This window comes from Chroicocephalus ridibundus, chromosome 8 (genome assembly GCF_963924245.1).
Source record: "Chroicocephalus ridibundus chromosome 8, bChrRid1.1, whole genome shotgun sequence".
In the NCBI taxonomy this organism is placed as follows: Eukaryota; Metazoa; Chordata; class Aves; order Charadriiformes; family Laridae; genus Chroicocephalus; species Chroicocephalus ridibundus.
Genome location: NC_086291.1, coordinates 18,699,321 through 18,771,409, shown reverse-complemented (window position 1 = coordinate 18,771,409; position 72,089 = coordinate 18,699,321). Strand labels below are relative to the sequence as shown.

Sequence of the window (72,089 nt, the reverse complement as noted above, 5' to 3'; positions counted from 1 at the left end):
GTTACTCAGAGTCCCATCCAAGCTGGCCTTGAATGTTTCCAGGGATGGGGCATCTACCACCTCTCTGGGAATCTGTTCCAGTGTTTCACCACCCTCATTGTAAAAAATTTCTTCCTCATATGCTAGCCTAAACCTTTCCTCTTTGAGTTTAAAGCCATTACCTCTTGTCCTAGTGCAACAGGCCCTGCTAAAATGGGACCCAGGATGTGGCTGGCTTTCTGGGCTGCAAGCGTGCATTATCAGCTCACATGCAACTTTTCATCCAGCAGTACCCCCAAGTTCTTCTCTGTAGGGTTGGTCTTAATCCCTTCATGCCCCAGCCTGTATTGATACCAGGGGTTGCTCCAACCCGGGGCAGGACCCTGCACTTGGCCTTGTTGAACCTCAAGAGCTTCACACAGGCCCACTTCTCGAGCTTGTCCAGGTCCCTCTGGCGTGTCAACCTCAGCACTCAGCTTAGTGCTGTCCACAAGCTTGCTGAGGGCGCACTCCATCCCACTGTCTGTGTCAATGATGAATATATTGAACAGTACTCGTCCCAATACAGACCCCTAAGGGACACCACTCGTCACCAGTCTCCATCCGGACATTGAGCTGTCACTCCAGTACCCTCTGGATGCAACCATCCAACCAGTTCATGAGGAAAACCATATTTCATGAGGGGAAAAAAAGGCAGATAGCCCCTGGACGGGATAACCAGTAATAAGTGAGCCTGGAAGCACCAGATCTTACAGCTGCCCAACACTGGTTCCATTCAAAAATCTTCCTTGCTTGTAACTGCCAGACCTTCAAAGTTCTGGCTGAACTTTTCCACCAGGGGGAAACCTATTCTGAAAAACTTCAAATGAAAGGATTCATCTGTTTCAGTTGTGGAACTAGAAATATATTTTGTCCCCAGAGAATTCAGGCTACCTTTAGTCTGTCATCCTCGTGCACCAGAACAGGGACAGGCAACGGCCTCTTTTTTTGAGGGAGCTTTGCTGGAGAGTGCGACTTGGAAACTAATGGAATGAGATTAGAGATACTTCTAGTCTCTCACAGGTAGACACTCCCTCCGCTAGTGCTGAGTAGGCAGATAAGCCTGTTCCAGACCTGAAATGGCACAGCCTCATTAGCAGAATATGGAGTGCAAACTAATACAGGCATCCGTGCCGCTCACTATGGCCTGCTTGCTCTAATCCAGCCCCACACCAGCCTCTGCTCTGGGCTCTTCCAGTTCAAGGCTAGCCACAACACCTTGCTTAGCAAAAGAAAATGAATGCTTCTGTCTGCCTGCGGACCGCCCCGGGAACACGTGAGAAGGGTGAAAGGGGCTCAGAAACTCCAGGCGTCATTTCCATTCGTGTTAAATGCACGAGCTACCATCTGCAGAACTGAATACTTGAGTATATTAAAAAATGGTTTACTAATTTGGAAGTGGGCTTAATAGTTATAAAATGGAACATCAAACAAAGTTTGATTCAGTCAGATATTTAGTTTTTACATTAAAAAACACCCAAAAGACACCATTAGAGAGAAAAAACTAAGAGGAAGAATGAAATGATCCAAAGTTGCAGCTCAAAGAACTTTCCTGCAGTGAAATCACACGTCCAATTAAAAAAAAATATTCCCCATAATAACAAAACAAGTTAAAAAAACCCCAGACAGTGACAGATTGAAAGAGCCCGCGTAGCTTCAAGGTTTTCCGAGTCAGTATCTGAGCCTCGCACACCAAAATCGGTGCTGCTGCCCAATGCCCGGCCGCAACCAGCCTGCCGCCGCCAGGGCGCCTTCAAGCGGGAACTCACACACCCTGGAAAAAGCTGCTCAGCACGCGCAAAGCAAAAGTTGACATTAATATCTCTACTTTGTCAGTTAAGAGAAGCAAATTGTGTGCCTGGCTTGGGTCCCGCAGTAAGATGACATTTGGCAGACGGTCGGTCCGTCCGTTACAAGCCCCACAGCGGGAGTCACGCCCCGCAGTCCCGGGTGGGCTGGCGGTGCCGGGCAGAGGGGGCGCACCCGGAGCTGTCACAGCGGCCCGGCCTCACCGGGCAGCTCCCGGTAGCGCGGCTCCGGGTCGGTCGCGTGGGGAAGGGCAGAGCCGGAGGCCCGCCGCGAGGCGCGGCGCTAGGAGGGCCGAGCGGAGCCTCCCCAGGGTCGATCAGGCCGCGCCGAGTGGGGATCCCCCGTCCCCGCGGAGGGGCCGGGCGGTACCGGCGCCGCCATGGCCACAGCGCGTCCGCCGGGCGGGGGCTGAGGGGAAAAGGGCTGGGGGGGGGGGAGGAGGGCGCGCGCAGGGCCGGGGGGGTCTCGCGCGGGGACTCACGCGCGCTGCCGCCGTGCGCCGGGGATTTGCCCGCTGCCGCCTTTCGCCGCTCGCCCCTCCGCCACCAATCCCGGCCCTCGGCGGAAGCCGCCGCAACGGCCAATGGGACGGCCGGGCGGAGGAAGGCGCGCTGCTATTGGCCGGCAGGCGGGGGGAGGCCCGCCCAGAGCGCGCGCGCGGGGCGTTAGGCAGCGGGGCGGGGCTGTGGCTGCGGACGGTGAGGGCGGACGGTGAGGGCCGGGTTGGGCCACCGACACGGCCCCGGGGCCCGGCCCGCCCCTGGCGGCCGGCAGCGGCTGGCTGGGACAGTCCCCCCAGTCGCGTGGCGGACCGGCGCCGGAGCTGCGTTGTTTAGGCATGGAGCGGGTTCCTGGTGTGGGCGGCGGGGCGGTGGTGCCTCGGTGTGAGGGGGGCGCCGGGGCCGCCCCGCCATCGGTGCCCTGTCAGGAGGCCGCTGGGGGTGCGCAGCCGGTAACCCCGGGTGGCGTGGGCGTGGCCGCAGGGGCCTGGGACTGCCAAAGATAACCGTGCTCTGAACAATGATACTCAGCCCTTACAAATTTTTATTTTCTACCTGTGATGATTGCGAAATAATTACAGCCCCTGGGTAATATCTTGCCGTCATTAGCTCTGCTATAAATCAAGTTAAATAGTCGAGAGTCCATGAAACTGCCTTCCGTTTACACCAGTAGTAACGGAGAACATAACTTGGCTTGTTGCTTTGCCTTAGCACCTAATTGTGTAACAAAAGGGATTGCACAGAATACAAAACTAAATATAAATAAACATCTTGATTCTGGTCTGCGCTGTAGCCACTGACCAACAATGAGCAGGCCTAGGAAAAGAGGCTACTTATTGGAATTATGTTTTGCTGTTGTTTAAAAGTGGTGGGATTTTACTGAAGCCAATGCAGTTGCATGTTTGTAAATAAAAGAGTTTATCACTTTCTGTCTTTTATCCATTTTGGTCATTATTTATTTTAAGATTTTAAAAATTGCTCTTATTAAAGACTAGCTCTCCTGCATTTGATAATGCATAGATCACTAGAATATGAAGTATAATACTCTTGTTTATTGCATACTTCATGTAGAGATATCTGCCTGCGCCCCTTGGTAAATAACAACTAAGCCTGGGGTTGCCAGAGTTCCCAAGGCAACGTTGTCACTTGGCTGTTACCTTACAGTAAGCTCTGCTTAGGTTAACAAAAACGTTAAAAGCAGAAAGAGGTTCCACCACTTCAGCTAACTTGTGTTGTCTCCTATCACACAGTTCAGGAGGGTGCAGAAGTGAGCTGCTGAGCTGCCTTGGTACTTTGGGGGTGGTTTGTTTTGAGGTGCGTGGCGTTCTTTCCAACAGTTGTTCTAATTTGCGCTTTCTGTCAAGAGCTCTAATAGGCCAGCGTAGCAGCTTGAGATTTTGCTAAGTATGCTAACTCTCAATAATTTCAGTTAAAGGTGACAGTATTTAAAAGCAGATTATAGCAAACATGAATTAAATGAGGGATAATGACAAAATAATGCAGGCCAAAGTCTATTCTTTCTTTTATCCCCGTACCCTTGCAGAAGTTGGAAGAGCGGCATAAACATTCATGAGCGCAGGCTTCTAGTGCTAATGACAGACACCATCATTCTAAATGAACCTCTTGGGACAATCTTACCTGCAGTCATTTCTGAATACTGTAACGAACCATGAATTACTTTTTCAAATCAATACTTGCAAAATAGCTGTTGTTGGCTTACAGGTTGCATATTTAGCTCTGCTGCCTCCTGGCCGAGGTCAGGGCTTCAGCCGACCTCCGTGGCCTCCCTGCCTTAGAGCTGTCATCCTGTGGAACACCCCATCATCACCGCTGCTACACAGCTCCCATTACTGGCGTCTCCCTGTCGGTCATATCCACACTCCCCCTCTCCTCATCACTTCGGTTGCATTCATACACAGTGAGAAATACATTTCATTCTATCTTCTGATCCAGACCCTCTCCAGCTGTGGTTTCTTTCCTTGCAATATCTCAACTGATCTTGGTTCCAACACCTAAAATCATTTTCACCTAGACCCGGGTCATTTACCTACCTTGATCACTCGTTCCTCTCCATTCCCTCCTTTCCTATTGATCCAAACGTGTTGTGCTCTCTCGTGCTGTCTTTCCAGTGATTCTGGTTCTCCATCATGTCAAATTTACATTTATTTGTTCTCACGAGCATAACTGCGCTTGTAATATAATCTAATATTGTCTTTTATTTTATTGTCCTACTCTTTTTAGTCTGCCAGAAATGCCAGCCTTGCTGCTCGCCTTCATTGCTCGCCTTCATTTATCTCTCTAAAAAAGGCTTTTTACCTTCTTGCTTCTCCTCTGTTTAAGAAGGAAGTTCAGTCAAATTGCCTGTGACTCTCCTCTCACGAATATCATCTCAAAAGTCACCTCTTCATCAATGTCCTTCTTCACGTGCATCTTCACAGGACAGTGACAAATTATGTGTGCTGTTTCCACTATATTTCCTCAGTACTTGCTAAAGTGTCTCTAACTTATTTTTTTGCTTTATTCAGAATGAGTGTGGAATAGGTAAAGGACAGCTTCTGCACAGCTTCTGTGCCTTTGCTACAGCATGAGACTCTCCTTCTTTTTTTTGGCTTGGGTAAGCAGAGATCCCTTCTTCACTGTTGGGGCAGAGGAGGCTCCACCTGCTCCTTCAACGCTGGGCTTCCAGTTCTAACAATGCCCCAAGGTAGGAACGTCTCAGAAGGAAGGAGAAGAAATTCCATCAACTGAATATGACAGACAAAGCAGCAGGTCTAATGCTCTGCAAACCAAAGCACTGCACTGCCTTCCCTTGTGGCTTTATCTCCAGGTTGGATCTGAAGGATGAGAAGCCGCATGACAAGCCAGGCCTGTGCAGAATGTTCCTTAGGACAGACGAGCAATTGCCAAAGCCCACCTCGGGGAGCTCGCCCGGAAAGGGTCCAGACACTGCTGTGTGTTCGCGTCCACTGCTGCCAGAATCTGCAGCTGAATCCAACTTTTTGTATCCACTGACAGATCTGAAGGGATCCGTGCTGACACTAGAGCACATCTATTCACCTCTTCCTAGGTCAATTAAACTAGCGTAAGTCTCCCTGTGTTTGTACTGTCCTCCAGCCTTGGAAAAAAGATAAGCAAGATCTAGGATGAACATTTTGATGAACATATCCAGCACAGAGGTAGGAGATCCTTACATCCCCCTGCTGCCAAGAATATCTGCTCATAAATTAGAAACTTAGAATCAGAAATCAGAAACTACTTAGAAATGAGCAAATAAAGGCACCACCTTTGCCCTGGTGGTATTAAAAATATATATATATATACACACACCTTTACACATATATACAAAATTCAATTTTAATGATAGCGTAGACTGTTAAATGTATTATTTAGTCTTCATTAGCCTAAATGCCACATGCTTTCCAACTTTCAATTCCTCCTTTTGTTGGGCAATATGATTCTATGGCAAAATTTTCTCTCTTTAGCACCAGGTTGAGACAAATCTCTTCATGCTATTGTGCCCTTGAGGAATACTGTCAAATTCAATCATTCAGGATTCACGAGTCTTGCACTAACATGAAGAGATTGATTTGAAAACCATGGGACTAAAGTCCTTTTTTTCTGTTTCTCATTTTCCATTTCCATACCTTAACCGTTTTGCAGGAAAGCTGAGATTGCCAGCTTTGCTCTCACATGGAAATGAGCATGTCCCGATGCTACGCAGCCCCAGAATAATGCACTCGGATGAGGCAGTGACCGTCTCTGCCAGTATTTTCTGATTGGTTATATCTGAAATGTCAAGAATTATTGTGGTGTCAGAAAATATACCGGAATAAAGCAGCCTCTACAGCCTATTTAAAGGGAGTTAAAAATAGGTATAAAAATGACCTCAGGCAAAGATGCAGAGGAAGTACTGACCTTTTCTAAACGGTGTCTCATTCAAACAAAGTATATTTTAATAAAATCAATAGAAGACATATAGCTAAGAATAAGGAACGTAAGCTCTCCTGCACAACGGAGAAGTTTGGAAAGGACCGATGAGTCAGCTGATGAGATCGCTGTAGCAAAAAGGCAAACCTTCATGCGGACCTTGGCTTACAGACAGAGTGTGGATGTTAACGGCAGCAACTTTTACCCATGCATGCAAGTTGCCGAGCGTGATTAAGGCATGGCGTGCACAGTTCTGATGCTCACGTCGCAAGATGGATACCGAAAAAATGAAGAGAGTATAGAGAGGAGCTATAGAATGATCTGGAGTCAGAGAAAATGCCACGTAATCGAAGAACTAAAAATCTTAACCTATCCAATGGATCAAAAAGATTGAAAAGTGAGTTGGTAACAGTGTATACATATATGCACAGGAAAAAATACTGAATATATGGGCCACTTGAACCTACCAAAAAGTGAAATAAGAAGAAAATGATGCCAAGTAGCTGAAATCAAGCATATTAAAATAGTGTGGTCTTCAGTATCTAATTCAGTACCGCTGACAGTAAATAATCCTGGGAACAAACAGTGAAGGGCTGTGGTTGATTCCTTGGCTCTTGATGTCTGCAGATTGAGACTCGATGCCTTCCTGGAGAAGGCAGGGCAGCCACACACAGGCTATGCTGTGTTTGAGTACAGCAGGCTCGGTTCAGGGTTAAATACAGTTGCCTGTAATGTACAGGAGATCAGACTATATCCTCCCAGAGTCCCTCTTTTCTAGAATTCATAAATAAATTTCTATACTTTACAAACCATCCAAAACCTCTATAACTAATTCTTTTCCTCCTGCCACCCAGGTTTAGCTTTCCTTTCCATGTGTGCCCTTTCCGTATGTGACTATCCTGTCCCATTTTCACAGCACAGTGTCCAGAAAAATCTCACTGTCAGGGAACCGGGAGATGATGGCACCCATGTCTTCTCCCAGCTGCTGAGACTGCTCAGTGTCTCTCAGAGGAGTTTCTTAACCAGTGTCCCTGGTCCATGCCGTTATTTGCCCCTGGGGAGAGAGCCCTTCACCCAGCCCAGCGCTCACTACCCACATCCAGACCTTCCCCGCTCCACGGCTGCGCTGAGGGCTCGGCTTCTCAAAGGTGGCTCAGCAAATGGTTGAGGCTCCAGCCAAAGGCCAAAAGCGAGACAGCTGGTCCGAGGCTGTGCTTCAGAGACACCTTCACCCTTTAGACAAAATTAAGACAGACAAAATCAAAGCTTTCCTCAGCAGCAACAATCTATTTAAAGTCATTGACGTGTTCTTATATTTTGGGCTTGCTTACAGCCCAACAGTAATACTGGGCCAAACTGGTACCCACGTAACTAAGGGGAAAACCAGCATCTTATGGGTATTAGCTGAGTGCTTTCCCTTTCCCTGTGTTGTATGTTGTCCTTACCTGGAGCGTCTGTTCAAATGTAGCGTTACAATTGCCTTTGTCGTTCTCTATATTTTACCAACATACAAGGTTTTTTCTCGTAGTTAAATAAGAGATTCTGTTCTCCTAATAGATATGTAGATAACACTGTGCTTCTTCTCCCCTATCTGACATAAGGCTGAATCTGGTAACCTCACTTACTGAATAATTGTGTTGTCTTTGGGAATACTCACACATGTAAAATGAGCAGGACTTGGCCCTTTGGTCATATTTTTGTAATAATAGACAAAATGAGATTTTTAGGAAACTGCAACTTATGACCATAATATTTATGAGGCTGTCAGGACTGCACTGTAAAAATTCATATTATTTAATTCTTCACTCTGACACTAAAGCATCATTTCATTTATATGCAAATAAGAATATACTCTACTGCTGTTTCTTCACTGAAGAAGCTGTTTGAATTATTCACATTTTATTAATAAAGCTTCATAAATAAGTATTTTTTCTACCCAATTGGTAGTGGCCAGGGGAGAGAATCTGTTTATCAGACTTTGTTATTATGAGCTTCATAACAAAATATGAAAATTTATGGAGTACATAATTAGACGTTATGTGATTGTAATGGAAACTCTGGGTTATCCAGATGAAATATTCTTTTCTTTATGCATTTCTCCGTGGTAGAGGCACGTTCTGGAAAATGGACCAAACCCATCCCCATCGCTAAGTTCCCAGAACCGCCTGTGAAAGAACAGAGCCATTTAATACCCTTTTTCTGATCATACACACTGAAATCATTTTGAATAATGAAAAGGGGCCCCAGGAAGACTACAAGGAATGCCAGGGGGAAGCACATGGGGAAAACGCTGAGCCTCCTGTGGGCAGAGGAGCAGGTCTGCAGACCTGGGGATGACTGTGCGTATGGCCTGAGACTGCCAGGGCTGCAACCGCCCGGTCGGTTTAGGCAGAGCAGGAATGCCCTGATGCTCTGCTTGGCCAAAACATCAGCTTCTTCATGTGTGCAGCAGGGGGACTTTAGGGACCCAAATATTTTCTGCGGCAAAATTAGAGCAAGACAAAGAGACTAAAGTGGCTTAAAGAAGTTTCTGTAAATTGCTTTGCCCGGGTTAGGTCCATATATTGCAGTTAAAAGAGGTGCTTTTTGAAATACTGGCACTCAATTCTCCCTGTGGAGTGGAAGTATGAGACATCTATACATCTCACACAGTCATGAGAAGTCCAGCGCTACTGCGCAATGGCACCTGGGTGCCTATAGATAACCTAAAACAATGAAAATGGAAGGGGAAAAGGCTGGATGTGAAATGCCTGCTACTGTATGCTGTAATCCAAGCGAGTTTTAAACTTACCCACAGTACCTCTGAAATTCCCCGCAGCAAAACTACTGTAAATTAGAAGTAGTCGAGTACATCTGGGCCGCCTGGGCTTGTGCAGAGACCTGAGGATGTTTTGTGGGGAAAGTTGCTGGCTGGTGTTTTGACATTGCCCATTGGATATGGACTGATTTCAGTGTTTCTCTGGAAGCAAGACCGTGGAGCACGTCTTGTGGAAGTTCTCAACATCTCAACATAATCAAGGCTAAGAAGTCAGCCTGTAATTGTGTACATGTCTGTTCTTGGACCAATTTTTTTTGCATGTGAAGTAAGGACCTGCGAGCCTCCGTATTGGACTCCATCCAACCAAGCACTTAAGTGTGTATGTAACTTTAAACACACGTGTAACCTTCTTGAAGGCACCAGAGTGGGCTGTGTGCTGCTGAGAGCAGCATGTGCTCCACAGACAGGCCTGAGGGTGTTCCGAAGAGCAGCGGGGAGCAGCCCGCAGCAACAGCTGGCAGCTACTTTGAAGGATCCCGCTTTGGTTGACAGAATTAGGGAATCAAAGGATGTTCCAAAAGTTTTCAACTTTGCATAGTCATCATGGACAAAGACACGTACCTAATGCCGGTCAGAGCAAAATTTAATCATGTGCATTAATTCTGTCATAATTTACGCATGATCAGGTGTTTAGAATTACAAAATTCCTCAAAAAAAACCCCCACTTTTTATGCTAGCTTCTACAACCACAGTTTTTATTTTCATTTACTTTGGTAACATTACATCCTGAAAGCATGACATCTAAAGTACTCACCACATTAATTTTTGAAGAAGAATCAATATTGTAGTATTGTAACTTTCATTTCTGGAGTTTAAGTTATAAAAAAGAAGTCATTACAGTAAACTTTTTCCTGGAGACTCTTTAATCTTCTGCACGTTGAATACAAGCTAAAACTTTTAGACAACGCTGGAATGCTGTTATTCCTTTAACAGTGTGTATTTGCTGCCTGTTCACAATATTCTTCACAATTACTCCCAATCAGCAGAGTCAAAACAGAAAGTAAAACAAGTATAAACGTCTGTTTTGCTGGGACGGCTGTGACAGCATTGTAGCCAAGAATAACACATTTTTAAGTCTACAGACATTTGATATGCCAAAAAATTTCTCTTTGAAAGTAGACTCAAATTCTAACCCCTAGGACATTCTATGAAGCTTTATTTACAGAGAAAGAGTAGTAAAAGGAGTAGAAAAAAATTCTTGAAGAACTTGCTTATTTTGGTATGTTTGATACCCTGTGGCTGAAAATTGAAAACAAAATCAGCTTGTATATCATGTAGGAAGTAAAGTTCTAGACTATTTGGAATATTGTAGTAAGGCTAGAATTAAAGTACAGCTGAGTCCAGAAAAGGTGCATACAGTATTCTTCAATTACATAGTTTCACCTGCTGCATTCAGTAAATGTGGAATCTGACGGCATGAGTTGTCACCGGCACATCACATCATTTGTGGGCTTGAGTGGAAGGGACAAGTTACTGATTCAAAAATTCATAAACTGTTCCTTCCTCTCCACTCCTGATAGAGGACAGATGCTAATTCTCACGACTGAAATGAATGTGAATTTTACTCCAAGCTCTGCAAAGGGAGGAAAACCAGGGATATTAATACGATGATTTTTTTCTCCCCTTTTATTTTGGAAGCAGTTACACACATTGAGACTTGCCAGGGCTCTGGAGGCACTGATGGGCCTGATCAGCCCTAACTGGCCTCACCTGGGGCCTCTCTCCACCCTGCCCAGAGCCCTGTTTCAGCCCAGACCAGGGCTACGCCTCTGTGCTCTGGTGATGCTGGTCTCTAGTGCCCCATAGCCCTGCCTGGTTGTGGCCTCAACCTGTGGGCTGATGTCCCAGCCTGGCTTTGGGCTGTCCCCATGCCCAGGGAGGTTCCAGGTGGGTGCTGGGGGCTGCCCTTGGCTCCCTCCTGCCCTGGCTGGGGTGGTGGGGTGAGCCCTGGCTGGTGAGGTCCTGCCCACCTGGGGATGCCTTCCCAACTCCCAGCGCTAAGGGAGCTGCCAGCCTTCGGTGTCTCCTCACAAGATTATTATTACAGCTGGATTTTTACTGAGGAGGAAAGCCAGCACTCATCACCTAGGTTCTCCATTACTCCTCTCCTCCATTACAGAGATGCTCTCTATGAACGCCTTCCGGATGGGTAGGTCTTCACCGTGTGTCCCCAGCGTGGCAGCTCTCTGTCTGTGACTGTATGTGCTCCTGGTTCAAACTCCCAGGTTCTTTGGCCAAAGGCAACAAATGTAGAAATTTAAATCGGGAACCATATATCCTAGTCTAGGCAACTAAGTAACCTGATTTTTAGGCTCTCCCAGCCCAGCAGTAAATCAGAACAATTACTCAGTCTGGGCTGTGATGATATACTTGTAGCTTGCTTCTGTTGCTACTTCAGGTTTTTCCTTGGGGCAACAATACTAAAATCTGAGAAAAGCAATTAAGTTCTTACAATCTGCTCATACCGCAAGTAGTCATACCTCCAAGTCAGCTGTCTCCAACAATACTACTGCAGTGCCTCCCAGCTACTATAGGGATAATAGTTATTGAACTTGGATATATAACCTTTTGTTTCTTTTTCTTTTTTTTTTTTTTTGTCTTTCACTAAGAGGAGAGGATAACACGCCTTGGAAAGGCATTATTTAATGTATGTACTGCTGCACTGCAGAGCTTGTTCTGTATTAAGTTCCAAGGATGAATTCTCTCGTGAGTAGTTTGCTGCGACTTGACTGATTCATTTATTTTTAAAGAAAATTTTTTCTTTACTCTCAGCTACAGGTAATGAAATGAAAACTAGCTTCATTGTTATGATACAAAAAACTACAATGCGCTGACTTTCCTAATGGCATGAAAATGTGGTAACTTCAGTGGGCTGGTAGAGGAAGATGTTGATGTTTACCATGGCTTCTGCCCCTTGCAAAAGGCGTAGCTCGGTGTCAGGGTACGGCAGAAAGTCCTTCTTGGCCCTAGCACGGGAGGACAGTGATGTGATGGTGTGGGAGGGTTGTTCTGTTTCTCCTCCCCGCGTGGGAAAGCACACGGTGTTTCTAGTCTACTCCGACTTCTGGCAAATAAGTGGGAGCCGTGCTTGCCTTGTTACTGACTTACGTGTTTGGGTGTATGAGACAAGCCCTTTCCAGACGGATGAGGAACAGCACCAAGTGGCACGTACGGCTGCATCTGGAATAGGCAGGACAGTCATCTAAAAATGAAAAATGAACTTTTTTGAGCCCTCAAATGCCATAATCCTCTAACGTTCCTCTAAGCATAGAAACTCATCTAGAAAACTTTATTATGTCACATTGCCTCGTCTCTGTCTGGTTGCCTGTTTTCTGCCGTAGTATGTTTTTGCAGGGTGGCATGTAGTACATTAGCTTTTCCAAAAGCCCTCCCACACAACACCATTTTTTGGAGTTTGTGGATGTCTTTCATATCCTCTGTGAGGAAATATTTTAGTGCTGTAATTTGGTGTGGGCATGCTCCAAGTAGAGAGTTTGGCTGTGCATGAGCTTTCCAGGGCAGAATTTTGATGACTACATTCTGATTTTTATTTTTGCTCTTCACTCTGTGGTATGCAAACCACAGGACCATATGGCACAGCTAGAGAAGTGTGCGAGCTGATTATGCAACTGCTTCCTATTATAGCTACAAAATATGGAAATGATGAGTTAAATGGATCAAAAATGAGGTTACTGTTCAAGAAAGCAGCAAGCCCTAAACACTTATCCATGAAAACTGAAACATTGTTGTCCAACAGGCATTTCTAAAATATCTAATATTAATAAGACACCTGAAAATGAATTTAATTCATAAGTAACACAGGAAGGTACTCCAGTTCTTTTGGCTAACTGGAAATGGACTTGCTACAAGCATCCCTGAAAAAGGGGGATGAGGGAGGCAATGGTGGCTGTTCATACTTTGTCCGTAGTTGTCGTCAGCTACTTAGTGGCCAGCACATGTATTCCACAAGCAGGAGGTGCTGATACTGGTTTTGGTACAAATGTGGTAGTAAACTGACATTTGTATAAGTCCATGGCACTCTTCAGATATTGCTCACTGTTACAGCTATCTCTTTTATTCTCTTTATTTGTCCCTCTGTTAACTGGAATTTGTAGCAAAATAAAAGGTGTCACTCAGAAACGGGTATTATCATAACAAGTTAGAAAACAAATGGAAGAGCAGTAGGATTGGATGGAAGAATTGAGAAAAGTGAGGTTTTTTCAGATAGCGGAAGCAGTTTAAGAGCAGTTTTATAAACCATGTTGGCAAAGGACAGTGGAGAATGGTGCTAATCAGGGGGGAAAGCCTCACAGGAACATTCCAGCTTTAATTTGGAGTTGCTGGGGAAAGCTGAGAAGTCTTCGTGTTTGTCCTAGTTACAAGGATCTTTAAGCTGTTGTGGAAGCATAAAACTTAGCAGGGTGTCTTCCTTCAGCGACTTATGAGTCAGGGAAAAGAAAGAAGGCAACTGTAATGCCCCTCTCCCCTATGAACAATGCCTTTCATGCCAGAAGAAAGGCTGAGAGGTTGCTCCATCACGATCCCCATTATATTCAATATTCTTGTAGCCACAGGCTTTGTGTCCTAACCATTCCCTCTCAGCTCTGAAAATCCAATTTCCTCTTGTTTTTATCCAAAATACACTCTTTGGACACAGTTAGGGGTATTCTGTGGTGTAGATGGCCTGCTTATCCCAGGGCACTCTTGCATAGCATTGACCAATGGGACCTTATTCTCCGCTGACTTTAGCTGCATTTGCATATATACAATGCAAACAAAGCTGTGTGTAACACAGTCTTACTTGATAGCATTTGGTACCCACGCAGCTCTGATGAAAGTTACTTCCTAAGGAGAGGTGGAATGGAAAGTCAAGCCTTTAGATGAAAAGGCAATCTGGAGAGAATCCATGGAGGAAAACAAGGAGAGACATTTTGAACAGATCCTGAAATCAATGAAGAGCTGGTAGGGATAGCTGAAGATGAAAATGGTCATATTTTTACATTAAAATTTGCCTTAAGTGGATAAATTTTAATGTTTCTGCTGGGTGTTTATATTGAGAACAATTAAGGTCAAAATACAAGCATTTCAAATTAGGAAAGCAAATAGCTTCAATGATAGCTTTAAATAATCAGATTTTTTTAATGGGAGATTTCAGCGAGGATGAAATTATGGCAGAAAAATAGATGGCCAAAGCAACGAGAGCAGCAACACGCAGCCACAGGAGATACAGGGAGAGGAAGAAATCCGGGGTCAAGGATGAAGTCGGCATCACAGACCACAGAGACAATCATTAGGTCAGAACAGAGCAAAACAAAAGACGAGAATGAGCAGTGCATGTATAATATATGTGATAGGCAGGGCCAAATTCTGCCCGAGCCTACATCAGTACAGCTTCATTGGCTGAACCCTCTTAACACAATGTCACTTTCAATATGCTCTAACAACATACATGCAGGCTTTTATTTAAATCAGTGCACAGGGCTAAATTTTCTACTCTCTTATGCTGTTTCTAGGCAATTGTAACTTCGCTGTTCCGCTGTTGTTACTATTACAGTCCTTTAGATGCTGCTGAATTTTTTCTCCTGTGTATGTTTTATGAGTAAACATGTACCTGTTTCACATCTGTGTTCTGCTTTATCAAGATTAAATTCTTCAAATTGAAAGATCGTTTTAGGAAAGCTTGGTACTATACGCTATTGCTTGAACAGTACGCTATTTTATGCGCATTTTAAAACTATGAATTCTGTGTACATTCTACCCACCAATGCTCATTTTAAAATACTTAGGGTTTTGTACAGTGTTAATATTTACATTTCCCATATTTAGGCATCAGTGGTGTAACAAGGAGTGACAAAGAGGAGAATCAGCTCCCGGAATCAATAAGCAGGAAACTGACTTTGCTTGAAACATTTTTCTTATTGTATCTTTTAAACTTTTATTTTTGAAGTTGTCACTGATGTGAGAACAGCTGTGGGTTTTTTAATCTAACACGTGATTTTGCTTACAAGTAAAACTGTGACCACTTAACTGCTATTATAGTTTATACATGTGTGTGCGTACACACAAGGCTTTACTACTCTAAACCCAGAAGAAACTACAGGTATTTATGCTTTTAAACTCTAGCTCTTTCATTCTTGTTGTTTGGCAGAAAACCCCTACAGCTGATTTTGCAAACATCCAAACAAAACCAGCAAGCCTTTCTAAGCCCACCCCTCCCACAATGAAGGGACCTGTGTGGCTTTCAGTCTCTGCCCCGGCTCATGACCCACAGGAAACTTTGCCTCTCACTTCTACAGTTTAAAATAAACATTAAAAAATTGCAAATCTCTAAACGCTGCCAACTCCCCCACCCCAAGCCTCTAGGCCTTACCTACTCTTATTTATGTATATTTTATCTTAGTTTATCATTATAGACAATTATGAGTATTTACTCCCTGTTTACACCAGCATAACAGAAGTAGAATTAACCCCTCAGTTCACTGACTAACGAAGAGCAGCAGCGGTACCGTCTGGTATTTTCCATGTGCCTTCCACCCTGGCAGCTCTGAAGAGCTACCAACACAAGAAGAAAGAACCGCAGTTCATAAAAAAACTGTTCCATGCCTCCATATGGAAGAAGAAAGCAATACATACAAAGAAAACTGTGCTGTAGCCTGCGCAGCAGCATCCCCGGCGGAGAGGTGCCGGGCTCCCGGGGGGCTGAGGGAAGCGGTTGGGAGCCCCCAGCAGACAGCAGCGCTGGGGCCCCCGGACCAAAGCAGTCCATCAAAAGAGAGAAAATCTTATACTGAAAGGAAAATAATACATATATCACTTAAGGCATCTAGCTTGAAATATTAAAAAGGAGGACAGAACTACGGAAAGAGGGGGGTTCTTTTAGAAAATTGCCCATGGACTGTATTTTAATGTTCCGAAGCTGCTCCCTCCAGCTATTTTATACAATACCCAGTTTTCTCAAGTTTCAGAAGTACTAATGATTCAATGGATGCAGAATCACAGAAAGCTCCTGAACTCAGCTTATGCTCCCCTCTGCTGCCTTGAAGTCCTATTTCCAGCGAGTGTTTTAGAACTGTAGAGCATTGCAAAGGGGCAAAAATCCCTCTGCAGTGTTAACTGTTGCCTTCTTTGAAAGGAATTAATTTTAAAGTGGAGAAATTGGATGTATATGATTGAAAAATTTTGTCCCTTTTTCCTGAGAAATGGTAGATTATTAACCTAGCAGCTTGGTTTAATGCAACAATTACAGCAATGAAATACAGCATCTTTTGTATTTAGTATCAGTTTTTTCATCTCTCTTCCAAAATATCTGTAGCTACTTCTTGTGGGTTTTGATGTTAAAAACAGCAGTTACCTGAAATGTCAAGAATATCCAATAGAAATTTGATAAGTAGCAAGCCCCTCTCCCCAGTTTAATATGAAGATAGTGCTTTTTTAATCCTTTCCAAACATATGGCCAACAGTCCTTGGTATAATTAGTTAAAATATAATATAAAAAATACCATTTCATGAAAGTCTCAACTATATGTGACTTCAGATACATGTTGCATACTGTCTAGCTACACAAATCATTGTAATAAAGATGGCTTGTTTTTATGATAGCAGGAAATAACATTGCCAAGATTTCCACTATTAAAATAAAACTAGCAAAAATGTAGTTAATACAAAAATATAGCGAAAATGAAAAAAAAAAAAAAGAGATTCTGCATCTGCAAACTCTCATTTTAATGCCTTTTTCTACAAGACTGTTCTGAATTAATTAGAAATTACTGAAATACTGTTGAAGCAAAGCTATGTTCTGCTGATGTTTCACCATAATCAGAATATTCTGCTTGGAGATACCACCTTTGCCTAAGCTTTTGATGGAATGTCTCAAAACACTTGGATATTTTAAAAGAGAAGCAGTCTGAGGTATTAGAATTTTAGCAGGATGAAAACTGTTCTTCAACCAACTCTAGGTGGAAGTGCACCTCTTACTCCTTCATTCCACTGTTTCAATTCCTGTGTCACGTTGATGGCGATCATGGTATTTCTCTAGCTTTTACTTATCTGTCCTCTGTCAGCGATGACAGCCGTCCTCTTGGTCTGGAGAACAGACCTGATTCTGTCCTGCTCCACCACATCATCTGAAATGGTCTTCAACAGAAAGATGGCAGTTTTAACAAATTAAAGTTATTTAGGTAAATTTCTCAAGCATCATCTTTAAGCTGTAAAGACAAAGCCAACCAAACTGCCTAGCTCTACTATCACAATCTTAAAATCTTATGCTTCTCCTACTGTGACGGTAATGCCTGTGGGCTTCCCAGAAATCAACAAATGAATCATCAGTTATAACAGTTAAAAATAAAGCTATGCTTTACTACCAGAGAAGTGAGGCAGCAGTTACTGGGAAATTGGTCTGAGTCCTTGAAATTCCTTGTATTTCAGTGGCACGTTGTACAACTTTAATTGGCAGGAAAGAAATAACGGTTAAGACACTTATTTTGTGCTGGACATGCAGCAGTGGTGGTCACAAAAGGGGAGATTTGCTGCTCTCTGGTTCCCTAAGATAATTGCTGTAGGTTAGTTTTTGGTCTTAGAGGCTATATGTACTAGTGCGTGCGTGTGCTTATATTTCTAGGTTTCCGATGCATGTTGGTCTGTATTTAGTGCTGGCGGTGTGTTTAACGCTCTCAGTGTCAGACAGGAAGGAGCAGGTGACACCCAAGCTCTAGTTTCAACCCTTGAAACACGCACAGTGCGCACCCCGTGAGCTAAGGCCGAAGCAGGAAGTCTCTGTGAAGGACCACCGCGAATCCCCTTAGTCTTTGTGAAACAGATGACAAGAAGCAGTAGTAATGACTGTATCTTAAAAGCTTGGAATATATTTGGGGAAATAAGAATTTACTTTTGAAACAGGAAACATTTGTGAGTAAATGGGACCAGATCTTCCTTTGGGAACTGACGGATGCGGGTGTGTCGTGGGTTGAGCGACACAGGACTAATTTATCTTCTAATGCTGGGGAAAACTCTGCTTTTGGAAGACTCTCGTGTCTGAATTCATGAAAATATTTACTTTATAGCCAGCTAGGCTATGTGGGACTCAAGGTCTCAATGTTTTCAAGCCTTGCCAGGTGCAGGGATGAGGAGGAATGAGGTCTGGGCATTTGACCCAAGCTGGCCCACAGGATTATTTCATACCATGAACGTCACATTCAATATAAATTAGAAAGCTTGCTGCGTAGTTTCTCTCTCCTTTGATGGAGGCAGTCCAGAGAACTCCTTGCCCCGGTGCCGGACTCCTGAGCCCTTCCCTTCCTCCCCAAGCCGCAGCGCTCGCAGTGTCTGACACATGCTGTCCACGGCCGGGAGCGCTCTCAGCTGCAGCCTCCTGACTGGCCACACCATAAATACGTGCTCTGCAATTGCATCAACACTGGGCTTATGTCTTAATGCTGTAGTGCGTTTCTCCTGCTCACTCTCCATTATTTTTTTTAATTACTATCATTTCTACTGAATACTATGGGTTCATCGAAGTTGATTCTAAAGTTCTGTAGATCTATATTCTGTACCTTGTGCGCTGGTGATTAAGATTCTCCCCCATATGTACGTAGTAGCTGGGAGGAATCACTTGGCACTGTGATTTTTTTTTTTTGGTGTGGTTTTTTTTTTTTAGAGGAGATTTATCCTAACGCTTTGTTTTCCTTGGTACTCCTGCTGTTGCCACTTCTATTGCCCAAGGATATGTTTCTGCCTTAAATCCCTCCGCTTCCAAAGTCTATGCACAGACCGTGAATATAGGCCAAAGGTCACTCTTTGGAGAAAACAAAAAACGGTGGAGAGAAAAGGAAAAGTTACAGGTCTCAAAAAGGGGGTGACTTGGTGAAATTTAATGGCTTTTTACATGCAGGAGCTCATGTTGGAGATTCTTATGGACTCCCAGTCTTACAGCTGTGGCTCGGTAGAGGCTAAAGCCAAGAGAAAAACAAGAGCTAAAACAAGGTGACAAGAGATCAATAACATTCTCTGATATTCACGTAGTGTTTTAATTAGCTAAAAATATAAGCAAAAAGAAATCTATCAGCAACGCCTCAAGAAACGAAACAATGCTTCCTTGTCACAAAGAAATGATTTTTTTTTTCGCACTGGGTATTTTGTAGTCAGCTTATGAAGACCAAATGTTAAAGTCGTTTGCCTAGATGTTGCAATTCTAGTTTTTTTACAGGAAAACACGGTGCTTAAATGAGTTTGAAGAAGTAATGAATGCTAATAAACACTTGAAACCCAAGCTTTCTAACACTTAGCAATGCTGCAGTAACAGCTTAGGCTAAGCTGATTTTATTAATTTTCTGTAAGTTACTATGATTTGCAAAAGCATTCTGTTAAAGTACAAATTTTTAATCTTTAGTTTCTTTCATATTAAATTAAACAGTTTTAAAAGTTACATAAAATACACTCCTGCAATTCAGCTTTATTAGAATGTGAACAAATTTAATTTTCCACTTTTAAATATTCATTTGACCTTTTGGTTCTCCTTGCAAATGTGACCCAAACATCACTGATGTGACTAGAAATACTTTGCTTGCTTATAGCGGGTATTTGGTTGGGTTCCTTTGCATGAATTAAATATTTGGACAAGAGTGCACATGACTGTATTCTCTTGTAGGCTAGGGGAATGCAATGATTTGGTTGCGGGGAGGGGGAAAGTGGTCTCCTAACTCTCAGGTGATTTTCCTGACCCATACAGTTGTGTTGGCACATATGCATTCTTTCTACATAAGGTTTAATTATTACATACCATTTCAAATTTTTTTTTTTTTTACCATGAAAGAGCTGAGACAGGCCTGGCCTACAAAACCCAGTAATTGACTAATTGGAGTTTTCACTCAGAAGGTAGGAGATGTGGATTGAAATCACTTCATAAAAAGGGAAGGGATCTTGAGTGAGTGCTGTAACTATAATGCTGTTTGGAAAAATGAGAAGGGAGAACCCTACCATCATTTGTAGTGACTTGCTAGATTCTGTACGTTCCCAAGTCTTCCCCAGAATTACATAGGAAGCCAAGGCTTTCAATTTTCCACAGGACATTCCAGTAGAAAACACATACACCACATTCCAGCAGAAGACACGCAAAATGGTCAGAGCATTATGGCACCCTGAGTTCTTCTGCAGATATCGCCTCAGCACACTGACCATTACATCTTTTCTTTACGTATGTAAATATATATATATGTCCTCTTCTGAATATCTTACAAAAAATTAACTAATAATTCTATATGGCCTGAATTTATACATGAAAGGGCTGATCAGTGAATAGCTGGACTAAATATGCAAATTACAAAGTTTTCTTCGTTGCTTTATATGAGAAGATGTTTTGAAAACTTTATCAACGTCAATGTGTCAGCCTGCATTTCTCTGTGAAATCCTGAAACTGCTCTTTCATCTATGTTGTAAACACATCAACAAGTATGTAGAATGTCTTGACTTTGAAACGCTGTCACCTACTTTCTGTATCGTTGTCAGTAGTCAGCTTGTTATAAAAGTGTTTCATATCTAACTCTGTTTCTTTTGGTAGTGTGTCAACATACTGCATTTTTCAGCTGTGTTCCTTGCTGCCTCTTCCATTTTTATCAAAAATTCCATGTGACAGAAGTTTTTCTCCTTCTTTGCAACATGTTGATATCTCAGGTTCTCCACTGTCACCAAAGCAGTTGTGCTACTTTGACGATAAGTTGAGTCTGTGTAAACCATCTTCAGCGTTTTGTGCCAAAGTGCAGTGGGATTTTGAACTCAAATGTCTTCGTGATGGTAAGAAGTCCCCAAGCTTCAGTCATTTCCTTTACTTCTTAGTTTGGAAGTTTCCCAGAACATGTTCAGTCTAATACAGTGCCTACTCCTGACATGCTCTGCAATGTGGAGTCCACAGTTTGCTTGGAACAAACCCATCTGGTGATGGACAATTTCTTAAATGTGAGGCATTCTATTCTGCTCCTTCTCATGTATCTTTCTGTTTTGTGTTGGGTTTTGTTTTCAGAAGGTAACATGTCAGGAACTGGTACAATTGCCTTAAGTGTCCTAATTGAAAGCTCAACATATGTACAAGTTACTGTACTGCAGAATGTAAGACACTAGCGATTTGTGAGTTTTGAATTATACTTGTTTCACGAGGATTTTCAACTATTCCGAATTTCAGCTATTCAGTATTCCAAAAATACAACACTGATGAAGTTTACAGAGGTACAAATTTGGTTAAATTGGAAAAATATTCTGTTCAAATGCCTTCAAGACTTGTGCAACAGAACTGCATGGATCTGTACATGAAGGTCAGTGAACCCAAGAACTATGATTAAGTACTCAACATAATAGATACTTTAACCATAGAATCATTTAGGATGGAAAAGATCTTTAAGATCATCAAGTCCAACTGTAAACCTAACACTGCCAAGTCTACCACTAAACCATGTCCCCAGGCGCAATGTCTACACATCTTTTAAATACCTGCAGGGATGATGACTTCAGCCACTTCCCTGCGCAGCCTGTTCCAATGCTTGACAACCCTTTCAGTGAAGAATTTTTTCCTAATATCCAATCTAAACCTCCCCTGGCACAACTTGAGGCCATTTCCTTTCATCCTGTTATTAGATGCTTGTATCATTTCTATGTGTACTATAATGTCAACATCTTGTTGCATCTACAACAGTAGAGCTTCCTCACACCTTTCAGAGGCCCTCATCATGTTAAGTTCCTAAATCAATATGGTCTGAGTGCTGTAAAACACACACATTCTCCTGGTATCCGATATGGAGTCAGGAGGGTTGGCTTATGTCCCTTCCATCATCTGCAAGGATATGTAATACTTCCGCACTTGTTCTTCCTATTATTACTTGCACTGCAGTAATATCCTAAAGCTGTCCTCACAACTAGACCGCGCTTTGCTAGCTGTGTGTGAGAGACAGGGTTTTGCATTTAAGCTTTTTATGATGCAATCAGTAAATACTATTATATTATCAAGCACCAAATTATTAAATTTAAAATCATAGGGCTCAAGGCAATGTTTTTAAGATTATAAAGAATCTTAAAATAGTTAAGTATAAGAGAAAATACAGACTTTGAGGAATGTATGCTTTCTACCTTAATGCAAGGAGAATAAACTTCATTCCTGAAGAAAGATCACTGCATGAACAACCCTCTATCAGTAGAGATCACATTCCTGATAACTAACATATCATAAAGAAATATTTTCTAGTTACGCTATGTTTCAAAACCAGGTTGACAAGAACCAGAGATCAAACAAAATCTGTATACACGGACCTACTTTGAAAAAGCTAAGGATCTGTAGGGTGTTCAGATCATATAGTCTGCAGAGATTTAATTGGCATATTGTTGCTGTTTAACTTAAAATGCACAGCATAGCTACAGTACGGAAGATTATTAGAAATAAGTAAGTAGGCTGTCATCCTTGGAAAGACAGTTTAAAATTATCAGAATTACCTCTAGAATACACAGAATCATAGAATCATTTAGGTTGGAAAAGACCCTTAGGATCATCGAGTCCAACCATCAACCCCACTCCACAAAGTTCTCCCCTACACCACATCCCCTAACACCACATCTAAATGACTCTTAAACACATTCAGGGATGTATGTGTCTTAGCCCTAACTACATCAAGCCATTAATCGTATCGGCTGGACTCCATTCACTTCACACGTGGATCACACTGCTTTAAACATGGCTTATGTGTCATAGAGTCATAGAGTCATAGAATCATAGGGTTGGAAGGGACCTCTGGAGATCATCTAGTCCAACCCCCCTGCCAGAGCAGGGTCACCTACAGCAGGTTACACAGGAACACGTCCAGGTGGGTTTTGAATGTCTCCAGAGATGGAGACTCCACCACCTCTCTGGGCAGCCTGTTCCAGTGCTCTGCCACCCTCAGGGTAAAGAAGTTCCTCCTCATGTTTAGGTGGAACTTCCTATGTTCCAGTTTGTGCCCATTGCCTCTTGTCCTGTCCCCGGGCACCACTGAAAAGAGCCTGGCCCCATCCTCCTGACACCCACCCTTTAAGTATTTATAAGCGTTGATAAGGTCACCCCTCAGACGTCTTTTTTCCAGACTGAAGAGACCCAAATCCCTCAGCCTTTCCTCATAAGAGAGGTGTTCCAGTCCCCTAATCATCCTCGTAGCCCTCCGCTGTACCCTTTCCAGCAGTTCCCTGTCCCTCTTGAACCGGGGAGCCCAGAACTGGACACAGTACTCCAGGTGCGGCCTCACCAAGGCAGAGTAGAGGGGGAGGATGACCTCCCTTGACCTGCTGGCCACGCTCCTCTTGATGCACCCCAGGATGCCATTGGCCTTCTTGGCCACAAGGGCACATTGCTGGCTCATGGTCATCCTGTTGTCCACCAGGACTCCCAGGTCTCTTTCCACAGAGCTGCTCTCCAGCAGGTCAGTCCCCAACCTGTACTGGTGCATGGGGTTGTTCCTCCCCAGGTGCAGCACCCTACACTTGCCCTTGTTGAACTTCATAAGGTTTCTCTCTGCCCAGATCTCCAACCTGTCCAGGTCTCTCTGTATGGTGGCACAGCCTTCCGGTGTGTCAGCCACCCCACCCAGCTTGGTGTCATCAGCAAACTTGCTGAGGGTGCACTCTATCCCCTCATCCAGGTCATTGATGAATATGTTGAACAGGACTGGACCCAGTACTGACCCCTGGGGAACACCACTCGTCACTGGTCTCCAACTAGACTCTGTGCCCCTAATCACAACCCTCTGAGCTCTATCTCAGAGTGGCTGAGTTGCTTTATCAACTTATAAGTTTAGTAATTACGATGGGACCAGGGAAGGAAGAAAGGAAGTGAGGAAGATGAGTGTCCTGGCTTGAAGTAAAACAGAACCAATTTTCTGATTTGTAATTTTACTTTTTAGCTGGGCCTCTTCTAACTGACTGAAGTCTGAAATTAACAGCATATTGTTCAGACACTGTTCCCTCTCAGAGCGATAAGACCTGATTATACCAAGGAACGGTATGCACAGAGGCTCTTGCTTATACTTATTGCTATAACAACCAAGGTCAGCTCACTTCGCTGTTTGCCCCGTTAGAGGGTCAGAAGCGGAGAAGCATAGAGGGGTCCCACCTGCAGGGAGGAGCAGACAGGACAGGGGACCCAAAACTGACCAACAGGGTATTCCATCCCATCTGCATCGTGCTCAGTATAAAAGCTGAGGGATCAAAGGGGCAAGGCAGCTCTGGCTCACTTTTTCTTCAACGGCTGACGTCTGAGGAGGACCCTGTCTGTTCGTCTGCCTTTGATACCGATCCGAGCGTTCCTGACTTTAGTTCTGGAATTCAGCTCCTGTCCATCGCTGACTCCAGCCTGGGACTTTCCCTGTGTCTGCTGGTGACGCGATCGTCATTCTGGGAGCTGGATACGGTTTTGTATATATCGTATACTTTTTTCTTTAATTTTTATTATTCTATTATTATTTACTATTTTCGTATTTATTATTATTTTCATTAAAGTAGTTTAATTCTTTTTCTAAACTCGTAAATCTCCTTATCTCTTCCTCTCCTCTCTGAGGAGGGGGGGGGGAGGGCCATCTGTCGTTCTGATCGGCCAATCCGGCCAAAACCACGACAATGAGCTTTCCTAGAAATCTCTGGATGAACATTTCAAAGAGGACTGTAGCTAAAATATTTGTTTCTTTTTTTTGCTAAAGAAAACGGAGTGGACACAAAGCCAAGAACACAAGTTCCCTTGAGGAAGAATCAGACATATAGATGTTAAATGGCCATAGTGTCATGCAAAGAATCAAGGTCTCTTACCTCTCATCTGCTCCTCAAACCATTGTCTGCCAAAATAAAAAACATTTCAACAGATATAAACTCGCTTGGTGAATAAAAATGCTATGTGTAAAACAAAATATATTCTAAAAATTCATCAGGTGCATTTTCAAAACTCACAAATTTTCTTCTGTCCCTTGAATGTGGACAAACACCTCAGTCATATTAAGATTTCCACAGAAGCGGCTTTTCCAAGATGAGAACCATCTCTTTTCCTGAGAATCACATTTCCAGAATTATTCCATGGATCTTTTCTTTCCATAGTGTATTTTCTTGTTGGTTTAATGAGCAGCAGCAAGTTATCAGGCTTTCACTTATAATCCTAACTCAAAGTCAACTGGCCTGCAAGTATTACTGAGAAATATTTGTAGAAGTGAGGATTTGGAAGACGAGCACTTTGGGCATATATTTATTCAGTGGTTCAGACTGATACATGAAGACTACCATGAGTAAATTTTTTAAAAACGGCCAAAACAGTACACAAAATGAAGATCACAAACAGTGTATATTACTTAAAACATGGACAGAAACAGACTTCGTTTTCTCCCGGGAACTAGTTTGATAAAATGATAAACAGGCTCACATTGCAACAAGAAAACATTATCACTGAAGTTCCCTATTCCTGCACAAAGCTCACCAAGGAACTGGGACTATTAATAATATTAATTTTTCTTAGAACTGTTTCTATTTTTTATGAATGAGAAAATTATTCTAGGAAAAACCTAGATTTTATAATACACTTATCTTAGAAGAAGAAGAAATCTACAAAGGAACTACTTTTCAGGGGCTTCTGAATAATTTTTCTCAATTATAGCATTATAGTTTCCAATCCAAAGCAAAAAGTTACGCTGACAGAAAATCTTGTCCAAGTGTGTGAACCATCACAGGATCTGGAATCCAGATGTTAGCTATTGTATAGTAGTAAATATCACTGAGTCAGAATAATTTAGAGCAGAAAGCTAATAAGAGTGTTTTGTTGTACTTTATGCTTCTGTTGAGATCCAACTTCAAGAAAATAGCTCTAGCTTAAAAAATATCTATTCCCTTCCCACCTTTAAAGAAGTACATTGTTGGAACTGACGAGATGAGGATAGCCGAGTCGTTTTCCAAAGCAGTGGTTGCAGATATAACTTTCAGGTATATTTGTCATTTATGCAAAAGCAGACTCCACAGGTGCTGCATCAATGAGACATTCTTTATGTTTTACTTTTAAGGGAAGCAGCAACGACCTGCCTCCTAGGAGGTACGCTCCAAAGGTGCAAATATCACTGCAGCACTAATCTCATTTTCTTTCCTTCTGCGTATGTCTCATTTTATCAACTGAGCCTATGATTTAAATATATAAAACCTAAAGAGAATCAGCCATGTGAACTGTAAAATCTATACTCAGTATTGTATTATCTCCTTTGTCTACGTGCAAAATTGCTAATGTCTCTAAATAGTATATGACATAAAATAATGCGTTTGTACATGATGAGATTTGTTCAGGGTGGAGTTGTGAATGTGGAAAATCTGCCGGTTTTGTTAATTTGAAGTAAGATGCTAACACTATACATAATGAAAATAGTCCTTGGCAGTTAGTCTATGCTTGAGGTGTTCAGTGGGAGGAGTTCATCTCTTAGAAGAAAAAAATGTACAGGTAAGAAATTGAAAAAGGAAACAAAGGTTAAAAAGTACAGAAAAGAATATTTTCCCCACCTCACCATGAAAAAAAAAATTAAAATTATTTTACTTTAGCCACAGAAAAATCAAAGTTCAGGAGCTAAACTTCCTGGGGAAGCATATGTTAGGGGCAGAGCACGAGCAGGCTGCGCGCTGCAGCCCCGGGGAGCGGGTCTGGGAGATCCCCTCCGGCCGACATGCAGAGCGGCACTGCCGGGGCCCCGTGGGAGTCCCGTTTAGCTCTCCTAAGACCCAATCTTGCAAACGCTTATGCACATGAGTAACTTCAGCTGTCACCAATCAAGTTATTCACCTTGGTTTAAGTCTTTGCAAAGGTGGTGCAGCATCAGGCCCGCATTTGTAAATGCTAGCCAACAGCATAAAATGGAAGAAACTCCCATTTTCCTCATCTAAGCAACTTAGGTTTTGCTGTATTTTTATTTCCCAATTTTGACTGGAAAAGGTTATAGCTGCAAATGTGGTTTCTTTTAATTCTTGAATCTTACCGTTTCTTTAATAAATGAATTATTGCAACCATCTCAAGCATATGGTAAAAATCATACAGTTTCAGGGGTCGCCTGCGATTTTAAGACCTCCTAATACTTCATAGTGATTTCTGTTACAAGGTAGGGCACTTTTTAAAGACCAAAGGTTTTTGTCACGTCTCTGAAATTGTGGATAAAGCCAAACAAAGGAAACCACAAGAAGACACAGACAATTGTCAGCCCACTTATGTCTTGATACTTTTCTGCATTTAATTTTTTTGTAGCTGATTTGTTCAGTTTGTAAGTTCTGGAGAAAACTGAATCTTCTAACAGCTTTGCATTTAGTTAAGTATGAGTATTCCTTTGTTATCATATGGATCACTGACCAATGTCTGGTGTTCATGATTTTCTAGTTGCATTGCTCCGGAACATGCAGGTTTATGACTTAGTATGTGATCTCCATGAGCTGGAAAGACTCAAAACATATGGCAGATCAGATGTTAGGCTTGGGGAAAATCAAAAATTAAACTGTCTCAGAGCAGTTGAGAGACTGCTTTGCTATATATTTTATGTGATTTGTGTGTGTGTTGAGGGAGATGTCACCTAGGGAAGGGAATTGAAGAAAAAATAGCTTTAAAAAATGAACTGTTTGTATTATGGCTTTAAACTTTAAAGTCCGGTCAGCTAAAAGCAGATGTTGTGAACTAAGATGGAAACTTGCCTGAGGCCAGAATCAAAGAAGGTTTTCTCTAATAGTAAGAAGTAAAAATGCTTTCTGGTTTCAGAATTTATTATAAGCACAAAATGAATGCTTATTGTATACTTAAAAGCACAAACATTTCCCCACTTTTATTCAAATTACTGAATAATACTGGTGGCTTCAGAATTTAATTTCAGACAATGGGTTCATTAGCAATCCTGCTTGTATTCTAAACTCTTTATCATGAAATCTTTTGTTATTCTGTGCTGGCCAAGATCCTGTCATGTTGGAAGTAGGAATGAAGTGCTTCTTAGCCTTGGCTGTCTGCCCAGTAATTAGGTGGGGAAGTGGATTAAAGCATCTAAACATGTGGTGTAAATCTTGGAATACTGTAATATGACACAGTTCTATTAGGAGTCTTTTTAAGGTACGAATAATAAAGGAAAGACCTCACGTACACAGAACTGTAAAAATGAGCATAACCTTTACTACATGCTTTTAATTGACCTGGGCTTGCACAGTCTGAAAGAATACACTTACGTTATGTAAACATACAATGTCTGAGAATTTGAAATGGAAAGTTAAAAATTAATCAATATTTTCAAGAAAGAAAAAACAATAAAGTTGATTAAATAAAAATTATTTATGTTAAAATCAATCAATATTTGAGAAAATCTTCTGTCTCCTTTTCATCTATTTATGTATGAGGAAATACATATTTACAGTAGCTGCCTCTATAGTATTTGTTGAATGGCATGAAGCTTTGAACCAGCTTAAAATTTAGTCTTTCTGAGACAGTTCTGCAATTTATTTTAAATTTACTAGTTCAAAAGCTATGCTCTAGTGGCAAGTCCAGAATTATAAGTTGCAATATTTCTGTGGAAAAAAAAGTAGCAGCCTACTTTCCTCACAAATACGCGATATTGTTTCAATTCATATTAATTGTTTGAGGCAGCTTTGTTGCTCTAGTTCAGCAGCAGCAAGAAAAAACACTATATGAATGATTTGGAGAAATCCACTAGAAAATATTTTAGGGATCAGTGTTTTCAGTATATTTATTTCCTCCTGTAGGAATCCCTTTGATAACAGAGTCATATGGCGCAAGAATCAGACCCCTTCTCTAATTTATACCAGGGTAAAAGTGAGTAAGGACTTTTCAACAGATAAAATAATTCCCCATAAACCCATGTTTGGACAAGCTCTAAATCTGGTACCAATGGAGTCCCTCCACATTCCTTTTTTACTGTTTTAAGGAGAATTTAGCCCCTTCCTTTCCCACTGGTTTCGGGATTTGTGAGTGCAGACGGTTTGTCAGGCGTTATGGCCGGGCCGCCCCTCAGAGAACAGGCGCCCGTCGCGGAGCGGGCCCGCCGCCCTCCATTTCCTGTCAGCGGGACCCCGCGGACCCCGCCGCGGTGACAGAAATCCGGAGCCGGCCGGCTCCTGCGAACTCCGGAAGGCTGGCCTGCCTTGGGGCGGTGCTCGGAGCGGACCCGGTGTCAATCGCTGCTGGACCAGCCGGGCTGAAGGGCGGTGGCCGCCTTGGCCGCTGCGCTGCCGCCATTTTGCGCGGTGGTGGCGGGCGGCGTTGTCGGCGAGGTGGGGGCGACTCTGTCAGGAGCCTGGCTGTGAGGGCGGGCTTTGGGGGCTCGCAGGAACGGGGAAGGAGCGCTGTGAGGTGGGCATGCGCCATGTCCCTTCTCCACTGCCGAGAGCGAGCAGTTGAAGTTGGTTTGGTTCGGCACCCCTGAACGTTGTGGCCTTCACTTTGGGCCCCCTGCAGAGAGCACGGAGGTGAAATACAGAGGTCTGAGGAAAGGATTGGGTTTTAGGAGGGAGGTGAAAAGCAGAGGGTCTTAAAACCAGAGCAAAACTCCTTGAGGCATGCAGCGTTTGTAATAAGTCTGTAGTAAACTGTTTCTTAAAAGATATGAGAGGTCTTTATTTACAGGGATTGGCAAACACCTCTTTGTAAGCGTGAATCAATGATCTGTGCTGCTCCTGCGAAGACCTACTCATTTCTCTCATGCTGCTGTCTTGAACATGCGTTTTCCCTGTGCTGTGAAACAGGACTGAGAGTATTGAAAGGACCCTTTTGTTCCTGTCCATCTTGGAGACATGTTTTGCCTTTTTTTCCCCCCCTTTTTTTTTTCTTCATGGCTGGGAATTTTGAGGGCCAGCAAGCAGGTGGAAGAATGCAGAACTGCATAAAGGAGTGTTGTGCTGTGACATCTCCCATCATTTTTATGTACATCATTAAGCAATTGGAATTAATGGAGCCAGTCAAAGAATAAATGATGTGCAAAGAGCGGGGGCCTGAAGGGCCGGGGAGATTATAAATATTGTGAGTAACAAAGACTGCTCAAGGGTAGGAATCACAGATCCAAGTTATTTAAATGGCAGTTACTTAATCATAGATCAAAGATTCCTCAGCTGAAGTATGAAAACCATTTCATACTGGTGTGCAGTGTTTGCAGCTCCTTGGAGCTGGTGGAGTGGTGGTTATTCAGTTGGGTAAGCGCTTAACCCAGATAATTACTACTTGAATAACTTCAACTTGATAGTACTCCAGACAGATGCTTTCTGCTGCCACTACTGATATCCAAGCCTGAGAACTCCTGCTTTAGATTGCTGACATTAAAAGCATGTGAAAGCATGGTGTGAAAATTAACCAGCTTTGTTAGATTTACTAGTGTGATTTATAAATTCTACATTTATTAGTGTGAACAAAAAAGTGGCAAAACCTGGCGGTGGGGGAGTGGCAGAAATTGGCAGAGGTGGTGTTGCAGACTTACTGTGTGTAAAGGAGTGTAAAAGGGACATTGACAGATTTCGTGTTTGAAGTTCTAAAACCTATCTTCTTCGCTGTGTTCACAGACAGTTTTGATTACATGCTCTGTATTCTGCGCTGGTACTGTGAAATGTTTTCTGTTTTAAATTTGAAACACTTCTCTATAATATTTGAAGTTTTACATCTTCTGTGGAAGAAAAATATTTTTAAAATTTTTGATTCACAGCCGACGGTATACAGTAATCAAGTAAACTTGAATCCTATTTGCAAAGTACTCTAAAAGATTTTTTTCATATGTTACTAATGAGATGCTGGAGTACAAAAGAAGTGTAGCCTTTGGTTTATCTCTGTAGGTAAAGAAGATAGCTTTGCTTTGCTATTTTTTCACCAGATTTGGCCTTTGTTGAGTTTAATAAACTCTGCTGAAATTCATTTGGTATTTTACCATTTGTTTCAGTGAATCTAAGACTTTTGACTCATAAAATCCTTTCTGTGGTATGCTCTTAGTGAGATCTTTGCTTTTTAAAGTTGTCCTTAAGCAAAATTAAGAGCTGTGAAAGTGCTCAAACACAAAAAGAGAGCGTGTCTAATGCCTGGAGTAGGTGCTAATTGAAAAATATTTAAATTAACTGGAGTATTCTTAAAACTGGTGTATATGATAAATAATTTAGAAAGGAGTTGGTCCCATACTCCTGTTATCTAGGTAAGCAATTTGCATGTAGGTTAAAAATAAAATCTGTTTTACTTGTAAATTAAAATAGTTGTTGGGTTGTGTTAGATAGTAGAATAATTTTATTTTGTAAAAATTGACAGAATCTGATCATAAGGCAGATCATATTGTTCCATCAGAACAAAAACAATCTGACAAAAAAAATACAGTCTGCAGTTGTATAAAAGAATCTTAGTGTTATTCTTAGAAATCAAATATTTTAACATAAACTTTATGTGGATCTTCACTCTTACCCGTGTTTTCTCTCCTGATATGTCATGGTAATGTAAAGGTTGTTTAAAGTGCTGTCCTACAAGATTTTTTGATCATAAGTAATAGGAACCATATTTTATCAGGAGAGAGATTTTCTCTTTTTGAAGAAGAACTAAAGGTGCGGGCAAGAGCTCTAAAAGAAAAAAAATCTCGGAATTACGTATTGGCACTTAGAACTAATAAGCTTTCTATTGCTTATGCAGGTTCAGTTGTAGTAATTTCGGTGTCACTGTTTTTATGCTGTGTTTTGCAGATTGAGGGACTTCACATTTGATCTAAAAATGTTCAGCTCTGCAGACGTGGTCTTTTCATTGGATAATTTATTTTATGAAAGACCAGATACAAGACAAAGGTAAATCTTTATTGTTAAATATATACATGTTTTCCAAGTTTTTCCACACACTGAATCATTTTACAGCAGAAATTTTTTTTCGTAACTCCCTTTTCTGTCTATCAATAGAAATGCTAGAAGGCTAGAAGTTTCCAGGTTCATAACCCATACTTGGAACTGTTTTTCCAGGCACGCTGAAGTTTGAATGATGCAGATGTATCTTAGGGCTGTAAAAAATACATGTTATAAAGTTTGCCTCTTAAATTTTCTGTGATTAAAAATCAAAAGAGTTACAGAATAAGAACGTTTTTTATCAGGAGAAACAGTAGGTTATTTATAATTGCTGATTTTGAGCTAGAAGTTGTGGAGGATGCTTAAAGAACGCTTTTCCCTTACATTTGTGTGTTAAAAATAGGTATCTAGAAAATGAAGAGCCTAAATTTTGGTGTATTGCACCTGCTCCAGCTATTGCTGAAATTCCAGCGGCAGAGGAGTTACAGAGAGAACTGGAAAAAAACACAGCCAAGACTCATATGGGTAAAATATCATAGAATGGAATCATAGAATCATTTAGATTGGAAAACACCTTTAAAATCGTCAAGTCCAACTATAAACCTAAGGCTGCCAAGTCCCGCTAAAGCATAATACTGGACGTTCATGGCTTAACAAATAATTAGCTTGACAGATAATTTCTCGTCTCTTTTAATGCTGTGAAACATGAAATAGTCTAGGTGTGCAAATATAGACAAAGAATGTATTTTAATTGAGAGTGATGGTCTTACATATGTTTGCAGTATTATCAGTCCTCTTTGGGCATATACAGGCTACAAGTTTACTGTGCAGAGTGGGGAAGGTAAGAAGCATAATCAAAATTTAAGCTTTTCCACATTGTTCCATGAAGCATTATAACACAGTGGGTAGCAGGTGTAAACGCATAATGCAACACATGGATCTGATGACCTGTCTGCCACCCAAGGAACAGAGAGTTTATATGAACCTAACTTTGTCTTCCCTTTTGGGGCTTTTTTCAAATTGCTGTTCAGGAGGCCAAATTTGAATCTGGCCATTGATTGCTACTAAGTGAAGTATTCCTTCTGTTTAGACATTGAGGATCACCTTTAGGACATTTATTTTAAAGAACTTGGTTGCTTTATCTCTGTCAACTAGATTTCTGCATTTCTTAGCTGCTGTGCTGATTTATGATATTCTCTATTTAGGAATTATGTTGTTAAGGGAGAAGGGGTTTTTTTTTCCTACTTTATGCAAGAGCAATTCCATTAAGAACTACTCATTGGAATAAGCTTTCTGGTGTTTGTAGAATTGGAACTGTTGGGGTTATGTCACAAACAGGCCATTGTAATTTTAAGCTTCTAGATGGATAACACTGAAATTGATGGGCTGCGCAGTAGAGCTCTAATGTAATCTCGTTGCATTCAGTTGCTTATTTCTGCTCTTGCCTTTGTTTTGCTGACAGCAATGCTTATATGGTCAGCCAGATCAGGACACCGATCCTACTGAGAACTAACGCCGCAAAATGTGCTAATTAACGAAGATGACTATGAAACTAGCTTGTCACCAACATCATTACGAATTTTGGCTAGTGAGATTGTGGGGTTTCTCTCACAGCTGTTTGTAGTAGAAACTTCAAGCTTGGTCATTGTGTAATTTTTTTAAAATATGGTCTTTATTCTGGGACAGGGTGAAGAGTTTCTATCTTACAAATTACTTTGTAGTTCTGAGGAATAGTTTTGCTCCGTTGGTTTGTATAGAAAGCATAGAAAGTGACCCTATTTTTATAACTTTTTAATTGACAAGAGATGCATTGCATTCATAAGCATGAGTCATAAAATATATCCTAAAGTTCTTTCAATAAGGTAGAAATATCAGTTTGGATAATATATGTGAATTTGGCTTATTCTGTGTGGAAGATATTTCATTAAGTTACTATGAATAGGAATATGAACATTAATAGAAATAATCATTTATTGGTTTTGGAGGAGGGAGAAAGCACCAGAAGTTTATACAACAATGTAAGAGTAACACTGAGGCGGTAAATGATAGATCACCAGCACCTGTTCATTTTGGCATAGCCTCTGAAAAAGAAGTGCTCCAATCAAGTGTAGGAGAAAGAGATAAAATTAGGTTTTCGGGTGAAAATCTGAAAATGGTTTCCTTGTTTCTCTCTTCTGACCAAGATAAATCTAAAACAGGAACAGGGGTTTCTCAGCAACCTGGTGCAAGTTTTTCACAAAATAAACTATTACGTAATTTTCCAGAAAATGGTGACGATGAGAGTGTCCATTCAACATTAAGTAAAAGGTATGTATCCAGTAAATTCTGATAATTTACCAACTGTCAGAATCATATTGCTATTTTAGATTGATTTTTTTTTAAATGTGGAGTTTTGGATCCTTCAATTGAAGATACTTTATCAGGGCTCCAGACACTAATTCTTTTGAGTAAAAGGAAAAAAGATGTTTCCTTTTGGCAATATTTTAGTATTGTAATTACATGTGTCCTGAGCTCAGCCTCTTTTATGAGAAAAGTAAGGATGAGGTTTGTTGCTTTAATTTTAAAGAAATTGTTAGATAATAAAGGTTTTTCAAAATACTATTTTGAGTTCTTTATCCACATGGTAATGAGCAAGAGGGCTAAGATCACTGGCTTTTCAGAGCAGAGGTCAGCCAGCCAGGAATACCTTGAGTAGTTCTCAACATAGTTTTGCTGCTGCCTGGGAGGAGGGGTTTTAGAGAAAGAAACTTCTTTTCTATGCCCAGCTGTTATCATTCCTCAGAACCTGTATGTCTTTATTGTTTTTAATTATACAAAGATTGAAGTTAATCTGCTGTTAGGATTCAGAGCCCATCAGTTTATTCTTTCTTGAATGGAAGTAAAGTTAAAATGTATCTTGAAAGGAGTCGTCTTCAGGTAAAAGAGTGTAAGATCACATAAAGTTAGATACAAACTTTTCTTATGATTGTGTCTTACTAGTTCTGCTTCTAATACAAACTCACGTATTTTTCAAATATTAGAGAAACTCTGTAACATTACAACAAACTCATGAAAGTCCTGGATCTTTTGCAGCTTATTTAAAATGTCTGGTTATATGTATAAAACTACAGAGTTTAAAGATAGTTCTGTGGATGTGAACGAAATTGATACTTACTTAAATACAAGTGAAAACATGAAAGAAGTGAGAAAAGAACGCTTATGGACAAGTGATCGTCATGCTCCAGTAACTAAAGACTCAGATTTTACTCTGCATAGGGTCAATGATGGGGACATTGCATCTAAAACAGGGATTAAAATGAGACCATTTCCTAATGCTTCTGAGATCCTGGATATAACAGGTAATTATTATTACTCTATTTCAAAGAAAAATAGTTCACTGTCTGTCTTTGGTGTATAATAATAATAATGGATATGCACGATCTGAGGTAAAGTGAAAAACAGTTTCCCACTAGCTCAAGGTGAGATAATTGGCTAAATTTGATGTAAGATACTGCAGTTCTATGAAACTTAATTGCATTGTTGTTTAATATGAGCTGGGTAAACAGTTTATGAAGAAGATTCACATTTTCAAGAGTGCCAAGTCATGTAAACTTTTTTGAAAATACCCCTTCAAATCAATCCCCTAAACAATTTGAAAAAGAGCAGCCTCATCCCCTCATGTGGTAAATAGTCTCATCTTCATTTGAAACCAGACAGAAATTGAAAATGGAATGTTTATTTGTGATGCGGCTCATACTTTTGTCTTTGTAGAAAGAGATTTTAAATAGGAGAAATCTGGAAAATGGAGGAAAGTAGTGAAAATTTTGATGAAATGATAAAATACTCGGGTTAGAATTTATTTTTTAATGGTTTTTAAATACGTGTGGTTTATTTCTAGATTTTGAGCTTTTTGGGCGGCCAGAGACTCATAGTATCTGTGGCATCTACCTTGTATACCTGGCTAACTGCTACAGAAATATGGAATAGAGAAATAGTTCTAGCAGAAAATTGTAGGGCAGAGCTGTGGCTTAAGATGGGATTTGGAGGCTGGTCAGGAATGGAAAACGTGATTCCTGTCTGATTGCCTTCTGAGCAAATAGTTGGATGGTTAGGCTCAGAGGGTGATAATGGGTCACAGTCTGCCCACGTGCCTACTGCAGGGGTCTGCCTTGGAGGAGGGGGCTGCCAGGAGTCTCATGAAATTCAGTAGGGATGAATGAAAAGTCCTGCCTCAGGGAAGGAGAAGAACCCCTGGGGATCCCCTGGGATGGACTTGCTGAGGGCATCTCTCTGCGGAAGAGTGCCTGGGGTCTTGTGAAGAGCATGCTGAACGTGAGTGAGCAGCATGTCCCAGCGGTAACGAAGGCCAACAGAATCCCAGGCTTTGTTAACCGCAACAAAGCCAGGAAGTTGACGGAAGCGATTATACACTTCTTTTGGGCAGTTCTGAGACCATGTCTAGGTACTCCATCAAGTGTTGAGCCTCTGGTACAGGTAAGACATCCTTAAACTGGAGTGAGTTCGCCAAGGGCCACCAAGACAGTCCTTTCAAATGATGAACTTGTGACATCCCTGTCCTGTCAGCTCCCTCTGTATCACCTGAACCTTGTTATAGCCTTGCAGCTCCTCAAAGAACACGTAGCTTGGGGTCAGGAAGATATTTTTCATGGTTGTTGGTTGAAAACAAATCTGGTTTTATAAATCTACTACTTTTCTTTCTTTAGGAACTACAGGAAGAAAATTGGAAATTTTGAGGGCTGTCACAGAAATACGTATCCTTGTATTTGCTGTATTTGATTTACTGATTTTATTACAATGCTTTTATATTTACAAAATTATAGTGTTTAATTTGTAGCCATAAGAACTCATGCATTACACTGTAATAGTTTTGATTTGTAATGTAATGCTGGGAATCAAATGATGAATAGATTTTTACCCTTTGGATTTCCAAAGCTAGAATGCAAATACAACAACTTACAGATCATTCATTGCTAAGCAAATTTATTTCAAACTTTCAAGTTTTGTCCTCAAACCTGTTTATTTTTAAAATGTAAAAGGTAAAATTTTTAGTTTGCATAATATATATTTCAGGCCAGATTTTATATGCAAAAACATGTATACACATATATCCCCATACGCTTTAAATAAAGGAAAAGTGAATTAGTATTTAGGCTTATTAGGAAAACTGAATCTCACTTTTTGTCCCATTTTATCAGGAGAAAATAAACTTCACATATTCCTTATAGATCTGTATTTATGTTCCAGTGTGCATACAGTGTATTTCCATTCTTTAAGCTGATTTTACCATAATTTTCCTTCTTGCCCCTGCCTTGAACCCGTAACATAATTAGCCATCCCATCTATATCTGTCAAACTTTTTTTTTTTTGCCTTTTTCCACACTTTTCATTATTTTGTTTGTAGTAACCTGTCAAATGGTAGGTTAAATATCTAAATTCAGGCAACTTAAGTTCATGTGGATAGTTCTAAGACGTGTCATAATTTCCAAAATGAGTAAAGACTCAGTTGTTCTGATGTTGCCAATTACACATAGTCAATGTTCTGCATTTTGAAAATAGATCACTTTTATCTAGAGGGGTTAAATTTTAGAGAAGGTTGTGTTTTTTTCAAATCCATATTTTCTTTAATATTACTTGCTTATCTTCACCCATTTTTAAATGCTTATATTTAACTGCTTTTATTTCTTATTTCACTCCTTCTTCGTTTCCTCTTTATTTAGCCTTTTAATGTAACATCAATTTGAGGCCTCAGCAATTCGTTGTTCTTGTTACTGTTGGTGTTACGTCTGACTGCGCATCCTCAGCCTGATCGGATGGTTACAGTTAGTCTGCTTGTGTGGCTTCAATGCAAGTCCAGGCAAGGATCTGCTCACTCATTTGGATTTGTAATGTAACAATACTCTCTTTCCTTTTACTCATATTTTAGGTAAGAATGTTGTTGTTTGAAGAATACCCAGTATTAGCAATTGAAAATACCCTTAAAACCACTGTGAGCGCTAAGAGATCGTAGGTGAATTTTTTTGATAGTGTTATGATGGCACATACAATATTATGCTAATTAATTTGTGTTATATTAAAAATTTAATGTGACCATTGACACTTTAGATGTACTAATAGCAGTGCTCTGGTTGCTCTTATATCAGGTTTGCAGTGTAGAATAAAGCTTTTATCCCTTGCAGTTTCACATTCCATAGTTGTATGCCATTCTATGAAACCTATGCCAGGGAGGAGATTCTTGATTATTGGTATAATCCTGAGACCTCTGAAATAGGTAGTGTTTTTTTCGTGAAGTGGAATATATGGCACACCAAGAATCTAAATAAAGCTACTAAATAATTTAGTAAGTTTTTGATAATTTTTTACAAGCCTGTATCAGTGAAATATTGTTGCATATGTTTTAAGTTTGAATTACAAGAAAGAGATGCATTTAACATCTATGTTCTAAACTAACATGTAAACTAACATGTTCTAAAACAGATTTTATAATTTTCACTCAATGGTTTTCAGTTCCTTAACCATTTCAAGCGACCCAATTTAGAAGTATTTTTAAGGAGTTCCCATATTTTAACTATGCACAGTCTAAAGCTTTGGATGATGTAAGTACGAAACATTCACTGCAGCTGCAAGTAGTACTTCATAGATAAATTTAAATGTTACTTTGATATTCAGAACTCAAAAGGGGTTAGAAAACTCTAGTATGTCTAGAACCTCTTCCTGGAATAGTTGAGCAGAATTGTGCTTAACTGGGAGAACAGACCAGAAGAACTGTTAAAAATGTTGTTCACAAATACGTTTGTGTGAAGATGTGAATTAGATGTATATTTATGCATACAGATTAGTAATATTTTTAAATTACTTTCCTAGGAAGATTAAGAAAAGCAGAACTTTAGAGAAGGTTGTCCTTTTGGAGAAGTGATGTTTGTCCATGCCCTTTTTATCAGTTATGCTCTTTATTTAAAACCCGAAATTTATTTTGAAAGCAACCAATTTGAGAAAGATTGTATTATAGGTATTGCAGAGAGGAGATACAGGTTCTGTCAGAGTCTTAATAGAGCATTTGAAATTTTTATTCAGCTCTAGGAGAAATGCCAGTGTCATTCACAAACATTTTTAAGCATTTTTTTAAGCTACATTTGATGTTGCAAATGTTTTTGTTTGAATTTCTTACCCACTAAGTAATGTCTTATGAAGTGAAGATTTAAGAATGGTGTGTATATGAGCAGAATAATTATTTGGGGAGCTGTATTTTTTCTTTTTGCCCTTACATTTTTAGTTTTATGCATAGATTTGGGGTATTTTTCCTTATTTCCAAATTCGTTGTTTATTTTCTGATGAGAATTATGTATCATGTTGGCCTGTAAAATAATCGTGTGACTTTTTGTTCCTGGAATAATGGAAAACCACAGCTGTAAACAAGATTTACTTTTGTGAAAGCTGCAAAAACAGAGTTCTCAGGGCAATAGCTTTTAAAAAAAATTATTATTTTTTTTGAATGGCTCATGTATTGGTATTCCTAAATATGAACTGGTTTGTAAAGCACTGGGAAGGACAAGGTGTGCTTATTGCTCATGTGTAGAACGTGACGTGTTCTTAAAAAAATTAAGAGAAATAGGCGTATTAAAAAGATAATTGTCTTGTGTGGGGTTTTTTAATTGGTTAAGCTTGCAAAATTCAACTTGGTAGCAACTCCGTGGTTCCAAGAAATGAGTTATAAGCGTTCAACTTAGTAGAATTTCTCTGATTGACTCACAGTAAACATTGCAAAGGATTATTTAACAAAAATCAGGGAAAATTTTGTATTCATACAGCATTCATACTTCATTGATTTTTGTGAGCATTGGAAAACTGGGAATGGTAGATGAAAAGCACAGCTAATTCCTGCAACTGTTCAGCAGTACTGTCAAGTGTCAGTCATTGCTACAGTTATTTATAAATCAAGTACTAGGTGATTCCCATTCATCCTTGTGAACTCCTAACAGTCATAGAGTAGTTTTAGAGACTTAACAGACAGAAAGGAAGGAAAAAAGGAAGAGAGTAGTAGAATCCATGAGGAGTTGGGAGGGAAGGAAGGAAATTAAGCTGCACAGAGGTGCTGCTTGGAAGGAGGATGAGTGAGTGACACTGTGGAGGAAGAAGGAGGGTAGAGTCAGCCCAGTCAGAGGAAAATGAGGGAACCTGACATGGACATGCCTGGCTTCTAAGATGGTGGAGGATAGAATGTGAAGGAAGGAAGGAAGCATAGTCATACAAAACCTGCTTTCATCATTACTGAAAACTTAACATTCTGTTAAAATTATATATATTCAACAATGCTGGAATTTTGAATGCAGATTGAATTACAGAAGGAAAACAAATTGCACTTTGAATTTGAGCACAAAAATACCACTTTCTGATGAGCCTGTATTTGGTTGTCATCGGACATTGGCAGTGGTTCTGTATTAATGTCATCTAAGGCTAGATACTGGTTTTTTTTGTGTTTGTTGCAGAATGGTAGACTTTATTACATAATAACCTTTGATGAACAGTATCTCATTTACATTTCTGTAGCAGATGCGTAGCAGAAGATGTTCTTTCTTTTGCTGTAACTTAAACTTCACATCTCACAAAATTTTTTAGAGGACTACATATATCAATGTAATAATAATTTTCTTGTGTCATTTTTCCCTAGACAATGCTCTTGGAATGTATGAATAGGTACAATGGATAGCTGTGCTGTATTTACTACTTTGCAATTCTTTCCTAGCTTCTTTATACAGATAGGAATTTTGTGATTTGTGCTCCGACTGGCTCTGGAAAAACAGTAATGTTCGAGCTAGCTATTACCAGATTACTCATGAAAGCCCCACTGCCTTGGTTAAATATTAAAGTTGTTTACAGTAAGTATTATGCAGCTTTAAACATTTTGGTGACAGCAGTAGAAAATGTGTTCTGTAAAAAAAAAAAAAAAAAAAAAAAAAAAAAAAAAACAAAAACCCAAACCAAAAAAAACCACACAACAAAAAAAACCCCAAAAACAAACAAACAAAAAACAGCAGTTCTGTAAATGTGAAGATCTGGAGTGAGTGCTTTAATGACAATGAAATTAAATATGTTAGGAAATTGTGACCTACCTCTTTTTAAAAAAAGTTGTTTCTTTTAGGGTTTATTTGTGATGACATTGTAACTATTATTAGTATTTAACAGCGGTGTGTAATTGTAGTGTTCAGGATTGCCTATACAAATAAAAATAAAAAAATCTTGTAAACAGTTTGTCTTCTAAGAAGGCAAAACGTACGCAAAAAGGGAAGAAGGAAGCAAAGGAAACTAAAACAAATACTTTGTGGCAGAGCCAGAAATGATGCAGTATCTTTTTTTATGCCTGTCTGTTGCTCTGAGATGAGGAACAAATTTTCCAATATTCACTTACTTGGCAATGTTTCATGCTAACTGTTGCTTTCTCTCTACTAGTTCAGAGGGAACAGAGCTGTGGTCTTTGGGAGTTTAATTGATCTATATAGGAACTAATGAAAATACTTGAAAATAGTCAAAACAATTACACTTTTTTTCTTTCCTTCCTGGAGAATTGAGCTCATATCCTGTAAATCAGATTAAATTGGTGGTCTCGTCCTACTTTTAAGTAATTCATACAGTGATATATTTGTCAGTTTTGCTATTAATGGTAAAACTTTATCTTTACAAAAGTTTCGACCTATTTTTTTTTTTCAAATTCCAATGTGTTCAAATTCTTACAATAAAGCTAGTGTTGATTTCGAGTTAACTGTGTATTGTAAACAGATCTTATATAAACAGGTGTGTATTATAGTTTGTCTGCCAGCAGATCAAGGTGAAGCATTTCAGCGTACTATAATGGTTTTGATTGCCTTGGTAGAATTGATGCAAATTGGCTGGTTGGAACTTTGAGTAAGGAAGCAGTTACCTGCTGGTGGAATTAGTTCTGCTGACCTTTCCAGGTTCAACAGCGATGGAGAAGGAGATCTGTCAGTTTTCCAAATGCTTGAACAGAGGTGTTGATTAGATTACGTACTGCCGGAGTGTGCTCTGGTACCTGGTTCATCAGTTGCCCAATGTATGTGAGTTAGTTTGCAGTAGTTGTCTGAACTGGTGTTGTTTCCCAGTAGCTTTAACACATGCTAAGGATTAGCAAATGAAGTTCCGGGAGTAATCGTTGGCTTCTTGCATTCTTGCATAGTGAAAGATTATTACGTTAGTAATTTTGTGAGTTACTTGCTGGTAGCTTAATCAGTTTTCTGGAGCTAGTGATATCCCCTGCTTTATAGGCCACTGATACGCTTATGGGATTTTACACCTCTTTCTGAAGCAGAAACTGGTTCTTTTATATCTCTTAATTGTAGGAATCGGTTGTCAGCTAATATGCAGAAATGGTTCATATTCCAGTGGCTCTAGCCTAGAATGTAATTGCTGCAAAGTTTGTTTTATTACTACTGGTTTCAGATCGTGTGTAGATCACTACTTCTTTCACTTAAATCACTGCATTTTACATATAGATTACCCATCCACTATAGACTTACATATGTTGCTAGTGTCAGTCCTTGTAGAGAATTACTTTTGATTTCTAGAAATCAGCTTCCATCTCCAAAAGTATAGCATGTATCCTCAGGAAAGAAAAAAAAAATATGAAGAAATAGATTGGTTTAGGAGTCTGTTCATGAGGACCAGCATCAGAACTACTACCTGCTGTGTTAGCTGCTCAGTATGACCCTGACTACACTTAACTGTACATTTGGTTTAAATGATAGATTTTGATTTCTTCTGGTATTCTGTCTCTTGATCGTGCATAGTTTCTCATTTATAATGCCTTTTCTCTCTGAATACAGAGTGTTCAAATCATTCTGAACGGGGAAAAAGGCTGGTATTTGTTTGAAAAGATGTATTTCCTGTGTTTTTTTTTCTCCTGAATGATTGTTTCCATGTGGGGTTGAGGAAAAAAACAGATTAAAAGAGGGCATAAATAACCTGAATTAAAGGGTTCTGTTTCTGATTGCTGGTGGGGAAGGACTGGGGGCCAAAGCTCAACATTGATCTGTGCTCATGGAACAGAATAATAGGGATAATAATAGCAGTTACAGATTTTATGGTTCTGGGAGCAAAGCTGATAATTAGGGAAATTAAATTCAAGAAGACATCTTTAAAATGTATTTAGCACCTTTATCAATACAGTTGAATATTTGGTTTTCCTGATATAACTCTGATTATTTTGTGTTATTTTTAGTGGCTCCAATAAAAGCTTTATGCAGTCAGCGTTTTGATGATTGGAAAGAAAAATTTGGACCTATAGGACTCAGCTGCAAGGAACTGACAGGAGATACAGTGATGGATGATTTATTTGAAATACATCACGCTGACATTATTGTCACTACTCCTGTAGGTTTTGATCCCAATTCTTACAAAAACCTCGAATAGGCAGACATTAGTAGTCTGCTAGTTGTACGTTACTAGGGCTGCTCCTTTTTTGTAGTAAGTAGTAATTTTATGATCCTTATGCTTGCCTGCACACTGCTGTGCATAGTATTAGTTCATATAAACAACAATTAGTAATAATGTGCCAGATGACACATACATGACATTAGCATGAATTAATTTAACTGATTTTACTTAAAGATTTATTAAAGTTTAGGCATGTCTGCCCGTACTCTGCTTTTGGCATATGTTGGCCTTTAAAACATCTTCCACCTTCTGTTCTTTTGTTGTGTTGTTTTTTTCCCTAGGAAAAATGGGATAGCATGACAAGAAGGTGGAGAGACAACTCTATAGTCCAGCTTGTACGACTGTTTCTCATTGATGAGGTAAGAAAATTAATGGTTTATATGCACTGGTTTTGTTCTTGAAGGTAAAAGGAAACTTAGAAAATATAAGACTTATTTAACACATGTATAGATTGTAACTGGAGAAATATTTAGCAGATCTTCCTAAAATTCCTAATAGGTGCATGTTATAAAGGATGAAAGCCGTGGTGCAACATTAGAAGTTGTAGTCAGTCGAATGAAGACTGTTCAGTCTTCTCTTTGGCGTCTTTCAGAGAATCATGAAGCTGTTCCTCCCTTGAGATTTGTAGCTGTTTCTGCAACAATCCCAAATGCTGAAGATGTAAGAGTTACATTTTAACTGTATTTTAATTAATGTAGTTGTATTTTTATAAAATTTACCTGGAGTTATAAATTCAGATTGATAACAAAGTTGTCATTTTGAAGCTGTCAGCTGAAGACAGCTGTGAAGTTGATGTTAATGTAAAAAATGACCTACAATCATACGTAACTATCAGCCAAGTATGGACATACTTCATTTTTAGATTTCTGTTCATGATTTTTTTCTCTCTTAAGTAAAAATTAATACAGACTTGATATTTCAGTCTGAATTATATTGGTCCTGTAGAAAGCAGAACTTCACCTGTGATCTTAATGCGAAAAGCAATGTCAAATGTGTTAATAGTTTACATGTGACAAAAGATAAATTAATTATTATGTTAGAGCAGAGAGTGGTTAAAAGCAGGAATTTATAATTTCCATTCTATTTCTTCTTTTTTAAAGATTGCAGAATGGCTTTCAGATACTAAGATGCCTGCTGTATGTCTGAAAATAGATGACGATCAACGACCAGTGAAGCTACGCAAAATTGTTCTTGGTTTTCCTTGCAGTGACAATCAGACAGAATTCAAATTTGATTTAACTCTTAACTACAAGATAGCTGGTATTATACAAACATACTCGGAACAAAAACCAGCACTTGTGGTACAACAGCTTTTTTTTCATCACATTTGAAATTGTTTCTTTCTTAAAAGTGTTGATTCAAAAAAAATCTTTTCTCATTTATAGTTTTGTGCCACAAGAAAAGGAGTACAGCAGGCTGCTTCTGTTCTTGCAAAAGATGCTAAATTTCTACTGAGTATTGAACAGAAACAAAGGTATTTTTATATTTGAGTTGTTAATATGTGTTTTTGTGTTTTGGTAAACCTGTGACATCTGTGAAGAAAGCTGTTGAGCTAATAAAGTTGCTAGCAGAGGAATGTCTGCAATGAAGTCATCATCACAGCCGACGTTCTTTTTGGTAAATTGGCACTCCTCTTGTGAAGTTTTACTTGCTTCTCAGATTTTTAGGGTACTTTTCACATTAAATTGTTTGTAAAAGCTGCTTTCTTAACATATAAATGTTAATTCCCGTGGACTTATACGGCCTCATAGTGCAAAGATCAAGCATATGAATAGTTGAATTTGGTGTTATCTTACTCGTGTTTTAAGTGAAGCTGTAAAAACTCTTTCCGTTATCAGATTTCTTTATTAAATACAACCCTGACCCATATTAATTATTATTTACTTCAGGGTTGCCTCGTTGTGGCAGCTGCAGAAACTATTTCCTGATTTTGGACCTTAAACATGGTCTTCTTTGCCTATTGCGAACAACACATCTAGATAGTAGGTCGTGACTTGGAAAGGTGACTGGGCTGGAAAGCTGCTACAGCTGCCTTTGCGAAGATGGGAAAGGTGGTGGTTGAAGCTGTCCAAAGAATGTGTATTTACAAAGTTATTTTAAGACTATGTCCTTTTGATAGCCTAACATGTATTTGAAAACTAAGGACATCCGTAAAAAGCACAAATGCAGTAGAACTATGGGAAAGTACGTAAAAAATGTACAATTCAGGGAATACATCGTAAAGTCTTTGGTGGGGTAATAGTGTATCTCATTTCACGTGAAGCTTTATTTTTGCCTTTTAAGAACATACTTTCATCTTTGTATACTCTACTTACACTAGTGAATCTGTTTTGTGATTTTGAAGTATTCATTTTTATCTTTTTGTGTGTTGCATAGATTACAGAAGTCTGCAAATTCATTGAAAGATTCCAAATTGAGAGGTAAATGTAACCTGCTGCTTCTCTGCTCTGTGAATGAATACTTGCTTGAATAAACTTAGTCAAGTGATGGATATAATTATTTCATTATCAGATCTTTTAATGTATGGCGTGGCTTATCATCATGCCGGTATGGAGATATCTGACAGAAAAATAATTGAAGGAGCTTTTGCTGTAGGAGACTTACCGGTACTTTGTAAGTAAATTTAACTTTGGAAGTCAAAATGTTGTTAACGTGTCCTGAGAAGATTGCAGTTTGGAAGTGGTAATATTTTATGATTCTGTAGTTTGTTTAACCTTCGGAATTGCTTTGTGAAATCCAGATAAAGATGTGTTTGTGTTTCACATGCACTTTTACCTTGTGGGTATACATACACGCTGTTACTAAAGACCACAGAACTTTTATTCTTAGCACACACGGAGGTCGTCCTCCCTCATATGTCTGGCCATGTCCATTTCCTTTTCACGCCACTGAGCCATCCTGTTGAGGTGGAACTCTCTGCTAGCGTGTCTTTCCTTAAAGTTCACATGATGTTTTCTTTGTGTCCTTTGCAGCAGTGGCTTCCCTGAGGGTGATCTTTTACATCAGTGCTTCTTAGATGGGCAGGATACTATTTTTAAATTCCCGCACAAGGTGTTTTGACTGATGGGGACGTTCCTAAGAAATACTCCATCTGCTGTTACCTGAAATGAGATGGTATCTCCTTGAGAAGTGATGGTCTCACCTCATCCAGACGCTTTTTTTTTTTTTTTTTTTTTTTTTTTTTGTAAAAAAGATTCCGACCCTATGGGGAAATGCCTGTGTGGTTCATGTACAACACTGAAAGATTCATGGATTTTTTTTTTTTCTTTCCTGTACAATGGTCATGACTCACTATGAAAATTCAAGGTAGATACCTTGACTGTGATCTGGCGACCTTGCTAGAGTTGCAATGTCCATGGTATTAAAAAGTCTCTGCATCTCTGCAGTCTACTGTACTGTGGCTGCCTGGTGCACTTCGTATGGCTTTGCCAACTGCAGTGCCATTTCTGAAATCTCAGGAGACTGTGGTTTTATAATTGCTCTATGCAAAAATAACTTCGAAACCCTGTGCCACAGCTGAGCACAATGCAAACATGCATTTCAGTGGACTGTCACTGAAAGAATGCAAAGTTGGTTTGTATGAATATTTCAGAATTGTCTGAGATAGTAGAATTATGTTTCTACGACTGAGGGGAAACTGAAAGAGTATGGGGTGTATTCCACTTCATATGCCTGTGAGCATGATGTGGGGTAGGGTTTTAACACACCTTTCACAGATACTGCAAAGGGGAAAAATTCTTTGGTCTTGAAATAGAGTGTACATATACTCACAGCGTATGTGTATACATGTGTGTATATATATACACATGCACATACATGGACTGAAGCTCTGATTGCACTAGTAACCTTTCTTGGCAACTTTTTTATGGTTAGGTCATTTTGCTTTGACAAATTTCCTATTTTGCATACCATAACAATATAAAAAATAATAATATTCTCACAAGATCGTGTGGTTATGCCGATAGTTTAGATCATATTCCTCTTTCCTGATGCACCTATAATTTCTAATTTTAGTTCTCATTTCATTTCAAAAAAGCATTGGAAAATTAATTAATACTTTGTTTTCCTAGTGGAATAATTATATCAGTTGGTGTGTGTAGCTGGCTTTCCATGTTCAATTCTGGCCACCCCATAAATTTGTTTGAGAAAGCATTAGAAAACATGAGTGTGAGATAATTTGCCACAAACTTGACTGGTGTTTTCCATGCGAGAGTGTGTATTGGTAAAGTATTGTGATAGTATTGGTGGGGATTCTGTTTTGGTACCGTGGATATAAACAATGCTAACGACTGATGACTTAAAAAAAAAAAAATAGATCTTAAAGATATTGATCACCACAAAGCAAGATGAAGTCATAGCTGTATTCAAACATCTATCCATGAAGAAATATGAATAATGTTTCTTCTATGTGTGTGTGTGTTACGTTGAAGACGGATTGGATTATGGATTATCTCCAAATGCTAAGGAATGTTTAAATAAAAATAACTGGGATGTAATTTCTTAAATAATACTTGATAATAAATGAATGCTGATGACCAGATACAGAGAAATTGTTATGCAAATACATGTCTGTAATCTACGTCTAATTCTTTGAGATGCAGAATGCTTACTGACTTCACTAGAAAATAAGAGCTCCTAGGAATCAAGAGTTAGTCACTTATTTGCTGCTTGTTTCATGTCTGCCAGACATTTCAATGGTGTTCATCTTGTAATCAATATATTTTAATCGGATGTAGTTACTACTAGCACGTTAGCTATGGGAGTCAATCTACCTGCACATCTAGTGGTTATAAAATCCACAATGCACTATGTTGGAGGAGTGTTCCAAGAGTACAGTGAAACTGATATTCTGCAAATGATTGGGAGAGCAGGAAGGCCTCAAGTAAGTTAATGCTGTATTATAATGATTTTATCTATAGGCAGATCAGTGGAAACTATTCTTGGCAAAGAAACTACAATGCTAACAATTCTACTGCAGCATTTGGTTTTGCAAGGGTTGTTATGAATAGTTAAATTACTCCTGGGTAACTTCTTAATTGAGAAAGAAATCTGTTTGGTTTTGTATTGCCCTCTAAAAAGTACTGCTTCACCTTGCTGTCAGAAAAGATCTAAAGATTACATTTGGGTTATGTATTGAATAGGGATTAGAGAAAAAGCAGGAAGCTGACACACAACTTATAAATTGCATGATAAAAATTCTGGAATATTGAATAGTATAGACAGCAATGTGCTTTTGTTCTCCTAACATCAGAACAAGAAAACATCTAATTAAGTTAGAAGTGGAGTAGAGGGGGAGGGTCAGAAACATTGCCTTCAAAAAGCTATAATTCATTTTGCTTCCACAAGAGGTTGCTGATGCCAAGTATGCTGTATTTTAGAAAGGTTTTAGACATTGCTTTGGTTGTAAAAAGGAAGTGTGGGGTGTTTAAAAATGGTTATTTTAATTATACCTCTTTAAAGTCTCAGAATCATTTATGTTAAATCTTACACTTTTAAGTCTTTTAATTTTTAGAAGTACAGATAAAGCCTAATACAGGAGGTAGCTTACCCCACATCTGTCTGCAGAGGCTGCTTTTATTAGCCACTGTGGTATGTTGTGTACATGACAGTATTTTTATCTGGACCTAAGATCTAAACTTGTTTTGTAATTCAGTAAGATTTTTAAAGTTGTGACTCAGAATCCTAAGCCACAAGACCTGAAATATTTACCAACATCTGTCTTTCAGTATTACGTACTCTAATCTGATCTAAATAATGCAAAAGTCAGGAAGCTTCTCATACAAAACCTAACAAATTATTAGTCTAACAGTATTTTTCCATTAAAAACCAAAACAATCTAAGTGAGGTGTCTTGAGAGTAGATGATAAAGATTATAAAAAAATTACTATAAAAGACTTGACTGTTCATTTAAGACTTTCTAATGTTTGGGGATTACTAATGAGAATTCGTGTCAATAAGTTATTTCTGTGGTTGTGGTTAGGAGTCCTTTCCTCAACTGTGGATCTTGTAGGGATGTCAATAACAGTTCATGTCTGTGGCGTTTGTGACATGTCTCTTACACGTACATTAGCACGTACAGGCCGGTGTGCTGTCCTGCCTGCCAGCAATGACTGGAATCCCAAGTCCTGCTTGCTACCCAAATGAGTTAGAACTTGCCTTTAAGTTAGAGAGGCCTTCGCATTCAACAGCCATTTCAACATGGATTTTAAGAAAAAAGTTTTAGTCATTTCAGCAGATATGTGATGCATATTCAACTGTATTTTTTTTGCTAAAAGCTAGAGAGCAGTTTTTGTTTGTGGTTTTATTTTTCAGTTTGACACTACAGCTACAGCAGTTATTATGACTCGTTGGAGTACAAGGGAGAAGTATATACAGATGTTAAACGGTGCTGATATAATAGAGAGCAGGTAACAATTATTTTTAATAAGACTATATAGATGGTAGCAATGTTTCATGGTTTCCACAGAATGCATTTTTTCAGGTGGATTTTGGGGTGTTACATTGGTCTGTTTAGAAGAAATTTAAGAACGTTTTAAGGACAATCAAATCAAGCTGTTGATTCAGAAGTTAACAGCCTCTGTTTTGTCAGATAAAAGCATCTTTAGAACATATTAAACTTAACAAAAAAAAAATAGTTGTAGATTCCTGCTGGAAAACTGAAGAAACTGAAACAGTACATGTTGCAAAGACAAAAAACAAGAAATGAACCCAGGTCGTGTAGAGACATGGTATTTCGTTGATAGAGTCTGGAAAATACCAGACTACAGAATTCACTTGATATGAACAGGTTATCAAGAGAAATATATAGGAAAGTTAAGATGCTGCAGTGTAAACCAGGAAATTTTGCTCATGTAATTTTGTTAGGGTTTAATTTTTCAAATATCAACACTGTGCTGTTGCTTTGTTTTCTAAATAATTGTGAAACTTCACAGCTGAGAGAGTTTTTTTTATTTTTGCTTACATTAAGCCATAATAAACAAAGTACATTGTCGATTATTTACATGGTCTTTACTCTTTTCTATTAATTTCACTGATTAAAGTGAACAGTTGATAATTAAAAAAAACCAAACAAACCAGAAAATTGTTGTGGTTTAGGGGGAGTGGTTTGTTTTGTTTCCCCCAAAAAAAAATAGTTTTAGCTCTTTTTGTACTACTAATTGGTAAATGTACTTAGCTTTTCCTTTTTTTTTTTTTTTTCTTTGCTAGCTTACACAGGCATCTTGTTGAGCACTTAAATGCAGAAATAGTGCTACATACTGTCACAGATGTCACTGTAGCTTTGGAATGGATACGATCAACATTCTTGTACATCAGAGCCTTAAAAAATCCAACTCATTATGGTTTGTTGGGGTTTTTTTTAATTGATCTAAATTATGATACTAGGATGTCTTAGATCCATATTATTTGTTTCTTTCTTTTTCTTAAGGACTTATTTCATAAGGGGTTGAAAACAAGATATGTATTATGGCCTGTAACATTTTTAGGAACAGCAGTTTCAGTTGCTTTAATATAAGTAATAGGAGTTTCAGCATGGTATGACACTTTAAAACTATGAAGAAGGCATGTATAGCTTCATAATGGTCTATTTCTTTTGATCTTAATACACTGGATCATGTATTAATGCAGTATCAAGCCATAATGTACTTTTCAGCACTGAATATGTAATCTGCTGCTAAGAAAAAAAAATTGCCTAATATTTCAAAGGTTTTTTTAAACCAAAATTTCAGTAATCTTAATGCTGGTGTCTTCAATTTGTCTTGTCCGGAACAGCCTCTTGGCCTCCAGCCCTGACCATATTGTTTTTTCCTGGCCACTTGCTGTACACCTGATTTGGAAGTCATTGGGCGCTTTCTAGAGAGAATTTTTATTTAAGGACTTATAGATGGGACCGGAACATAGCACATCTAGTACTTGAATGGATGTTACAAACTAGGTGGCTTCCTGTATTCTGAAATAGGAAAACTTTACTTGTGAAGTTGCTCACTGGCACTTCTGCAACTTTTAGGACTCTGATATTTTACATATCTGCAGCTTTTACTTTTGCACATCTGTTCTAATAGACACATATTAAACTATGTAGGGCTTTTCACTTGTTTCCAGTATAATAAATATTTACAAATTTTTCACTTTGGGGCATTTGTCTGGCTCCCAAAAATCAGCAAACCAGTTTTGATGGGTAGTGATAGCGAGGAGGAAGTATGTCATTGTATTAGGTTAAAAAGCCTTATGTCTTTTCATGAAGGTTTTTCACCTGGATTGGATAAAATTGGAATTGAAGCAAAACTGCAAGGTAATTAGCTTTTAAGCTCTTTTCAGTAAAATGTTATGTCTTAGAGCAGTTTCAGCCATGTTTATTATACATGTCCATTAATTTCAATAGATCCATTCACAGAACAAATGTAATTTACTGTGTTATGCTGTTGATTTTATTTAATTATTAATACTTTTGAAACACTTATCAGTACATTTTGACTGGTAGAAAAGCTTTTATTGTATAGAGGAAAAAAATTAAATGCCTTTACCTACCTCATCTCCACATATGTACTCAGAAATATGGAGCAGAGCACTTTAATTTTGATTGCTTGTCATTCTTCATATTTTTCTTTTGATTGATCTCATTTGCTTTCATTAATTTCAGTTACTATATGTTCAAAAAAGCCCTTTTCAGAAATTGCCATCTTCCCTTCATCATAAATTTAGCCTTAAAAACAAAGGATGTAAAATGTAAAGATCTTCACCTTGTTCAGAAACAGTTTTAAGATTGCATAATTATAGCATGTTAGGCAGCAATAATAAAGAGCAGGTGAAGAGAGAGAAAGCATTTTTTTATGATGGATATTTTTGCACTGGTCATTCAAAAATGCATAAATAATGCAAAAAAGGAATTTTAGAGAACTCCAGAGTGTGGTAGATCTTGTCCAGTGGTGGACTCAGTGAATTGGAAGATAGGAGCAAATTTTAAATTCCATGTTTTTGTACAGGTAAGTCACAGTACTTACATTGTGTAGGTTTGCTATTCAGAAATCTGGACTGGTATGATCTAAGAAGTCCACTCTCTGACCATGACATTTTGCTTTGAAGGTGTATGTTCTAGTCTACTATTTGCTTGATAACCTGAAGTTTGGCCCTTGTGCATTGAATTACTCATTTTGCTTAGGTGTGTCAAGGGAAGACTGTCAGTCTTTCAAAGATTTCTGTGCATTAAACATTCCATACAAAATCAGCCATATCTTAGATGTATGGATTCAGTAGGTCGTCTTAAGAATTATTTCATTATCTTAATTCCAAATTTAGTTTTAAAATTTTCATATGAATAGCAAATACATAACAGTAAAGGACTAAGGGAATGCAGATGCATAATTAAGAAATTGCACTTGCTCTTCAAGTGAGCAGTTACAGGAGAATGAGGCACCCAACTTTACAGATATCAAAAAAGAAAAAATAAGCAGCACTGTGTTTTCCCTGTAATACTGTAAAAATTACTGTAAGACTACTTTTAAGAGGCTTTTTTTGCCAGTTCCATTAGAAAACATAAAGCTGACTGAGTATTTTCGGAATCAGTGCCTCTCACCTTTAAATATGGAAATAGCATACAAATTATTTATTGATTTAAATCTAAGTTTTCTAGTAGATTCAAAATAAATATATTAATAAAAGACTACTTGCTAAGATTGTAAATGGAATTCTGCAAATCTACAAATGCAGTTTTCTCTCTTCAGTGAAAGTCCTCATGTCCGTCATAATTCTGTATATTTGTGTACTAGACCACTTGGAACTTAAATATCTGGAGGGGGCCTAGTACATGAAAACATAGACTGATATATGCCCTGAAATTTGTAGAGCCAATACTTGGACTCCACTTACACATTTATTAAATTTTACACAATTGCGTAGAAAAATTTGTGAGTGTTGTTGGGCTTGGTGGAACTATGCTGAGGCTGTTTATTGTAGGAGGGTTTCAAGGACACATCTCCAGGAATATACTTAGTATATACATCCAAATATGAGAGACGCTGACTGTGACTTGCAGAGAGGAGAAAAAAAGGAGCTGTTTTCTACCTTTTCCTGTCTTTTAGATCAGGACACTTCTGTTTTTGGAATGTAGGTTGAAAGGAATGGAGGGAATGAAGCATGTTACTACCTAAATAAGCTTTTATGGGAGAAGGCATGGTTTGAAATCACCTCTACAGATAGTGCTAGGGTAGAAGGCTTCATTTACAAATGCTTTTTAGGTGTGGATTATGTTTCCTTGAAGTGCTCTGATCTTAAAAACAACCTTTTCTTAAAGTTCTTACAGAAACCAGCTCCTTTTCCCTGCACGCATGAAATATTTTGTATAATGTAATGTAGTAATGTGTACAGCTGTTGATATTTTCATACATTTCATGTGCAATGTGAATGATTTCTGGTTGATGGGAACTATCACTTTGGGTGCTTTCCCAACTTATTTTTATATTCTGAACGTTGTATTTATATAATATTTGTCTTTTAATTACCTTGGTTTTGAAAGAGAGAAAAACAAAACACTTTGGTAATTCTCATGCAGATATCCAACTAAATAGGTTTAGTGAATTGAATACAAATGCACCAGATACAGTGTGGAAAGTTCTGATGAAGTATTCATAAATACCTGTGGATGTTTGACATTTCAACCATTTAAGTGTTAACACCGTAGCAGAAATCTTTTGTATAAATACTGTGGTCTGTCATTCAGAATTGAATATGGCAGCCTACATTCTATGCATCTAGTTTCTTTTACTTTGCTGTTCTTCCTTTACTGAAAAAGACTTGGGTTGTGCTGTATCAAACATCTTTGAGTGAGCTTTCCCCAGGCAGAAGTTAGCCACCAGCGTTAGTAGAAGCAGGATCATATTCTGAAACCTTTAATTGAGTTCAGTGGAATTGCTTTGGTATACATTCATTGCAATTTGATGAGGATGTTTCTGGTTTGTACATAGGTTAAGTTTTTCTGCATGTACTAAAAATACATATATTTTCAAATTGTCGACAGAACTGTGTTTGAAGAACTTAAACGATTTATCATCTTTTGATTTGATCAGGATGGATGAAGCAAAAAATTTCAAACCAACAGGTAACACTGTTTTAAAATGAACTAATTTTCAGAAATGATGTTGAGATAGGAGTGAACTACAAAAGGTGACAACAATTTTTGTGACCCATTAATAGGAGTATACAAATGTAGTAGAGAGTAGAAAGCAAGAGATTGTTTGCCTAGAGTATATGAGCAAATTTCTTTAATAAATCATGGAAGTTCATTCTCTTAATGTTGATCCATGAATAGATCTCTTTTGTTGCTGGTAATTTTGTTGCAGAGTAGGAGAAAATTATAAAATGTTATCACAGGATAATTGGATGTGACACAGTGCAATGTAGGACAGGTTTTGTCGATACCTGCTCTTCTCTACAGTCCTCTGCTAGAGGTGGCTGGCTTCTCAGCAACCACAGTTCACAGTCTGGTATATTAGTGTAAATTCACCTCCATTGGACAAAACTGCAAGCGTCATGTTTCTTTCTGCAGCTCTATGATGGGGTCAGTAATATCCATCAGACAGCTGGGTGGTAAATTTTTGTAGAAAATTAATTCAATTTTGTGACTTAAAAAAAACACACTAAAAATACTTGGCATATTTATTTTTTAAAGTATATTCTTCTTTTACAGAGACTGGAAGATTAATGGCATGGTATTATATTGCATTTGATACAGTGAAACAATTTTTCACAATTAAGGGAACAGAGACTATAAACGAATTGGTAATTATGTTCAATTGATTTTAAACAGAATAAAATATAAGAAGTGGAAGGTTTTATTTCTTTTACAGAGCTCAGGCTTTGTTTATATAAAGTATAAATTTTAGAGAATACATCTAAATAAATCCATATGGAGTATTTTTGAGGCTTTGTACTCAGATCTTTCAATTTCCAACTCTCCCCCATCATTAACCTTACTAATGAAGATACAAAGTTGCTGAAGCTGTTCTTTTTATGTATTAAACATTGTTTTGTTTTGTGGTTTAGTAGTTATTATTATTGCAAAAAACAGCTGAATGCAGAGCAGATTTTACTTTTAAAGGAATGTTATTGTCTTTCCGTTTTAAGTCATTTTCCTCTGTCAGGTAACAGGTGGTTATTGCTTCTGTTAAGTCTCAAAAAACATTTTGTTTTCAAGCAAATACTATAGTAGAACAGATTGGCCATGAAAAATTGGAATGCCTGTTCTCTTATGGCTATCTTTGTTACCAAAGTATGAGGAAAGTAAAGTGAAATACATAACAGATATGTATTGCCTTGTATGTCATAAAGCATTAGCAGTGTGGTTGATTTTTGGATAATTTCAAGTGAAGTAGTGATGTAAAAACTGAAAGAAAAATCTTCTGCTTTTGTTATATAATAACCTTTTTAGGAAGATGAAAGTTGGTCAGTATTAGAAAGAACTGATTGACCGTCTTTTCATGGTCATAGTGTTGATACAATAAAATTTTTTTAGAAGTGTTTTTTTAAAAAAAAAAAAGTTGGAAGAAGTGGTAGAAAAAATAGCAAAAACAATACAAGTTAAATTGTTACAGATTACAGTGATCTCCAACTGTGCAGAATTTCTGGATGTGAAGTTAAGAACAAATGAAAAGAAAATACTGAACACTTTGAATAAAGACAAGGACAAAATAACTATCAGGTATAAAGAATAAATACACTGGAAAAGGACAGTATCTTTTTGGCAATAAATAAAATGAATAGCAGAAAATATATATTTTTTCATGTATAGGTTTCCAATGGAGGGGAAGATAAAAACAAGAGAAATGAAAATAAACTGGTAAATATTACGTTGTATTGTTACTTCTTATTGAAAAGCTGTCATTTTGTCTGTTGAAGTCCCTGCTTAAATTTTTATCATTTTATAGAGGACCAGATCTTGCATTTCATTGTTTCTATTCTGAATTTTCTTTTGTTTTCCAGTAGAAACTTTTATGTTGTTATATTTTGCTTACAATATGGCTTTGTCGTATATACCATAAAATATTTTTTTTCAGTCTTATTCAGGCTCAGCTAGGATGCATTCCTATTCAAGACTTTACTTTGACACAAGATACTGGCAGAATATTTAGAAATGGCTTAAGAGTTACTAGATGTATGGTAAAATTTAATCCTTTTTTGGTACATACAATAATAAGCTAGATTTTATTTGATTAATACAACTCAGTCTTATTTTTACAGGGTTGTCTGACTTTCTGGCATCATTTAAGAACAACTTTTCTGCTTTATTAAACTCTTTGATTCTAGCAAAGTGTTTCAGGTGCAAACTTTGGGAAAATTCACTCCATGTGTCTAAACAATTGGAAAAAATCGGTAGGTACTAGTCAGAAATTATAAAGGTGTAATCTGATACAGAATCAAAACTCATAATTAACCTGCTAATTTCTGGAGTGTCTGCTTGCATAATTAAATGGGTCTCCTAATTACTCATTTGCCACAATCGAGTACCACAGTTGTCAGAGTAGTCTGTCATGATAAAAGTATTCCATTTAGTAATTTTCTTCAGGCTTTCAAAATATTTCAGAGCTGTTCTTTTTTCTTAGTGTTGATCTGGCTATCTTGCGCATATTCCACGTGTGTGTGATTGCGTATCTCTGACTAGGCTATGCCTTCCTTTCCAGACAGCTCTCACTGTGGGTTCTGTTACTCATATGAATGAAAGCCCTTTAATTTGCATTGATGTGGATAGGAATCATGAAATAGAAATAAATTTACTGTGCACGAGGATCTCATACACAGTAAGATCACAAGTTTCTAATAATCTGCATCCTATCACTGTGTCCTGGTACTGGATGAACTGGCTGGAAGTACAGACTTTTGAAAAGGAATTCAGAAATTTTGGAGTCCTCTGTATTACAAAAATGTAGTTACACTTGTTTGAGGTAATAGTATAGCTTTCTGCTTTGATGTCTGGTCTTACCATACCTTCACACTTTCAGAATTCACAGTAGCATTCTCTTTATTTCTTCTTTAAAGATAAATCTACACTGTACAGAACAGTCTAGTATAGACGTCTGCAAATTAGAGAATAGCTGAGGCAGAAGATCCCTGTGGTGTAGTACATTACAGCCTTGCCAGCTCAGGTGCAGAAGCTGCATTGCTTCCTTCATGTGGAATCAGAGCAAGGGACAGGGCTGGTTAGCTTGTGCGCAGCACAGTACACTCTGGTAGGAATCAATTTCCAGTACTTCTGGTTCTGTGCCGATGTGCACGCAGTCATCTGAGGAGTCTGCCTCCTGTTCAGCGTTTTTAGGGATTAGGATAAGTGGAATAAACATGGCACTTGCAGCGTAGACAAATCCTCTCCTGTATACGATATTCAATAGAATAAAGTCAGTTTTAGTTTTTTTAATAATAGAAGTGCTATATATACACGTCTTGTCCTGTTTTCCTTTTTTTTTTAATTTTTTCCTATGCTGTCATTGCTCTTGCAGCATACGTTACAAAGAATTGCTAACTTTCAAAGTTCCATTTGTTCCGCTCACAAGCTTCTTTTGAATCATCTGCTGACAGTTCACTTTCTTTTCCCGAATCAAATATTGAATTGATGCCTGTATTATGAAGTCTGATTCTTGACCTCTGTCATGCTATGGCAGCTAAGCCTATTCTGTGTCTTTGTGAAGTGAATTGTTTGAGCTCACACAAATTTACTGATACTGTGTATCATATTCAGAAATCCCTAATTTTTAAACTCTTATCTCAATGTTATTTTTTGAATCTTAAAAACGCCTTAGTAATCAGTATTTCCTTTATAAGAGTGACTGTTCTTTAACTGACATTTGGCCTTACTGAGACTGAAGATTTAGTTGAATTCTTAGTGCATTTCTACAACTATCTCAATTTCTTACTATTGTCCAGTAATGATGCTTCCTCTTGTTGCTGTATGAGATGCTTGATTTCTGTTTGCCTGTTCTGACAGACAGATAATGATCAGTTGCCATCCAGGATTTTATCACCTTTACTACTTGTTCAGTTTGATTTCCACCTCCATTTTTTTTGCTTGCTCAGAAATAAAGACAAAGAGAAAAAGTCTTTTTTATATCTTGTATTTTTTCACTGGTGGAAACCCGTCTGCCACTTTAGGAATTACGACAAAAGAACTAATCTTCAGCTTCACTTATAAAGAAACAAGGCAACCGTTCTGACTGAAGTAGCCACAGAAATAATAAGTAAGAGTCTTCAGGCTGTTCTCAGAGCTGCTGCAAAGGAGAGGGGAGATGGTAGATGCTTTCCCCCAAGTCAGACCCAGAAGGTGTTCAAATATATGTAAAAGGAGGAAAGGTCTTCTGTTTCTCTAACTCATTAAATTCTTGAGTTGAAATGAGTCTTTGCATATAATATTGCTATAACATCTTCCAAGAAGCAACCTAAGAGAGAGTGGTTGAGAGGTTTCACAATTAATTTTCAGATTTTTTTCTGATTCTATGGAATTACATCTGAAGAATCCACATACTCATTCTAAATATTTGGTACTATCTTTTACCTAAAATTATTGCAGTTATTGTAGTAGGCTGTAGCCCCAAGTAAGGAAAACGCCTTTTCATGTGCTGTGGTGACACTAAATCTCACTGGAAGTTTGAAAGAACGGGGAATCATGAAGAAGAATAAGATTGTATGTGGAATTCTCTGCCAGTGTGCTTTTCTGGCACATAAAGCCATAGGAAAATGTTTTCCTAAATATGCAAAGATTGTGGTGCAAAATATTTATTGTAATTTTATTTGAATGAATTTCATTTCATTACTAGCTCGCTGAAAAACATTGAGGTCCTTATGACTTTAATATAGGTAAATAATTCCTTGGATAGGGAAGAAAATTCTGAGGCAAAGAATGCTGTGTGACATGCTTTTTCAGAACACATTTCCTGACTCTTGTAGAAAGTGATTTAAAATCTGTTTTACTCTTAAAAATGTAACTAAAAATTGTCAGTTATAAAATATAAAAATATACTGAATATTATAAAAAATACTGAATATTTTAATGTTTGATTTGTATTGCATTTTTTTTTCTCTTTACTAATGGATAAGTGAAATTAAATAATACTAAAGTATTTATCAACTGGAAAGAAATCTAGTGATTGCTGGGCAAAAAGCTGGGACAAACATACTACTATTTCTGCTTTTGTTTTACCTGCTATACTGCAGTTTTTGAGAATAATTTGAGATTAGTGATTGTCATTTAACAGCATAAAATTTAAATTTTTCACAGGTGTATCACTGTCAAATGCTATGGTAAATGCTGGGCTGACGTCATTTAAAAAAATAGAGGACACAAATGCAAGGGAACTTGAATTGGTAATGTATTATTTTGTATGCAGGTAAATATGATATGGGAAATATTGAGTATTAATACTGTTAACAGCAAAAGTTGTATGGTTAATATGTATCTGCTATGTGATTGTCAGCAACATTGAGTGTTTTAAGTCGTTTATTCATTTGTACTATTTAATTTTTTTTAAAAAGTGGCTACTGCCGTTTTTCCCTTAAAATGTGTATGATGTTTCGTTCCAGCAAATTTCATGTGGATGATTTAACTGATTGGGCTGATTTTGGAAAGCAGTTGCTTAAATACGTAGAATTTCATCATTAACGTGGCTTGAAACAAAGGACAATGTGCATTTCCCTTTTAGAAGTGTTAGAAAAAAATATAAAAGGGAATGTCTATTTACAGTTTCTCGTAATGTATGTTAATGATGAGAATCCTGATTTTCCATTACAGCTAGTTTTAGTTAAAGGTAGTTATAGAATAAAATTCTAGGACAAGTTCTTTGGCTCTTGGCTTCTTTTCTTGAGGAAACTGTTTTTCCAGTATTCTGGAAGATAGAACGGATTTCTAAAGGAAATCTTACTGGTTTTTTTCTGGTTTGGCTTCAGGAATTTAATTTCTCTCTTCTGTCCCCTTTCGCAGTTTTCCTGTTATTTCATTTGTTTTGACTAAATCTTGGGCAGCATAAAAGAATTATCTCATATAAAACCTGAGCAGTCAGGTTTTGAGGTCATCGGCTAATTCATTGGCTGTTACCTGAACTGAAGTGGTAGCAACATGAAAAAGTATTGGAATTTTCTTTTGGTTATGTTGCTGTTCTGGGCATCGCTGACAGCAGAGAACCAGGAGTAATAAGGGCTTTTGTTGATAGCGTAATTACTGTGGTGACTTTGATTCCTTGAGTTTACGTTTCTGTTGGCATCTCTGATCAACTGAATATATCAGCAGTTAAATTGAATCTTTGCAGATTTTAAACAGGCATCCTCCTTTTGGAAACCAGATAAAAGAATCTGTTTTGCATCTTCCAAAGTATGAACTTGATATTGAACAGGTAAATGCTTTTCTATTCATTTTAGGGTTTTATGCTGACATTATTAAATGAAAGAGCAAATACTGACTTAAAGAAATCTTGATCTTTCGCTGATAGATTACACAATATTGTGGCCTCGTTCCACCTTAGCATGTATAATCAAACTCTTAAACATCAAAGGAGAGCCTTGTAATAGACATTCCCTATAATACATTGCTGCAACACCCTCATTAATAGCATTTTATGTTACAGATGCAAACCGGTGTATTCCACTTTCTAGTCTGAGAGGTCTCTTCTATATTGAATATAAACAAACGCTAAAGACAGAAAAACATCCATATAAAACTTAGGGAAGAAGCATTAATTCATGTTTGTTTTCTATGTCAGACTTAGGAATGTAGAGAACCAGTAAATTATTACATTAACCTAGCTCGTGCCCTTTCAAAGGAAGGGTGCAATTCCATGTGCAGTCAAGAGCTTTGAGGTTCTGATACGCATTTGGTCTTTAAACAGGTCACATAGCCACTCTACCTTTCTGAAATGCAAAATTTGGAAAAAAAAAAAAAAAAAAAAAAGCCGTAAAGTGTGTTGTGAAGTTGGTACAAGTGAAGATACCTTTGAAGTTAAAAAAAATCAATAAATGTGTGAAATGGTATTGTTACAACAATCAGCTATATTTTAGTTTTTCATTTGACATAATACCAGATGAGTATCTCTGAAATTATTCTCAGAAGAAAGATTTAACAATCATAAATATCTTATAGAGGGATGTTGGGATGGCAAAATATATGTAGTTTTCTTGTTGTATCTTTCTCTTTGCATTGAACAGAGGAAGATTTTTCAGAGACTTAATGTAGACTGTCTTTTATTCTCAATACTTAATTATTAGGATATTCAGATATAAGCAAGATAGTGCTGTATAATAGTGTCTCAGAACAACAAATAAAAATTGTACCACAAATTTAAATTGCTTGAATTGAACTTTCGTGCTTGTATCAACAGTTAAAAAAATCTAGAAGGACATATATTTTACTTTGTGGATTTTAACATTATGTCGTCTTCTATAATCATTTTTTCCTAGCTTCCAAAATACAGTGATACATTGGCTGAAATCTTAATAACCATCAAATTAACAAACTATGAGCAGCTACAGACAAAGAGAACAGCGACAGACTTTCACTATGTTACATTGGTCATAGGAGATGCTGACAACCAAGTGATATTTAATCAGAAAATTATGTATGTATGATCAGGTTTTTCTGCCTCACATCTTTTAAGGGTGTTGGCTTTTACTCCTTTCTGTGACTTGCAGTTTTTGCAATATTTTCTACTGATGCCAAATGATACAAAATTATTCTTTATCCTACAGCGTTTTCTAGTCACTGTTGTTATTTTAAATGCTGCACAAGATTCAAAAACCCCAAAAACATGCCAGTGTGCTTGTCAGTACAGAGTGTATGTGTAAATATCTGTGCAACGCTGATGTCATGTTATGGAAGTCATAATTTCCACGTAAAACAAGTAAAATACCTATTAAAAAGATACATTCTCAAGTTGCTACTTACTCTTATTAGCTATATTTCTTTAATTCTATCATATCGTCTAAATTGTTTTTCACTCAGAGATGTAATTAAACTCTCCAGTTGACAGGATATGCTTGGAGCAAATGAGAAAAGAGACACAAAATATTTTCCAACTGTGTGACCTTTATGTGAGTTCTGGCCAAAGTCTGGCGCTTTAGCAGCACTGAAACAGATCTGCAGGATCCTGGCTTTCTTATGGCTATAAATCATATATTATTCAAAGGCTATTCTTAGGCCACTTACCAAGAAAAATCCAAGAACTAAAACCAAATAAACGCTCTTTCACTTTGTTACAGGTGCTACGGTATACAGTCTTGTTTTCATTGTACATGTGTAACAAAACTTTACTGATACATTGCAGGGATTCTGCGCTGCTGAAAACTGGAAATTGGATGAAGAAAATTGAAGTGAAGAGAGCTCTTAAATCAGAAGACATTAGTATAAATTTAATTAGTTCTGATTATGGTAGGTTGATTGGTATGCTTTTAATATTAAAAAAAACCTGCATAAAAATTTTGCATAAATTTTTAAAATACTTTATACCAAGCCAAAAATATAATAAAATGAACTGATCTGGATACAAAATTCTATTACGTATTTTTTACTGGGTGAGTCTTAATGACATATCTGTTTGTCTCATTTACTAGAACATTAATGACCTGGGAAACATCAAAACTGTTACTAGGAGATAGTATTTTGCTCTGTTGATACAGATTAGGATTGTCTTTTGCCCTTTGCCTTCAAGTTGAATTAACTTTCAGTATGGATAACGTACCAGCTTGATAGGTTATTTATCCTGGGAAGAGCTGACTTTGTGAATGGTAGGTTTTGCATTATGAGAAAAAAAGTATTAGATAGGGATTCATTTCCACTTCAGTAGCAAGAAATTCCTACAGTGGAAAATCTTGGGCCTTGACATGTGTAGATTTAAACATTGGTCCCCTCAGTGTCAATTTCCATAGAATTGGAATTATAGCAGCAGATGAGGAGAGACAATGATGACCTTGAAACATAGAACTTTGAAATACAATTTAAAAATAGACTGGTTGTATTAAATTCTGACATCGTGCCCCATCTGTAAAGATTGCTGTGTGCTAGATTAACTGAAGTATATTTGGTGCTTCCATGATAAACGCTGAATATCAACACTATTCTAATAATCAAGCCTGGAATAATCTGTATTCCTATGGCTAAACCTGTGGCTTAGGGGGGGTTTCTAACTAAACAGAGATGAAGAAAAAATTGAGGGTTTATTACTGCTTGGCTATCTACACATTGTACTGAGTTTGGTAAAACTCAACACCACAGTTAATTTCTCTGAAATGGGCAACAGTGAAGTTAGACTAAAAGCAGGTTTTCCTAGTCTCTATTTGTTTTAAAGTCTGCTTCTGTTTCAGACTTGAAGGAAATCTCTCATTTTTTTAAAAGCTTGTCTGGTTTTCCAGCAATATTTGCCTAATGAAAGACAAAAATAGTCTTTTTACAAATGATGTCTCATAGTCGTGTATGAATCTTAGTTTAATTAGAAACAGAACCATTATTAGCATTCAACTTCAAAAGTACTATCAACGTACTCATTTTACTCCTTTGCCAGTACAGAACTGTTGACACGACTGTAACAGGCTATAGTACAATTTTAAAATTTTATTGGTAGTGCAAAGCCATAGATAAATGTAGTTTTAAAACAATACAGAAAAATTCTGTTAAAGGGACTAATGTTGTTTCTCATCTAGTAACCATGTCTTTAATACTGAAAATGTTTGGGTTTTTTAATCTCCGTCATAAACAATCCGTTCATATAATTGTATGCTTTCAATGGTATGTTGTCTTAACAAATTTTCATGATCTTTTAATAGCGCTTATACTTTCTTAAACTCTTTACAAAACTGAAGGTAATCAGTAGTTTAAAAACGGTTTGAAGGAATTTTAAATATTTTTGTCTCTTTTTTTCAAAGTTGGTCTTGATATACAGCAGACGTATGCTGCCTTTTACTTAGCACAGAAAACAGTGGGAAGTAAAGTGGTTACAAATCAAAAACTGAAAGCTGAGTCTTCAGTGGATACGTATCATGGCTGCCCACAAAGTCTGCCAGCAGCAAAAGTAGATGCAGGTAAACAGTCAGATCACAACATCTGGCTAATGCCAAAGTCAGCAGAAAATTGAATTTTGCTTTCAGTAGAGACCTAGATCTTTATTTATCCATACTGTTTCTTTCTAATAATAAAAATACAACACTGCTGCTACCACTTATCAAGTACTACAGTGCAGTTCTTTGATGAATTTGAAAATAAGAAAAATCATGGATGTTTGGTATCGAATATTACTGCTTGAATTTGAGAATGTGGTAGTGCCTCTGTTTTTCAGTAGCGTTGATTAATTTCTTTCCAATTACACTGTTTGAGCAGCCCAAAGCTTTGTTGAGGGCAACAAAATTCTAGTGACCCATGTTACTTCTAGCCCATCTTTTATTGCATGAAGTACTATCTAAAAAATACATATGAAATAAAAAATGAGCATTTCTGTATTATATTTATCTAGCAGGCAAATCTAAACAAGAGATTACCTACAAGAAATATGGAAACAGAGAATGCAGCCATCGCTGTAAAAATAAAGATATGTGTGGACATGACTGCTGTGAGTTTCATTAAATCTACTTTTTTGTTACTTTTAGACAGATATAATTTAGAATAGTTTCATTTATAGCAATAGCTAAGTTAACAGAAGCAATGTGAGTCAGGCCTGAGTTGTTGCTACAATGCAGTCATAAAAGCAATAATAAAAAGCTTTTTTGATGGCACTACAACGATTAATAATATTCTTCAGAACATCTAGCATATGATTTATATATAAATATTGGTATGTTAAATCTTTTAATTAGTGTGTTAAATTTTTTAGGATTTTTTTAATAACATATACTAAGCATAGTGGCAAAGCTTTCCATTGATCTGGAAAGAATTAAGATTTATCCTTTCTAAACTTATCTGAAGGTTATTTTAATTCCTTTTCTCAGGTAAAACTGGAGTCCCTCCAAAGTCTGAGATGAATGGAGATTCAAAGTTTTCTTTGTACCTAGCTGATTTAAGGAGCAGGAACTCAATTTTGTCTGTACCCCCAGTAAAACGGTTAAAGGTTCAGTTGAATGCAGTCAGTCATTGAATAGATGTATTTTAATCTGTAATGTATTTGTATATATTGTTTACAGAGAGAATTTTAGAACTAAATACGAACATTCAAGTTTGTCTTTTCTGTGTGGAATGCAAAAAGCAAAGAAATACAAAGGTACCAAAGGTCCAGGAATCTTTGAGAGATTCTGCTGCTCTTGGGAACATTTACAATGAGCCACTTCTGTGCATGTACTCTTTGTTTTTACTTTTATGGCATTTGATAGATTGTGGTGGGTGAGGTACAGAGGCATCGTTGGAAGGTACTGTACTGTGACTTGGTTTCAGCAAAAAGTGATCTGTGTGAAAACAAATAGTGGTGTTTATCAGAGTAATGCTACTAAACGATCTTTTTGCATTGACAGGTAGATCCACTTGTTTATAAGACAACCCAACCACATTAGTTTTTAATATCGGAAAGAATTCATGACTTACAGTTTATTCCTTTGAATGTAGTACTAAACTGGTTCATTCTGAAGCAAAAATGGCATTTGAGATATTGGATATTTTGTGTTTTATTTCCTCCTCATAGTTTTGTTTGTTTGCAATAGAGAATGATTTAGCCTATAGCTAATAGAGATGAGAGTTAGTGATAACCAGTCTGACTTTGCCAGGGTACTTGGATAACTCCGCTAGAAGCATGTAGTTCAAACCTTTTTAACTGAATACGTTAGATTAGCAGGCATCAGAAAGATTTTGCATATGACCTTTAAAAATTATTCTAATGATACAGTATTAATGATGTCATTAAGATTGTTAAAAAACAATGAGTTTCAATCTGTTTATATCTTATCAGTTACAATAATCTGCTTTCTTTAGATGCAGATGTTAAATCAAGCTCAAAATGTGGATCTCAAACAATTTGTTTTTACACCTAAATCTTTGTTGCCAGCATTGCCAAGGTACTGATTAATATAAGTAAAAGAAAAAAAAAAATCTGTCTTATTTTAGATAGTACGTTAAGTTGTAAAAACTGAAAACTGTTTTCTGAATAAAGTGATTTTGTAACTTTCTGCAACCGTTTTACTGGCATGTCATTGTAGGGTTTTTTGTTTGTTTTTTGGTTTTTTTTTTTAATAGGTCTAGCAATAAACAGTTGTCTTCATCACCTTCAGTGGACCAGGAAGATAATGTCAACAGCTTAGGAGTATCTCAGAAACAACTGCAATCCTGGAGTTGTGGAAAGAGTCGTGAGTTATTGCTAATGTTTGAAATTACGATTTTCACTGTTTTGACTTGAATATACTTGTAAACTTCAGCAACTTGCTGAAATCACTCCAGCAACCAGTATAGCAGTATAGAACACTGAATGTATAAGGCCCTTAATTGTCTGTCTTGCTGGTGTCAGTAAGAATTTCTAGTGTAGATCTAAGCATCATCTAAGTGTACCTTTCCATAAAACAGTAATGACTAAATCCAAATACATGATGGTCCAAATCTGTAAATACTTCCTGAAAGGTATGACTGTAATGTATTTCCATTGAAGCCACTTGCAATACAAGAGGTATTTTACCCCTATATATACATTTTCTTGTTTTCCCTTTCTGCTGGAAGATGTTAGTGAAATATAAACTTTTGTTGGGTAGTTGAAAAAATGTGACCATTCCATAACTGAGTTCATAACTAGTAAAAATCTCTAGCTGGAAAAAAATTTCCTTTTTTTGTTTCTCTTCCACTGAAAGGCCACAAATGTTTTTACATTTGGTGTTAAATGACCAGTCTTTATTGTCAGTATATAACGAAGATGTTCTCATCACTGCATGCCTTTTGTCATTGTATTTAGTGACAGTGGATTGATGTGAATCAGATCTTGATTAATTTCGCTAATAAATAGCAGCTGCAATGTTTAGATCATACTCAGACAAATAAGAAGCACTGTGCTGAAATGAATTGAAAGTTCTTTAGTTCATATTGCCTTAAGTGTTGGCAGCTATAGTGCATAATTTCATTTTTACTTAATATTTTGATGATGGGATTGTAATCCTATTCCATTAATGCTTCGTATTTTCCTGACATACTAATTTACCTGCTATAGTTGTTATCTAGTCTTAAAATGGAAGAGTGTTGCATAGCCATATCATCAGTTGCTGGGGGGTGGCAGTGAGTGTATTATATGACGGTGTTAAAAGAATAAAGTAATGGAAAGACAGATAGATATTCCAGTATAGCTATAGTCTATGCTCAAGAACATCTTGAAGCGAATCATACAGGATCAAGGGGATGTAGTAGCTATTGCTGACTAAAAACCATCTCTGCTGAACAGTAGCAGAAAAAGTAACCTTGGCCATATTGATTGGGCTGGCTCTATTTAAAAAAATGCACCAGAAATAGTTGTAATGCTTTAAGGCATCAGTTCATATGATTTTTATAGGGTTAACTGCATCTGTAATATGGTGTCTTTCCATTCTGTACCAAAAAAAAATGTAGGTAACTAAGAATATACTGTGAAATTTTAGTAACCTAAACCTATAACTTATTTAAAGTCTGCGTGTCTGTGCAATAGATTGAATAACTGGTTGTAAAACATAGAACAGGTTTTGTTGCACTTGTCCATTACAAGTGTATTACAGCTTTTGGAAACATTCAGTGTTTGTGAGTGAGAAGAGTCAAAATACAATGGCATTAAAAAAATTTGTTTAGGAATCTTTAATTCATAACTTGAGTGATACAGGCCTTGTTTTTCAGATGCTTTGGATGTGAACTTTGAACTGAGAGATGATATTTGGGATGATATTGATGATGAGAAATTAGTACTTGCTAGCAACTTTGCCAGTAGAGAATTAGGTAAGGTTATTTCAACAAAATTCTTTGTTTCCTACGTACGAATTATTTTACAGGCTATTGTTTGAGACTAATTTATTATAGGATATAATGAATAGCACTACCTGAAATTTTTTTGTTGATTGACTTTACTGCCAGGTTTATTACTCCACCTTGAATGTCACCTATATTGAGACAAATCTAATATGGAAGGGAGAGTTGAGAAAGTTGTAATTAAAGTTTTTTTGGATGGCCTGCAACTGTATATTTGTTAATTTGTCTTACTGCTTATCTCTGCTTATCTTTACAGTAGCCCAAAACCCACAGAAGAAATATTTCAAGTGTTAAGAGATTTGATTCATTTTCAAACTATCACTTATCATATTATGTAAAGTACTTACAAGGGGTTTTGGCTGGTTTGTGACTCAGTTTTTAAAACTTCCATTCTTTTCATTCTGGAACATGGAAATATCTGCCTTCAAATTCCAGATGAGTGTGAGCCACTTTGCCAGTATACAAGAAGCAAAGCCACAAATGACGTTTCAAAAGAGTAAGCATTATGTAATTTATTACAATTTTATTCAGTTAAAAATATGGTCTGTATTTTAAATGTATAGAAGGTTATTCGCTAATAAAAGTGAGTGAAATTTCAACTTCTAAAAAAGGTATGAATTGTTGAATGACTTGAAACTCTTTTGTGTGTGTGTGGACAGAAGTAAATAGAAAATCCTGAACTGAAAAGTAAATAATTTTGCACTTCTTTAAAAATACTTGAATTATTCACCTTGATATTTTCAGTTCATGCCCATTACAGGATGAGACCGATATTCATTTCTCAGTTGTTTCTGTGGTTAATAGCACATCAAAAGTGAATTTACCTGTACAGAGTGGGAATATAAATATGGTGAGTAATATATTTCAATAATAGAATTTCCTGTAATTACGAGTATTTCATATGTAAATATATTTACCATATCTGACTTATGAATCAGTTTGAACATACTGAATTTCTGAACCTGTCTGTATTGTCCAAACATGCATGCATCCTGTGTTCACTGTGATATTCATGATACAAAGAACTAGGACTTGAATTTACTTTATATAGCATGACTTCAAAACTATTTACTCAATTTGATTGTGATTCTGCAAGTCATCCGAGTAGATAATTATCATGTGCTTGGTCCTTGTCAAATACCATAATATCAATATAAATATCTGTACTACATACTGCAGCAGTCTGGCAGTTTCTCTTTTGGTTAGATATTTTGGCCATGTACACTTTTTAACATTTACATTGCAGTTCAGTTTCCAAGAAAAAAAGCATTCGAGTCCTTCACAAGAGCTGAAAAACATAGAGTGTTCTTCGATCTCAAAAATAACCTCAGACTCTTCTAAATTCACTAGGAAAGAGGATTTTTTTATTTTCACAAAAGAACAGGAAAAAGAAGTGGATCCCAGGTAATAAAAAGTTGTGCATGTTTTTCTGTTGCTTCAGTGTTCCAGTGCTTAATTCTTCATGGAACACAGACCTTAGGTGATGTGTTAATTTATAGCATTCATTTTAAGAAGGTGAATTTTCACAATAATAGTAGTAATTAGCTTTTCTTAGAAAGGAAAAGACTTGAAAATTATTTTGCTTATCTTGTATCTCTTGACTATAGTTTGTATAGTTCATAGGTTTTAATGTACTATACCTAATTTAATTTTTTGGTTTGCTTAATCTTCATTAGATACCTTCTTGATGATGAAATCAATGATGTCAAGCCCTTTCTTGGAATATTTGATGACATTTTGTAAAACATAAAAAAAAAAAGCATTGTAAGTGCTGTGAGAAAAAATTTACAGTCATTTTTATCGAGTGAAGCCTTCAAATCCAGTTAAGAGAATTTTATTTCTGTTATATAGTTATTTACCAATAGCTGGATTGATGCATAGAGTAGATAATAACAAAATTGACGGCTAATTGATGGAATTCTAGGTATATCATCTTATTTTGAAACGTGCTTAAATATTTGTTTGTTGACCTTGCTGTTTTTCTGGATTACAAAGAAAAATATTGGAATGTGTTAAAGGAGAATGGTTCTGAAACTGAGGGTGCTTTTATGGACAAAGTAAAAATCACATAAGGGAAAGTACGCTGTTTATTACATGCCCTGCTCACAGGTACTCTTTAAATGAATTAAAGACTCTTACTTCAGAAATTTCTTAATGCTTTTTGGTTTTGTCTTTCAGTTTCTCTAGTGCTGAATTTTTCATAGCACTGATTCTGTAAAATAAATAGATTTACAAGTAAAAGTAATAGAATGGTAAGTTATTCTAGACTCTACTCCTTTTGACAGTGCTATCAACTCAATAAAAAAGTGCAGCTTCCTTCAAGCAAATGTGTCTCAACAAACCAGTTGTAAATTGTCTATAAACAATATTCTAAAGTTGTGTTTGGCTGTTCACTTTGACAGCCGAGGTCATAAAATGGACATTAATGTGTCCCAGCACAGGTTTAGGCAACCACGCATTGCATTTGGATGTCTTCTTGTAGCTCTAGTGTTTGAACAGTAGACCTTGAAAGTTCAATAGTTGTGAAAATACATGATACTGCCTAAAATCCAAGAGAACGTTAAATTTCACTGTTAATTATTCAAAATCTGTGGAATTAAAATGTTAAAATCACACATTAGCTTACCTTAGCAGTCTGTTCTTGCAATGTTGTTTGTGGCGTAACCATATACAGCCATATACGTGTTTTGTTGCACTACCTGGTTTTATTTTTCTCAGCTAGTAACGTTTTACTAGACCCCAGTGGTTCCTTACAATTTTGACTTCCTGGTATAACTCTTTCTCCATATGAAAGAATGGCCGAGCACAAGCAGCCTCAACACTCACCACTCTGTTTCTGACTGTGCAAATTCCAGCAGGACCAAGCTTATAACTCACTTTGCTGTACCTCAAATATTTCATTCCATCTGGAAGTTAGTAGTATGTACGATCTCTTTTTGTCTGTCTCTCTCTTTTTTTTTTCTTTTTTTTTAAATTTAATTTCAAAACTGAGGTAACTCAGAATTACAATGCTACTGCTATGTTTGGCCCAACAGTCCTAGTCCTGTACATTCTAGTCACCTCCCAGTTCCTTGTCAGGGTGAGATTTAAGAATGCAGAGTGCCAAATGTCATTTTAGGTGCCCCAGAGAATCTTCCCTTGGTTCTATCTACCATGCCAGAAGAGCAGGAGTCTCCCACATGGAGATGTTCCTGGTCCTCTAGGGCATCTAAGATGGTACTTGATGCCAATGTTTGTTTAAGCACCTGACTCTCTCCCTGCTGCTTGAAATACACGTTATTTTTTTTCCAATTTATAGTTCATATTTACAGAGGATTCTTTAATTGCCTTTGTATCCTGCTTTTCCCTGGGATTTTAGCTTTCAACAACTAATTGAGCTGTTCCTCAGTTTCTTCAAATTTGACAGAAACTTTTAAATGGCAACACAAAGCTGAGCTTCAAACATGGAAAAATAGAGGAAGGAAACAATTAATATAATATTGTGATTATATCATTTATATAATCTTGTGATTATACAACTTGCAACTTTCCAAAACCTCACTCATCTGCTGGTTGCTCAGGCCTCGCCTGCAAACCGGGCGTGCATCTGGTGGCAGGTGCTGTGCTTTTTCCTGCTAGTCTGCATGAAGCTGCTGCTAAAGGTTCTGACCTGTGAGGTAGAGACTGTGGAGAAAGTTGGTTGTGCTTAGGTCTTCATAAAAACGCATAAGGTAAGCTTCTATTTATTTCTTTGTACCAAGGAAGTATCTTTTTGAGATGTTTTTTGGCCCCATTTCTACCCTGAAGATGTATTTCCATTTTTCTGTGAAATATTTTGGTAGTTTATATAATGTCTAGAAAGTTATAGGCATTATTGCCGATTTTGCTTCATTTTTTTGTATAGTCTAAATAT

General features: G+C 37.8%; 2 protein-coding genes across 3 annotated transcripts in view; one reads left to right on the top strand and one right to left on the bottom strand.

Moving 5' to 3' along the window:
* The window catches only part of CDC7 (cell division cycle 7), a 19,855-nt gene extending 17,479 nt beyond the window's left edge, over nt 1–2,376 (bottom strand). For both annotated transcript variants that reach the window (XM_063343717.1, XM_063343718.1), the window contains exon 1: nt 2,309–2,376. The gene's annotated coding sequence lies outside the window, so the exon portion shown is untranslated. The remainder of the gene's footprint in view (nt 1–2,308) is intronic.
* A 29,392-nt stretch (nt 2,377–31,768) lies between these two features.
* On the top strand, nt 31,769–69,940 carry HFM1 (helicase for meiosis 1). The gene is made up of 37 exons (XM_063344290.1): nt 31,769–31,863; nt 32,258–32,379; nt 33,840–34,161; nt 34,927–35,192; nt 36,558–36,605; nt 38,377–38,447; nt 40,595–40,727; nt 43,082–43,233; nt 43,578–43,655; nt 43,795–43,956; nt 44,682–44,770; nt 45,673–45,716; nt 45,808–45,909; nt 48,033–48,178; nt 49,609–49,703; nt 50,503–50,636; nt 51,539–51,586; nt 54,308–54,388; nt 54,977–55,068; nt 55,881–55,987; nt 56,078–56,125; nt 56,343–56,440; nt 56,527–56,658; nt 59,552–59,637; nt 60,576–60,659; nt 61,720–61,877; nt 62,583–62,686; nt 64,177–64,332; nt 64,761–64,856; nt 65,233–65,351; nt 66,203–66,285; nt 66,464–66,573; nt 68,069–68,167; nt 68,633–68,693; nt 68,942–69,047; nt 69,444–69,601; nt 69,874–69,940. The coding sequence occupies exons 1-37, from the start codon at nt 31,793–31,795 to the stop codon at nt 69,938–69,940; spliced, it is 4,128 nt and encodes a 1,375-aa protein (XP_063200360.1). The 5' UTR covers nt 31,769–31,792.
* Nucleotides 69,941–72,089: the final 2,149 nt, after the last annotated feature.

Coding starts and splice junctions, on each gene's coding strand:
- HFM1 (XM_063344290.1), top strand. CDS start 31,793: ATGTTCAGCTCTGCAGACGTGGTCTTTTCATTGGATAATTTATTTTAT. Junction 38,448..40,594: donor AGTCTAAAGCTTTGGATGAT/GTAAGTACGAAA, acceptor ATTCTTTCCTAG/CTTCTTTATACAGATAGGAA. Junction 60,660..61,719: donor ATGAACTTGATATTGAACAG/GTAAATGCTTTT, acceptor ATTTTTTCCTAG/CTTCCAAAATACAGTGATAC.